A 72,089-nucleotide genomic window follows, 5' to 3' on the forward strand; every position below is an offset into this window, starting at 1 on the left:
GGGAAACCCTTTCCGGGCATGCGCTGTGAGCAGTTACCTCAAATATGGCGTCCAGTGAATACCCACTATACACTTGTTTCAACGTTTAGACTAAGTATATGTTTAAAAAAAATACTTCATATATTGGTAGTATTTCACTTAAAGCAATTGAATTACTGCTTTAACTTTTAAGCGCCGGGTCCTGGAGAGTGTCTATAAAGCAATCTACGAGCTACCGATGCTTCGATACACAAAACCCACACTATTGAACTTTTAAGACGAGCAATGTGTTCACACTGAGCTTGCAAACAGAAAGGCGTTGTGCCAATATTTGTTACTCTATAACTGTACAATATTTTTTGTGTATTGTTAATTCCTGTTGAATATTTTCGTTGCTTTTTCTTTGTGCCAAGGTGACAAATGTAAGAAGCAGGGAGTCTGTCTGGCTGCATTATTGCATCTTTTCCCCCTATCCCCTTACCTCCATTTTGTATTTAAAAAATTAAATAAAGTTTTAAGCATTTTTTATTTTCATTGATTGCTTATGAGTAAATGTAATTGTAGTTGTAATTCATTTATTTTAAGCCTTAGCTGTCGCAAAACTTGCTTTTCAAAGTACCTTGTGGGATTTTTGTCGTGTTGGGGTTATTGCACTTGGGTCTTTGAACGCGTCGAGCCTGTGCCGGGGAATGGAGGGTGCGCGCGCAGCTGAGAAGCAATAGTCGAAGTCACGGCACACGCAGAGGGGCACGGAAGATGTCCCACATACCCGAGTGCGAATTCTTCCATCGTCAGAATGGAGAGAAGGAACTAAAGTGATGCGATCGTGACGTGTACATTGGTTATCTTGCAGCGACTCGTTTCCAACATTTTAAGAATTGAAGGGTTGAGCTTCCATTCCGCACTTTTGCCCTGATAAAAAACTTTCAAGAACAAACCAACATGCCAACAACCAAACCTAATAAAACTTGGTAGTGCAGCTAAATAATCAAACTGCTGACTCGTATCATACAGTCTCCCAATCGTGCCGCTAAAAAAAGTAGGCGAAACAAGGACACGAAATGTGGTCACTGGAAAACCGTATACCGAATCTACAACGGTGAAGCAAATAATGAATCGAAAAAAAAAGAAAAAAACATGGAATTACAGCAACTTCTCATAGGAATCGGGTAGCTCCTAAAGGAAAAGAACGGTGTGTCATTATATTACTTTTTAAAAGTAACGCGTTATTCTAATAATTTTCTTTTTGTGCACTAGCAGTTCAGGTTGTAAGTAACTAATTTTGGAGCAAGGGGGTTGTAATTGTGATTAAATCGCATTTCTGAAGTAGTATACCCAAGTATGGTTTCCTTAAACAATTTAAAAGGCGATTTGCAGTACCGACCCAGTCTTTCGTAAACTTTGTTTATGGCTCTCCATTGTTACATGGGAGACCGTGAACTAGGAATAGAGAATTGTTATTAATCGAACGCAGTGTTTTTTTTTGTCCTGTTTTTTTAACACGAACGGACTTATACGTAGACCCTTCAAGCGAGAACACCTCAAAATCCTAGCTCTATTCCAATGCGCGACACAGCTATCAGAATTTACTCAGAGAAGGCATTAACGCCAGTATCACAAAATTTACCGCGAAGGTTGGTGCCGGGAATAAGTAGTGTGTCCGGCTTTAGTAACTTTTATGACGATTTTAATTTAAAATAAGGAGAGAGAAAAAAAGCGATTGTTTGTTTGCTCTCAGCTTTCGCCGTTGTCGGGGCTTTGTAAGAGTGTCTCGTTTAGTATCAGAAAAGAGGTCCATTCTGGACAGTACGAAAGTCGATGATTCGGGCCAGATTCTAGACTCGGAGACAGCTTCGTTCTTTCCCCCATGCGTATATCGGCACGACGGAGGCCAGCTTTTCTTCTGCCTTCGAAGCAGCTGCGGAAAAAATTCCCCCATAGACGTTACGTAGGACGGCGCTCCCTTGACTCTGACGCAATGCCGCATTTTTTTAAAATGAAAGATAAATGCGCATGTGCCAACATGGCACACGCTGTTCATATTCCCCGTCACTTGTGTGTTCGAGTGTAAGCTAGCAAGTGTCTGCGGGTTCCCGCGTGGAAGCTGACGCGGGGGCCCCGAAGGTATGCCGCAGTGTTCTCTTCTGGTCTCTACGGGTTTCTACGGTATTCTAACGGACAAGTAACCAAGAAGAGGAAAAGCGAGGTGGTTCGTCGTTTTACGAGGTTAGCCCTTCGAGCAATTGTCACAAAGAGTACATCAACGTCGAGGCTTAACGGTTATGCGCAGAATCTTTGGAGGCAGATTGCGCGAATCAGAATGCATGCTCACCTCCTAATCAAGTATCACTCCGCGGACTTTATTTTTGGGTAGAACTATCTTTCTCTGCGCCGAATCTCCTTCTGATGTATATGTCACAGGCCTCTACGATAAAACAAACGCACGGAGAATATCTTAGAGGGTCTGGGAGTGGTTTGGAAGCTATGGAAGAATCGAATCGGACGCTCCCAACGGCCATCAACTAGCGAGGTCTGTGCACTCGAATTGTGACGCCATTACCCCACGATCGAGAGCGTTCTCAGATTGGAACTCGAGTACTGCGTCATGCAGCGTTCGGCCGCGTGTTCAATCGGTGCTTCTGCAGGCATGCGCGGCAGCGCTCAGTCGCTGAGTTGGCGCGGTCGCATTCAGTGTGATGATATTTTGCGAAACAAGAGGAGGCGGCAAAAATACTCATTAGTCTTGGGGTTGTTACAACGGCGTGAATAGTGAAACATAAAAGCAATATATCCGTATAGTTGAACGTGAGCGCGTTGGTTTTGATGACTTGTCCGTCCTTGTCCGTCCTTTCTCTTTATTCTTTCTGTAACAAGCCATATATCCGGGTGACGCTTTTTCTTTCACTTTTGGCACTCCCGATACTGACTCAGATAATTGTGTGTGTGTGTGTCTGTGTGTGTGTGTTTTTAAGAACTTTTTACTAACGCATCATAACGTCTCGGATGTTCCTGGACGTATATACAGTTCTCGAGTGCATTAGAAACTCTAGTCAGTGGTTTCTCTATAACAGAGCCTTTTCAAAAGTGCGCTTTGTACCAGTAGCTTCTGCGCAAATTCTTTGAGTTTGCCATTGGCACCTATACTCTTAGCGTATATGTTGGTCACAAGGGCTGGGTCAGCGTTTGGCGTGAAGGCGGCTCAGCTCGGATCGAAAACGAGTACTGCGTCAACGTTCGTCGAGGACTCCGATCCGATCGAACGCCTCGTGACCAAGAAATACCGACCGCCAATGTTGCTCGATTGGGTTTTGAAAAGGCTATATTAGTTGGCTTAAAGAGAAGTTCGAGTGGTTTCACGTCCCAATGACTACGCAGTCTTTTTGCCACTAAGAGTTATATAGCTTAGCTATGCAGTCTTTTTGCCACTAAGACTTTTATAGCCCATCAGAGCATGGTACCTATCCGCCTTCCCACTGGCTGAACGCGTTAACAAAAAGCCAATCAATTGCATTTCTAGTGCACTGCGATCACGATGCAGTATACACTCGGTGAGTTCTGAAAGTGTATACATTGGTGGCTAATTTGGGCAAGAATGATCACCCTTCCGTTCAACGTCATACGTGTCGTCGTGCGTGCCTCACACTGCAGTATACATAAAATGACGATTACAATTATTATTACGACGAACGGCGTTACTCCTAAGTATAATGTACCTTCACAGTGCATGATTACCTCGTTAACGCATACGAAAACAAACGAATCTCAGCAACTCAACCTAGCAAACTTTTCTTTCTTCTTCTTCAAGCTAGGTACACGTTGAGTCGGCCTTTATTGCGGTGTTTATAGTAAATTTTGCACGTATTTGGGGGAGGGGGGGGGGATTGACAGCATAAACTGGATATTACTTTTTGTAAGACAACAAGAGATGCTATATACTGTTTGGTACATACTGACCGCGGGCAGTGCAAGCGTCGTTCAAGGCAACAAATGCTTCCGGCTGCGGTTTCGTTTATTATTATGGTGAAACCATAGCCTCCTCTATACTGACAAAGGCTGGCAGATCGCCACGAGACGCGGCTGCCAAAAGTGAACAGGTAGAGCGGCAGACAAAAGGCATGTGACGGGCGCCCCCGCTGCGGCGAGACGCCGAAACACACTTCTCCCGAGCGATGGAATGTCCGCTCGTGCTCCTCGCGTTCCTCGCTCTACCGCTTCTTTTCTCGTCGGATTTAAAAACCACGTTTCGGGTCCTCGCCACTGCAGAAGCTGTGCGCTGAGTACCAGCTTCCCCGAGAAATGCTCTCTGCTACCAGATCCTCGCGCTCCAAATGTGCGACCGGGCTCTTTACAGCTCCGTCTTCGAACTCCCAGGCTTTGTGAGTATAGAGGAGACTATCCCTACCAATGGTTAGTCCCATCAGCTCGTAGCGTTGAATTCGTGTGAAACGAAGTATAGGTATGCTTCATCGCGAACTTGCTGCACTCGATACAACAAAAAAAAAGTCGTCGTTCTGGGACATGTGAGCTTGAGGATCCCTGTAATAGAGCGCCAAGTCATTCCTAGAGACTCTGACAACATTTAATAAGTATGAGAGTCTACGAATGAAACAGTACGAATCTCCGAGGTAGCAGAAGGTCATCTGTTTACACATATAAATAAAAATACACAATGCTTACGTTTTTCATTGCTGAATTTCACTGAGAAACCCTCTTCCAAATAACTCTGAAAAACGGTATTTCGAAGCGACGGAGTAACTCCACCTCCGAGATTCATTCTACTACCCCCCAGAGGTGTTGTCGATGCATGACGTCGAAGGAATGACGTTCAATACATCGTCAAAGCTTGTTAGAGCAAAGGTTCTGCTCTATAACAAGCTCAGTTAGACGATAATACAATCACGGTCATTTGTACAACGAACTCATTCTACCATGTCCAATGAAACGCAGCTGGATGTCTGCTAGGTGTCATTCATACTAGCAGAATGAGTTCATTAAGAATACATTTACTGGGACGGTAATGAGACACGGTACGCTGCTGCTAAAGGGTTCTTTAGTAGGAAAGGCGTTACTTAGAAGAAAAAAAATAGTAGGTCGGTTATCGCTTTCGTCTGAATGATAGCTCTGTTGTTGTAGTTTTTTTCTTTTATGCGTTTTTTTAGGTCATTTATGCGAGAGAACAACAAGCGCTGGCTGCTCTGGCCGCAGATGTAACAAATCAGATTTTTCAATATTATCTTGTTTACATCTTACATATTTATTCATAACGCGACCAGCATTTGTAAGATGTTTGTTCAGTGGGCAATCAGGCTATATGAATTGCGTTCTGAAGTCTGAACACCGAAGTGCCCCGTATAGCTCTTGTACCCTCCGTCACCGGGGTCTTTCTGAAGATCCAAAAATGAATATAATATACAGACTGCCAAATACCGTTTCTGGAGCATACATTCTGCTCGAAGCCTGCATCGTTTAACTACTAAGGAATGCATCATGCCGCGCTCTCGCAGAATGCTCTTCGAGGAGGCGCTCCAACTAGTCGGGGACTTTGGCGTGTTCCAGTACCTGCTCATCGTCTACCTCTGCGTCTTCGTGGCCCCTCTGCGAGTGCTGCCGTTGTTCGCGCACATCTTCAGCCTGCTCGAGCCCCCTCACTGGTGTCGCAATCCGTTCCTAGAGGGCTTCAACTTCACCCGCGATGAGATTAGGAACATGAGCATTCCGAAGATGGCGGACGGCGCGTGGAGCAAGTGCACCATGTACAACTTGAACTGGACGGACGTGGCGTCGTCGCTGTCGCCCGGCGGGCCGGGACTGGGCCAGCCTCAAGACTCCTGGCCTACGGTCCCGTGCGAGTATGGCTGGGAGTACGATCACTCGGTCATCTATCCAACGGTAGTGTCTGAGGTAAGAGGTCAAGTAGCAGTAGTAGCTTATTGTTTATAAGGAATAGAATGCAGGTGCAGGAAGTCTCCCTCTCAGATACGGTCATCCTCGCAATCCCTTTGAAAGAAAGCGGTATAACTGTATATAAAAAAAATGTAAGGAAGAAAGATAATAAGGGATTATATAATAAATAAGGTCGTTGGGGGAGGGAGCAGTAACCCGGAGATACACAGAGCTCAACGCTGTCACGTCTTGAGTTCGCGTCGACGACAAAGTTGTTTTTATAACCCGAGACTGAGGCACTCAAAAAGGATACGAAAGTGGTAGAGAAAAAAAAAAGTGACCGACAACGTTTTAATCTTATCATCGTAAATGTCCACCAGAGCCTGCATATGAACTGTATTTTCGCTTTCATATTTTGCCTTAAACTGTCCGCGTCTGATGTCTCTGCTGAGCAGTTTGGTCATGATAGTGTTGACGACTGACTTACGTGCGTCGCTAAGGATAGAAATACTAATAATAATAACAATGATGATGATAATAATAATAACAATAATAATTTTCTTTATTGTGTCTAGTAACAGCCAAAGCCTAAGTTAAGAACTGGTGCACTTGTTAGTCGTAAAACAAGAATACAAATAAATAAAAAAATAAGAAAGGTAAGAAAAGCAAAAAACAAACTAAAACAAAATATTCAACAAAATATACATGAACCACATACATGGCGTAATCATTTATTAAATCAGGAGACTCGTCGCCCCTGTGAGGCAGACGAAGTTCTAGGCTGTATAAACACACACACAACCCAATTCAGCACAAATCTGGATTGAAAACGTGTATATCGGTTAAGTCCAGATGGTTTAAATATATTTGAATGGCGACCCGATAATGATATAAAGTTTGTGGGGTCAACGTGGAACGTGCGGTGATTTCGAACATTTCTTTCAGGTATATGCTAGTGAACAGATGAGACTAATGAGCTAATGTAGAAGAAAGAGTGTATGCATTTAAACAAAAATACAAGGTCGCGCGAACACCGCCTTGCTGTAAGGACAGGACTTCACGCCGGTAGCATGAGCACTTTAGCAAACCAGTTAGAAAGTCAAGAGAAAGTAAAAATATACAATGAAATTGGAATAAAATAGAAAGTAACGGAGAATACGTCTTGTGTAGCGATCGCAACAAACATCCCTGCTAATTTTAACCGCGGGCTGTTTATGCAATGGCCTGACGAAAATTCATATGTGTGCAACACAGTTCTGTATGGCGCCGAATATGTAGAATCCGGAAATATGTACTTTCTAAGATATATACACTGATATTTTGTAGCTGCATGTAACAATTTATATGTTCATCACTTGTGTGTGTGCGTGAGTGTGCGTGTGTGTATGTCTGTATGTGCGTCTGTATGGGGGTGGGGTTGCGCGTGTGCGTGCGTCCATGCGTGCGTGCGTGCACTTATAAGGCCCCAGAAAAGAAAAAAAAGATGTTTTTATAAACAGTTTGTTTGGGACACGCGCGTCAAAAAATTAATTTTACAAGAAAATATATATATATATATATATGGAGAGAGAGAGAAAGAGAGGAAGAGAGAGGGAGAGAAAGAGAGAGAGAGAGAAAGAGAGAAAGAGTGCGAGAGAGGGGGAGAGAGAGAGAGAGATAGAGCAATATTTACGGCGCAAGACACAATTTAGTTGGTAGTCACCTTTCCACGATTTTTCTCTCTCGGCATTTCGGGCGCGTAGAGGAGAGGTGGATCGGATTTGCCTTCACGTTCAGGTGGAAAGAGCGAATCACCATCTCGTTGAGCGAATGACCATTCAGCGACTTCATGGACTCTGCGCGCAGAATTTCAAATAAATCTCTCGCCTTCAATACTGCTCTAAAATTTTTTTTCCGCGCAAAATTTAAATTTAGACACGAGTGACCCAACCAGACTGTTTAAAAAAGAAGTTTTTTTTTTGTTTTTTTTTCAGGGGTCTTCTAACGGGGACACAAAAGCTATAGTTTAAAACTTCCAATAAACTCCCCATGTAACCGTGTTCACGCGCCACTGAACACTAATATATCAAACAAAGGTCGAAAAGATATGCGGACCGGTCGACCTCCAAGAACAGCAAAACAGACACCAGAGCGGACACAACAAAAAGTGACAAACAGAAACACGGCCCGAGGCCACGATATGGGTCTCTCTTCCGTTGTTTTGGGCTCTTAGATTTACGATGTTTGGGGCGTTTATCTGCGTCAACAGGTAGTGGTGTTAAAGGGGGCATAAATGTCGCGCTGACGCCCGCTTCCGTGATTCCCGGTGCAAAAAATAAAAATAAAAAAGGGGGATTCTTTTGAGCAGAGCTTCCTAGCCTGGATGCAAGCGCCAGTCAGCACCGGGTAGACTGGCGCACGAAAAGGGAAGGGATATGCGCGGCACGCGTGTACCCGTATGTGCGCGCGCGTGTTATGTCTAAACGCCCGTGCAACAAGTTGATTTGTACACCTCAGACTACGCTTGAGGTGAGAGTTGAAGAGAGACACATGAGGGCGGAATGGCGGTTACCCCTGCACGGGGTCATCGCGTTTTCCGCATTCAACCTGCATTCGCACGCAGCATTTTATCGAGCCGCTAATGTAAACTTAATTTTATAATTGGTTTCGTTCAGCATCCTCATCTCGGATATGTTTACATTTTACAATTTGTGGTCAGTGACAGCTCTGCAGGACGCGGCTCATTATGTTAACGCTTACTGCTTCCTGATTCGTCCTTCGGCCTTGCTATCGGCCAATGCCGTTATCTTATTGGCTGCGACGCGATAATGAGACGCATCGGGCTCGCCGTTTCTTAAGCTGTCGGTGCCAGTGAGCAGGGCTATGCGGAGAGCGAGTCGTCTGCTTCTTGCTCAGGAGTTGCGGTGACTTCAGAACGACGCCGATTTCTGATTGGTTTTGATTGAAAGGACGGTGGCTAGCCCTCAATGCTAGATGCCATTGAGGTCTACCCACTGTTTTTTATTTTTTATTTTTTTTAAACAGCCAATAAGAGCTTGGCGTTCTGACATCATCGCAACCCCTGTGCAAAAGGCAGACGAACTTGCTTTTCGCATGGGTGCGCGCACAGTCATGCTAAATGAGCCTTCCCAAAGCCGCACGTTTCGTGCCTGTAACCTTCACAATAGTGTGCGAAAACGTTAAGGCTGAGCCCTTACAACATTGCGTGGAAACATTAATGCCTAGAATTTATGACACTTCTTCGAAAGTATTCATGCTGAGCTTGAAGAGCTGATCTGCCGGAAACATCATTCATTAATTTCATTTCATCTATTGATTCACTAAAGGCCCTTTAGCAAGGTATTACACAAAAAGGGGGCTGGCAGGTATGAACAATGAAAAACAAAACAGCAAGCAACTAAAAGACTTGCACTCCTGCAAGTTAAAAATACACTAATGAGTAACCAGTAAACAAAAGAGGTTAAAATCAACTTTCTACCTTTCCACTCTAGTGAAGAAAGAAGACCAGCGAAGCTGTACTGCGCTGGGAATTAAGTAACGGCCGTCTGCAAGTCGGCAAGCTAGAGTGGAAAGGCTAAAAAGCTACCGCGATCTATGAACGACAACGGCAACCAGACAACCGGCAAGCCGATTGTCCGGTTGCCGCTGTCGCTCATAGATGTCGGTAACTGTCCAGTTTCATGTCATCATTTGTTTGTTGACGGACACGATACTGGAGGACAGATTGATGCCATGGGCCAGCGCACACCAGCTCGAGCACGTGGAGCGAAAGCTCGCGCTGCAGAACAAAGCGATCCTGGGTTCAATCCCCACCCCTGCTTGTTTCGACCTGGATGAGCATCGTACCGGCGTGCGGTCGTGTATCACTACTGCCTGGTGCACGTTAAAGATCCCAGGCTAACGGTTGTACTGCACTGGCTAATGCTCATCTACAGCGAGTGACTAGTCGCAACTTTGAAATGGCTGACCAACTACACGCTGTATAAATATTCACACAACCCCAATTATTGTACGATACTGGGAAAACTAGCCCTTAACAGCTCAGTTGTAAAAGATTTTTCCATTCTCCTCTTTCCACCCCCTCTCTCCTTTTACAGACATCATCAATAATCTAAACAATTTCTTGACCTGAACTCTGGAACGGATCAACGCCAGTGGCAGAGGATTCAGTATATGTAATAGTTGGGGACTGTTTTGACAGCGAGATGAAGGCAGCTTTATTTTCATGACGCCAAACATGTCTTGACATCAACATCTTTCAACTTGCGCATTTGAAGTGTTCTATCCAATGTGGATAGCGTACAATGAGCACCCACAAATATTAGTTCGCATCCCGCGGACATTCATGAATACCCGCTATAGCGATGAGGAGAAACAGAAGATTAGCACATCATAGTGTCATCTCTTGGAACGTAGCTTGGGAGTCAGTGAAAACAGAATAAAACGAGCCAGAAAAAGATGAAAAAGAAGTACGAAGAATCAAACTAGAGACCTTAAAACGCCATATCAGAAGAAGGAGTGTTAGTAGATCGTTCCTAGGACTCTGATAACGATACCCGATAAGTATACTATGAATGCGCTAAGGCGTCGGCAGAGTTTTCGGTATTGCTGTCGGAGTTATTGGAAGGGTCTACGAAAACTTCCTAACATCTCAGGGCGATTATGTTGGTCTATTCGAACTAAAATGTAAAAACGCTCGTGTGTATACTTTCCCACATTTAGGAGAGTGCTCTACGGAGAAGCTCGACGGATGATAATGCGGAAAATCTATTGTCCACCAAAAAAGCAATCTGCGCTGCTGCTGTGTGACACTGAGTCCACGTTTCAGATGCTAACGTCGCGCATAGCGCATACTCCATTTTTTTAATGCGTTAGAATTAGAACGCTCGTTTTGACGAAAACCCGGTGGTGTCTTGTTTCTCAGTGCCATAAAGAGAGGGAGAGGGTGACGCGTGCTACGCTGCCATTGGTTCAAAGCGCTGACGTCAGCGCGCGACGACCTCTCCCTCTCTCCCCGGTGCTGACAAACTGACAGACACCGCCTGGTTTTCGTCAAAACGAGTGCTTTCGTTTTCGTCACTCAAGCGACAGCTGCCGCAGAGACAGCTGAAAAGAGGCGCCGCCGCGGCGCTGTGGATTGCGGGCGTGCTCGGTTGCCGCTCAGTCGTCGGCGGTTGTTTTTCGCTCTTCGTTTCCGTAGTAGCGGTGCGTGGGCTATGATGTGTATGTGTAGTTAAAACGATGGATCCGGTTCCCTCACGAGTGATATGGATGCGGTCCCTTCCACCAGTGTTATGGACGTGGTTATTTCCACGAGTGATATAGATGACCGTATTCAAGGGCGTCGACGTACTCTGACAAGCAGAGTACAGAAAAGGGGTGACAAACAATTACGGGAAGATCCAATGCTGAATTCTTAGGGAATTCGTTAGCATGACCCCTGGGGAACGCCACGCACGTCCCCCTTCGGGAAACGCTAACACTGACCCCGTTACGAGGCCAAAAAGAGGCAGCAGAAATAGAGGAAGCAAAATAGAAAGCCAAATGAGAATGCCAAAAGAGAAAAGTGAAGGGGTCAGCGTTAGCCTTTCCCAAAAGGTCATGCTAAAGCATTTTTATTGAAACGTTTTGTTTTGCCTGCTATTAGGAACAATAGACGTATAGGCATTTGCAAAGTGTATTTCAAGCACGTGACGTCTTCCGGAAATTGCAGACGGCGTTTTCCCTCCAGTCGAAACCGTGGCCGTAGCTAATCAAGATGGATGACCTTCTGTAACGCATCGGTTTCGGTGGTTGGTCCTAGACCAGCTGTCGTCAGGTGCCGAGCCAACTGCATTTCGATGAAGGAGCTTTTCAACGCTTGATTGGAAGTCGGGTCACTTTCGTTGAATACACCGCTTTGATTATGCATAGTGAGTGAAATATATGCAAAAAAGAGGCCCGAAGCGACGACAAACGTAATTGATGCCCGTTCCTCGCCGTGTGTCGCGTGTTGACTTCCACGCAGATGGACTGGGTGTGCGGCAGCACCTGGAAGGCCTACGTGTCAAACTCGGTCTTCTTCGGCTGCATGTCCTTCGGAGTGATTACCTTCGGCGCCATCAGCGACAAGTGAGTCATGCACTTCATGCAAGCTTTTTCATGCCTTCATAAACATTCCAATGTAAGATACTCGAAACAAATCGTCAACCAGCAAGGACGTGCGTCAGAAGCAGTGTTGGTGGTAACGCGTTATGTTTTTTCGGAAACGTAGTAACGTACTCGTTACAGTTTCAATAGAGTAACGGACAACATGCTTAGGTTATTTATTTCTGGTGACAGGTAACATAGTTTCGTTACTCGTTACTTCTTAAAAAAAAAAAAAAAAAAAAACTTATTTTTTGTGTGTGCTTTTAGGTGCCAAGTTATATAATACTGGCACTCATCCCGCATAAATTATGTCTCTCTTTTACCCACGCAAACACTCCCTATTCTTTTAAATATTGCGTTTAGGCATACCTCTAGATTCGAAACAGTAAAACGTTTTATTTTGTAAATAAAATGTAACGCAAAAGTAACGCTCGTTACTTTTTACCAGTAACGGTAACGGTAACGCGTTCCTTTTATTACGAGTCCTTGTAGGTCGTTCCGATATCTCCAACAGCCCCGGTAACGATACAACGAACGCGCAAATGCGGCGGCGGAGTACCGGGTGTCGTTATCGCAGTCGTCTGAACCATATACTAAAAATCTATATTGTGTGTGTGCGTGCGTGTGGGAAATAAAAGGGGGGGGGGAGAGAGGTAAGGTAAGTCGGTAAAGCGTTCTTTTTATTTGCAAGTAACGAATGACGTTTTTTTTTTTTGGTAATGATTAAAACACTGATCATAAGCCAAGGGGGCAGCCGAAATAGTAATATTATTACATAAAATAATAATGCATTCTTATTCCGTGCCTCAAAGCAACCCAATTCTTGATATGAGGCACGTTCGTTATTATACAACTTGTACAGCACACAGGTACTATAACGATGTGGTTATGAGGAGTAAATTAAAGGTCTGAGTTTTGAGTTCGCGTCTAAAGTGCACACATAATTTGTAAAAAGTATCTAAAGACGTATTTGGTGAAATGGCATTAAAAGACATTTGTATGCGGGTGATTGGACACACTTTCTCCCGAAAAGCACTATAAAACAAACAGGAGTGCCTGCTGAAACGTCGAGGCACGTAAAAGATAACAGAAGACAGTAAGCATCTATCTATTAGGCTATGAATTATTCAATGCGACATTAAAATATCTCCCGCCACTCTGCCCCTTGATAACCTTTGTAAGCTGAAAGTTTAAAGTACGTAGGCATAGCCATAAAAACACCTTCGCCCAAAATATCGATCGCATACAAGTCGAATACACTTATTTTGTACTTTTTCAATCTGCAATGCATCAGTTGCTGTCAGAAAACTCCGCACAACACTTGCAAACTCAAGGCGGGACGAAATGTGACTGCAAAATAAGCGAATATTACAGAACGGGTTCAAAAGTTCCTGGGTCTAACAAGAAAAATCATGCCCAGCAATCTTACAATGTTTTAAGAGTCCCCACTTTCTTATAACTGAATTTTGGATTAAAAAAAAGAACAGCTAGTCGAAATTAACATATACCTATTTTTTATTAAATAACAGAAGGATACTTCTTATATTGCGAGAAGTGCAAATGTTTTGTCGTTTTTCTTGTATAATAGCAGCACCGCTTGCCTGCATTACCCTTCAATTATGGCCGTCATATGAAGGCAAACGCCACGTTAGAGACGCCAAACCACATATTTCAAGGCGGAATAAATGTCGCATTGTAAAAATCATAAAAATGACAACGTCCACAACATGCAATCGCATTTGGTTCGTAATTTAAACGAGTATACTGTCTAAAACGTTAAACGTCAATCTCTGACTCGTGTACATTTTCACTCTTTCCTTTACAGAGTTGGGCGCGTGCCGGTGATGGTGCTCGTGTACATCCTTGCAGGCGCAGGAGCAGTTGTTACCTATTTCTCCAACAACTTCGCGGTTTTCGTCGTGACCCGAGCCATCGAAGGAGCGGTGCTATTGTCCATCAGCATCATACCCTTCGTGCTTGGTAAGTTTAGGCTGCGGCCTTCACGCCTTGCAGAATACGATCGAAGAAACACGCATGCGTGCAGAAACGCACAGGCGAAACTCGGAACTGACGAGACGCTGATGCCTTACTGAAGGGAAGCTCGCGCTGGAGGTGTGACGACTAAGAAGTCTTCTCGTTTCCCTCTGTCGCGCTCGTTGCCTTTAGTCGTGCCCTGACTGTGCATGGTCACAAGACGTTGGAGTGTTTAGAAGGTACTAAGCTCGACCTGGAGACGGAGCTTCCGCTGCATTATTAACTTGTCGTCGGATTGTCCCGTCGATAAGTTTGGGTATCGACCCCTGGTGAAATGTTTTTAAAACTCCGAGTGAGGACACTTCGACTTCCTCTGCTGGTGCAACCACGTGCAATGCCAAGCTTCTGTGCACCATGAAAATTTAAACATAACCGCAGGGGTGGCACGTGCACTGAGGAAAAAACAGCACCACCCTCTCGCGAGCTTCTCACCGCGAATAGTTTTCATAAGCACTCTCTCCAGAGAAGCAACCACGCGCGCTCGCGCCCGCACCTCTCACAGCGCTGCATAGAACTAAGATGAACTTCAGTTGTTGCACAAATTTTTTTTTTAAAGTTATTATTGTATAAACACCGCGTTATACGCTGATCTCTCTCCCCGCGTGAGACTGACTCTCGCGCTTTACTGCTTTTCCGTGCAGCGGTGGAGTACGTGCCTGCCCAGAAGCGGATGCTGGTGCTGAGCGCCTTCCGGTTCGCGTACCCGCTGCTGGGAGTGTGCATGCCGTGGGTGGCTTACGCCGTGGGCCACTGGCGCCTCCTCAACGCTGTCGTTGTCGTCCCCTGCATTCTTGGGCCACTCATGTCCTGGTAAGTGGACGTGCTGTCCGCTATCAAATCACCAATTCCGCGTGTGAAATTTCACTGGATGTTTTGAAGAAGCGGCGTACAGCTGTCCCATACGGCGTGCAATCCCGTGGGAGCCGCATGCCAAATTCACGAAGGACAGACAACTTGTCCTTAGAGGCGGGTGCGATGATCAGAGATGCTGGAGCTACTGGAACTGCTTCATATCCTTGATGGCGAACTGCAGGAAGACAAGAATTAATGAGCGACCACGAGCCGGCTTCCGACTGGACACACCAATTTGGGTGCAGCAGGTCTTGTTTGATTCGGATTTTGTTCTAGAGTTGATACGTTCTCCAAAACAACGAACGGATGACATCCGTGTTGATCCCGATCGCCCCGTGGCAGACGCGCGCTTCATAAAAGGCAATCACGGATCTCGCCAGATTGCGAATGGCGTCCGGCGGAGGTTGACAAGACAGCGCTCATGATAGGCACCAACAAGATTAATCAAGGTTTTGTGCCAAGTTATTCGCTTTTTCCAGCGACCATGGGGGGCACTGTGACTCAACCAAAGTTCCCCTTTAGCCTGGCATTTTTATAAACGGAATCGCAGGCACTAAATTCCGGATCGCCTGCACCCCAATTCCTCCTGAATTTACAGCAAATTATGATCGTGATGCCAGTCATAATAACGTCGTAGGTAACTAAAAAAAAGAATTTTCTGTTTGAGTATGTTTTTGCACTTGTTGCATCTTTCTATTTCTTCTAGTTACATTTTGTCTCTTGGAAGTGGGTGCATGCAAGCCAACTGTGTTGGCAACGGCCTGGCTCGGACATCCTGGACACATAAACTAACTTCGATAAAGCTTTTATAATTTTCGGCGCAGGCAACGGCAGATAAACGCAGACACGTCCGTTTGGTTTAAACGCCCGTTTCTAGTATTAGTTTGATCGAACTCCGCCTGGTGGCCATTACGTAGCTGCAAAGGTCGGCATTTTAGGTCGCCCCCACTCACCCTCACCTTCACAGCCACACTCACCTAAGCCCCTCCCTCGCCCTCACCCTCACCCTCACAGCTGCACTAATTTTCAGCCCCTCACTCACCCTCATCCTCACAGTCACACTCACCTTCAGCCATTCACTCACCCTCACTGAACTTTACGCGCCTCACGCACTCATGGCCCTTACGCCCCTCACACACTCACCACCCTCACGCCCCTCACGCACTCATGGCCCTTACGCCCCTCACGCAATCACCGCCCTCAGGCACTCAGGGCCCTCACGCCCCTCGCGCACGAATCGCCCTCACGCCCCTCAGGCACCCACCGCCCTCACGCCCCTCACGCACTCATGGCCCTCACGCCCTCACCGCCCTCATTCCCCTCACGCGCTCAAAGCCCTCACAGCCCCCCACGCACTCGCCGCCCTCACGCACTCATTGCCCTCACGTCCCTCACGCACTCACAGCCCTCACGCACTCAAGGTCCTCACAGCCCTCACGGCCCTCACTCACCCTCGCACTCATGAATTTTCCTGGTTCAGAAATTCTCACTCGTCTTCACCTCACCAGTGAAGATGAGAGTGAGTGAGGGTGAGTGAAGGCCCTCATGAGTAAGGTCTGCCGAGGTATGCGTAGCTGGAACGTACAAAGTAATGATTATACTAGATACATAAATTACTGCCCGCGTGTGAAAATTCGCAATTCTGGCGGACTAAAAAAATACACGTGGCCATTGCAAACACGCGAGTGCTGAGCACGCTCCTAGCTGCATGTCTTCTCGAATCGTTTTGACTGTTGTTTGGAAAAACAATGATGATGTCCACAGGCAGCAACACTACTTGATAAATTGCTTCACAACACCTCGACGGTTAAACGTACGAAGTCACTATTCACTTGTATTTTTGCAGGTTTATTCCTGAATCAACGCGATGGCTAATCGCCAAGGGAAGTATCAAAAGAACCAAGAAGATTCTTCAGTGGATAGCAAAAGTGAATGGCAAGCAAGTGGACCCGGATGCCTTCGATTCTCTTCAGGTAAACGCGTCAATGGCTTATTACGATCTGCCCGTATTTTCAACCAGGAAAAGCAAAATGCAGCCAACATTTATTACTGCTCGCGGCATAGTTAATTTAAGGACTAAACGATGTTCGTACGTACTATTTATTCCATAGGTCCTTAGTGCATCGCAGACTAAATTACCAATCCATTTTACTGAAAAACGAACTCGGGTTCAGGGTGTCTCAAAAGTCTGTTACCATATACAGCGCAGCGCCAACCCAGCGCTTATTCAGTGCTTATCTAGTTGTCGAAATATAGTTACACCAGCACTATATTCAGCGCTAGTGCAACTCTCGAAACAGCGCTGATTCACTACCGGCCTTGTGTCGATAAAATGGCTGGTTTACCAGCGCTTTCAAATGAAGTGAGGTGGAAACTGCGGAGACCTCATATTATGTTTCATATCTGAAACGTTGCAAAGATGTATGTCACACCGGATGATAACACCGCTAGGGACTATGATAGTATATGCTGGTTTGATACGCGCAAGGAACACCATCGAGGCACTCCGTTCGGCCCTAAAACCGTATACATTGCTGCAGCAGCAACTAATTCGTGCATTGCTGAAATGGTTTGTTACTTTTTATTGAGGTGGGAAAAAAGAGAGCCAGGAATTATGTGGGTCTCCATGATGAGATTAGTCGCAACCTATGTTTTTGGGAAAGAATAAAAACAAAATTAAAAAAAAAGACTTTTTGCTTAGGGTAGCTAAAAAATCATCAGATAATGTCGGACGGTCATGTATAGCATATTCGGTCCAGATCACTGTATATTAGCGAACGGCAGACTGATTTATTAAGAAAAGGTTAAAAACTAGCTTAGGAACAGGTGTTTCGCCAAGAGCACTTGATGGGTTTTCATGAAGAGCATCTGAGGCCAGATTCACGAAACGATCTTACGCCATATGCGTACGACAAATCGTAAAAACAAACTCGTGTTCAAGAAACAAAATTATCGTACTTTTTGCGTAGGTTACGATGGAATTTTACGACAGTTCCTGAGCTGTCTCACTCACTTTTTTACGGTCAAATCAACATGGCCGACAGCGTCGCTAAGTTACATGGCCGCGACGACCTACGGACATTTATTTTTCTACGTGCTGTTCTCATTCGTTCCGACTTAAAGCAGCAACAAAAAAGAAGGTACTTAATGAAACTGACCATCACAGACGTGAACACTGGATCCACAGACATCCGGAAAAAGATGCAACGGCAACGATCCCAGCGACCAAGCGACCCCTTTGGGCTAGCTCGCCGAGCTCGGCAGAATATTTATTTATTTAATTAATTATTTATTTAAATACCCTCATTTCCAACCGCAGTGCAAAAGGGTGTGGGTTGTAGTAAAAAAATACCATGAATAATTTAAAGGCAAAGCACATTTTAGTTATGAGCAATAGAAATTAGTAACAGCAGTTTTAAACAAATCATCTGCCTGGATTATGGCGATGAGGTGGGGAGGCGGTTCTAATTCAAAGGCGTTTTCGGAATTAAAGATTGTTTAAATGTGTTCGTGCTACATAAGGGGGGGGGGGGGGTACACGTACTTTATGAGGATTGTTAGGACGGGATGAAACATAGGTGGTGCGAGGGGACGTTGACTGAGGTATGAGTTAGTGTGAAATATTTCATGGAAGCGTGAGGCAAGACTACGCAAAGATAAGTTAGATTTCATAGAGGTGACGCTTGCAGTACGTTGATAATTACTGAGAATAAAACGAGCGGAACGATCTTGAACAGCTTCTAGGGGGCTAACTATATTTAAAAGGCTCGGGTTCCAGATCGACGACGCTTATTCAAACTTTGACTGTACAAATGTTTTATAAAGAGTTACGTATTTACTCGCGTATAGGTCGACCTGTTTTTCAAAAATCGCCTCATCAAAACTGGGGGGTCGACCAATACGCAAATCCCGGTATTATATTTTTCAACTTTTTTTTTTTTTTCGGGGGTCCCGAAGTTAGGGGGTCGACCTATACGACGTATCGACCAATATGCGAGAGAGGAGGGAGCTTTTTTAGCTCCCTCCTCTATGAAAGAGGAGGGAGCTAAAAAAAATTCCGTTTAAAATAACCAAGCATGTGATTAGCATTACTAATAACGTATCCAATATGTATTTTCAAGAAAAGATCACATGTTATGTGTACGCCCAGGTACTTGTAAGACGACACAGAAAGTATAGGAACATTGTTAAGACAGTAGCAAGGAAAAACTGAATAACTACGAAACACTCTCATTGCTTTGCACTTAGTTGTATTAAGCTCCATGGATGCCAAGTTTCAGTCCAATGATGAATAACGTTAATGTTTGTCTGGAGCTTGATAACATCAAAATCATCATTAATTCTACGGTGAATGACACCGTTGCCATTCAGTTGGTATACGGCGCTTTGTCCTGTCGTTTACCTGTTACCTTTTCCTGGTCTCCGCGCTGCTTTATTATTATTATTATTTATGTTTGTCCGTTACTTTCAATGTGCGCGGAGTGACTGAGACGTTTCATTTAACGACAGTTGCTCTGCCTTAACGCCAGTGCTTTAGTGAAGATGTTGTCAGGCACCGCTGCGACCCGTAAAACTTGGAGCGATGTGAAACATTAGGTTCCAATGACTAATTATGCATTAATAAAAAGGGAAATTCCGCGATGCGTATGAATACCCCACGCTACACAGCATGACCACCATAACGCCCTGTCTCTCTTTTTTTTTTTTTTTGACGTACAATTACGTTTTTGTTTCTGCGGTTAGAAGGGTGTCCCAAGCTGGAAGGTCGATGTCACGAAAACTTGGTCAAGGAATGACGTCAAGCACATAACACTGCCAAGAACTGCGCAGTGCGCACACGCGTCATGTCTTATATTTTGGCTTCCTCGTTTGCTGGCTTTAACGCGACGCGCTCCTCTCCGATTGAAACGGCGACAGACGCCGCTCCCGCAGACGTGATTCCACGATCTTTGCTCATCACTCTGGGGCCCTAAGCTCGTCAAACACCAAGTTGGAGCCGAAAGTTCGCGGAGCGCGCCGATTGGACGTCGGCGAAAAAAGCGCGATGTCATCGTGTGCTCCGTCAACTTCGGCCCAACTTTGTGTTTGACGAGTTTAGAGGCCCTGAAGAGCGACCGAGCTCGCGTGGTCTGCGGCACGGGCAGTTCACGTGACTCTCTCGCGCGACTCGGCCAAGCGTTAACCCCCCTCTCATTTCTCGTGCCACCTAAAGTCACTAGATCATGGGAAAGTAGCGCCAAGCTCCCCGTATGCTCGCCTTTCTGGCTCATGAAATGTGCAGTTTCTCCTTGACCTCTCCGTTTTTGGTGAGCCAATCTGAATTCGCTGGTGATTGGTCGCTTTATAAAGCGATTTTGCTATCTATACACCGGCGAAACAAGCGTACATCTTTGTACCGTAACTACATGCGGTGTCGGTGCATGCAGACATTGAATAATACTTGTCTTGTCTTCCAGTGCGCAAGAAGAACAGTTTACTTGTTAAGAGATCCGTGGAGATGGCCGTGACTGATAAGTTGATTGCATACAGAGTGCCAAAGAAGTTTATATACGCCTCGCAAGTGGGCTCATTTTCGTCTTCTGCGCATGAGAAAGGAAGTAGCGGTGACGTCAGAACGCCGAGCCCTGATTGGCTGATCGCGACCCCCTATCTCAACGTCGTCTGCGCCTGTTCCAGGCAACCGCAAAAAGACGGGAACACTCCAAAGGTTGTTGTTGTTTTCATTTTGTGTGCCTTTAGTGAGTTCTGACTCAAGTGGTAGGTTCCACGGTAGGTGCCACTGGAATGACCTCGCAGCTGGGCGCCTGTTCCCATGGTCGCCTCGTCGTCAGCGCACACTCCCTTGCAAAGCCGGACTCCCCCGCGCACAAACGCAGACACGGATAATCCGTTCATGGGAGCACGTTATCGCTTCCAGCTGCAACTGTACGAGCGACGATGCTTGTTCACGTAATCCTTCGCGTCCTTCCGACCTTCCACCGCCAGGGAGACCTCCTCTTCCTTGAAAACGTTTTACTTGTCGGGCGTGTCAGGCGCGTCGGGATGCCATAGTCGCCGGGGAGAATTGCGAGTCACTTTTGGGAGATCCTTTTGTTGGACCCAACGTCAACGGTGAAAAGCAAGTTCTTTTCTTTTTTTTCAGTGACGTAGCTATAACAGTGCAACAAGACGCGCAGTCATTCGGATGATCTGATCGTCGTGGCGCGAAACATGATCCCTTGACGGTCAGCCGCACTCGCTCGGTGAAATCTCTGAACGTCGTGAGAATAAAGAGGGGCCAGTCATAACAATCTCAACTTGCCAAAAAAAAAAAAGAGAAAAAAAAGGAGGAGAGTTTGATATAAAAGACCCCCTAGGCCGAGGCAAGCCTCACATGTTTCGTCATGGACACAAATATGCCGACACTCGCTTACCCGACCCTGCACAGCCTGCTTCTGAAATTGAACGCTGCCTTCGCATCCAGCGCCACGGTGGAACATCTGTTTAGCTTGACTGAGGACGTCATTAGAATGAAAAGGGGAAAACTCTCCGATAACAACTTTGAAAAATAATTGCTTCTGCGAGCGAATAAACTATTTTGGAAGTCATAAAACGAATGCATTTATTTCAAGCTCGCAGGGTTTTTCACTGATCAAAACTGCTGTTCATTTTTCTGCCACAAAAATATAAAAACAAACTTCGAAAATAACTTCAAAGTAACTCGCTACGTTTTTACAGTAGTTAGTAGTTTACTCAATTACTATTACAAATGAGTAATTTCTACTCTACTCCAACTACTTTTGGCGTCGATACTCAGTAACTTAACTACCTTTTTTTGAGTAATTTGTACATACATGTCTGCTATGCACAGACCAATCTTTTTATTTCTTTTCGACTATTTTTGTAAAATTACCAGCACGCTCTCCTTCAACAAGACGACATTGTCACTTTTCATTGTTTGCTCAGAGCCGGTATTGAAAAACACCCCCTTTTACGGCTTATGTTGGTAACCAGGATGGGCACGTTTCATCATAATTTTGAAGAAGGCACTTTTATATGTAAGAAAAAAAGAACAGACAACTAAAAAACACCGATTGATTGTTCGTAGTAAATTTTCCGCCCTCCGTACGTATACGAGCGTGAAAATAAATATATATATATCTTTTTTTTTTTTTTACAACAGTTCCCGGACAAGAGCGATGGAATGAAGAAAACGAGTACCATGGACGTCTTTCGTTTTCCGACTCTCCGAAGGAACTTCCTCATCACACTCTTCTTGTGGTGAGCACAAATCTGTGATTGTCACATTCCATATAGTCAATGACAAGGTGAGAACGACAGAGAGGAGTTTCAGTTGTCCCGCCTCCAGCGCGAGCTTCTGAAGTTCGACAACCCTTCGGCCTCTTGTGCACCTCGAGCGCGCGCACGCAGCCAAAGCACGGCGGAAGGATTGGACATCCTGCAGTTCTCATTCTGTCAGGGACTACAGCTGCCCACACTGACCCGTTCTAGTTAAGGAACCGAAGGAATCGAAGAAATAATTACGACTTTAGTTGATTAACCAATCAAGATGACTGAGGTTGCCTAAAAAAATTGCCAACTCGTTAAAAAATAAAAAAAAAAGCCTGCAAATACTGCTTACTTGAGCAGACGAATTTCGTCAAACTCATGCTTATTAATGAAGAATGATGGACGGTTGGAGAGTTTGCTTATTGATTTAGATTAGATAGAAATGCACAAGTTTACCGTACGGTGAGGTATGTTTGACGTGCATCGAAAGATCTGCTGTCAAACCTAAGATCGAGCATCTTCGATGTTAACATGAAATAGGCAATTATACCTATTACCTAAGCCAATGCTAATTAATAATGATGACATCACCACGTACGACAAATTTACTTTTTTTCTCAATATGTCAGAGGAATACCAACATTTCTAAACCACGATTTTTTTTTCAAATTGGCAATAATTAAATGAAACGGTGTTTCTTAGTCGTGAACAACTTTTCGTAGACTTATTTTAAGTCCAAACAATTCTTGTACTGATTTATTTTTTATAGGACAACGCTTGATCACATATTAGAATGATGGTTTTGCAGATTATAATGATGTCATTTGGCTTAAAAAATACAGTACACCGTTCCGATCTTTAACAGTTGTGAATCGCAAACATTCTTTGACCAGAAATATCATAGCAGAAAAATATTAAGTCTCGCAACGTTAAAAATTTCTCGAGTGTAATCAGGAAGAACGTGTGTTATATTTTTACCAAACGCAATTCACGAGTAATAACGCGCAATGATTCACATCTACTGCTTCCGTGCCGAACTGTCTCCAGTAAATCCCAGACAAGTCCTGGCCTCCGGCAGTGACAGGCCTAGTTCCGAGAGCGATGTCATTCCTAAGAATAATGAACCATTTCCAAGGCGTAGTTTTCGAAGGCAACTGCCCTGACTTTTGTTGAAGTAGCGGCACCTTCGCATTCCCTGTGTTCTGTTCGCCCCACCCAAGGTTGCTCTCGTGCCTGACGTACTCGGCGGGCCAGCTGTACGCGGCCACGGCGACGGACGACCCGTTCGTCATGACGTCAACCACCAACGCCATGGACATCTTGGCCACGGGGCTGGCGCTGCCTCTGGCTGACCGCTGGGGACGGCGGCCCAGCATGATGGCCGCCTACACCCTGGCGGCGCTCTGCTACCTCGGCGTGGCTGCCTGCTACGGTGAGCACTGCGCATCGGCCTCGACCAAAACTCCAAGAGTTGTATGTAGGCTTCTGGGAGGCACAGGCGCGAGCACACCGCGCCTCAATGCCCTTCTCCTTGGAGTAGGGACACTACAGTACCCGAAGCCGACTGCGTACGAAACTGCAAAGAAATAGCGTGTTGTAAAATGCCGGCGAATCCCCGTTTACAGTTACCAGTTCGAGCCGGGAAACGCGTTTTCGCTTCTTCACATAGAAGCTCTCAACCTTCGATCTGGAGAAGCGTTGTAAGTACAAAACTTTAATAAGATTTTACATTTTTTTTTTGCGAATGTTTTAGGAAAACAAATCATTCTTTAAGCATGTATAGCGTGTTCATGAAGGTGTAAGCCTTGGCAGGCTTGCAATTTTACGTCCGGCCGGCCGAAACGTCGAATATTAGTAATAAGTCGTCAGTTGTTGTTGTTTTCACTTTTCACCAAGGTTTTTTTTTCTTCTCAGTTATATATATATATATATATATATATATATATGTATATATATATATATATATATTAAATATGGCTTCGCATTTAGCTTTAGCCACTTTTAAAAATTTTACTTCCAAACTTATCTACTCGAACCCCCCCACCCTCTTTCCCCCTCCCCCCGGGCCGGCGTCTGGTAGTGGGGAGGGGGGAGGGGGCACTGTTAAAGGCTGCCCAGGGCGGCAAAATGCTAAACCCGCCTCTGTGTGTTTCACAGTGCGAAATGTGTAAGAGAACAATGCATCTATTGTACATAGACACACACCCCCCTTCCCCCAACCCCCTTAAGGTTGAAGAGAAAGGCAGCATTTTCAAATTGCGCTTTTTTTCCAGGCAAGTCAGTCGCCATCTTTGCTGTGATGATGGTGGGCCGCTTCGCTCTGACCACGGCCTACAACGTCGGATACCTGTATGCTGCCGAGATTTACCCAACCGAGATACGTTCTCAAGCCCTCTCCATACGCCAAGCTTTCGGATCTCTGGGGAAATTTCTTAGTTCTCAAGTAGTTCAATTGGTGAGTCAATCCTCCTGTCGCCAGACCAACCCACTGCTCGTTATTTATTCATACAACTGCTAAGCTTATCGTGTCCATAATGTAAGAAAAAAAAAAAGCTTTCACTAAAGCATACGAGGCAACAAAATATAAATAAACCGTACAGACGGCATTGATTGTTTCAATTCGTTCCAGTTTGCTCAGATTCTAAAGTAATCTAGGGCAGACACTTAATCAATCGGAACTATGAAAGTATTATACACGTTAATACAAATCCTAATAATTAGTAAGGTTCCCTTCCCTCAAAAGGCACTTTCACTTTTAGCCTGCCCAATTTGAGATGAAAACACCCACATATATATATATATATATATATATATATATATATATATATATGGGTGTTTTCATCTCAAATCAAGCAGGCTAAAAGGGTCTAATATTTAATTTTCACAAAAACAATATATGTTTTGGGGGTGTTTCTCAAATGAAGGAGGGCGCAAATCGCATGTTCTCCAGATTTTTGGTTCTCGAGTTACGAGCCGTAGAAGCCGCAGTGGCAGAAACTAGTGTTTTTGCCTGCCGTCGCAGGTCGCGTGTTTGACACCCTCTGCTGGAGCTATTGTTTTCTCTACACCCTTTCAGCTTTTCTCCCTCATTTAATAGGTATTATAAAGATACCTTGATGAATTCAAATATTTTTAGGGATTTGGTTGTTTTCTAGAAAACATCTCAAACTCGTCACTCCGGTCGCTTTTCGGTCAAATTTGACAGGTCATTACTTTGTATGTATTTAAGGTAAGTTTTCTTTCTTTGGCTCTACAGAGAGCCCAAAGCAAGCCCATTATAGATATAATAATATCATTATGATCTGTCAACTAGCCGCTTCGCTACCTTCCCGTAAACGTTGTAAGAAATAAGAAATGTTGAAAGTTCGAGGTCGATTTTCTAAAAAATGCCATTTTTGTCAATTTTTATTTTTTAATGTTTTTTTATACATATTAGTCAACTACAATAAAAAACAGTCTACAAATGTAACATTTTGGTTGTATTTATTTATTTATTTATTTACAGAATACCTACATCGCCTCGTGGGCATTATCGTAGGGGGGGGGGGGGGGGGATCACGAAATAACAAATAACAGTGATTTTCACAAACAAGAAAAAAATACATCATTGTCTGAGATACTGACCAGCTCCTGTTGCAGCAGGTTCCAGTCTTTGATTGTTTGAACAAAAAAAGAACTACCAAAATTGTTTGTTTTATAACAGTACTCAAAAACCTTTTCAGAGTTATCGAACCGCGCTGACATGTAACTTGGTTTATACAAATACTCATTTCTATCAATGCCAGTTTCATTATAATAAATCCGATGAAAAAAGTTCAACCTTAACTTATACCTTCTAGTGTTTAATGATTCCCATCCCAGCATGGCTTTTATTTCAGAGATACTTGCATAAGGGTTATAGTTATTGCTGACAAATCGTGCGGCTTGATTCTGTGCCTTTTCTAATTTTTCGATAAGATAATCTTGGTATGGGTCCCAAATGATGCATGCATAGTCGAGTATCGACCTAACATGCAAAATATAAAGAGTTTCTTTCACCTCTGTTGAAGCGCCCTTAAAATTCCTCCGGATAAAATATAACATTTTGCTTGCCTTTGCTATTGTATAGTCAATATGATTGTGCCATTTAAGTGATTGGGTGAAATTAACTCCTAAGTATTTACAGTCGCTTACTCTGCGGATTATTGCATTTTGACACATTTTTGATTGACACATTTTTTGTGAAGCTGAGATAATTACATTTTCCAATATTTAAACTCATTTTCCACTTATCACACCAGTGTTCTATTTTATCTAGGTCGCTTTGCAATATTTCTATGTCCATTGTTGAATATATTTGTCTATAAACAACGCAATCGTCCGCAAACAACTTAATCGGCGATTGAATGTCAGTTACAATATTATTAATATAAATTAAGAACAATAATGGTCCCAAGACACTGCCTTGGGGTACTCCTGAACTCACAGTTATAGGTAATGACTTGCTACCATTTAAAACCACGCACTGCTCTCGGCCACTTAAGTAATTTTTTATCCACTTTTGAATATTGTTAGTTATATTTAAAGATGCTAATTTCTTCAGTAGTAGGTGGTGTGGTACAGTATCAAAGGCTTTACGAAAATCAAGGAAAATTGCATCTACATTAGTATTGCTGTCAAGTGATTTTGAAATGTAATGTTGAAATTCTGCCAGTTGTGTGTTACATGAACACCCTCTGCGAAAGCCATGCTGGGAAGGGGCAAGAAATTTACAGGATTCCAGGTAATCAAAAACTTCACTATATATAATATGTTCCAACAATTTGCAACTAATTGACGTCAAAGATATAGGCCTATAATTTTCTACAAGTTTTTTATCCCTTGACTTGAAAACAGGAATAACATTTGCTACCTTCCAATCGTGTGGAACTGCCCCAGTTTCAAGGGAAATTTTAAACATGAGACATAAATACTGGGCTATAATATCTCGACACTTACAAAGAACAATCGATGGTAATCCATCAGGTCCGGTTGCCTTCGAGGTATTCATTTCACGCAAGAGGCAAGTAATACCGTTAACATCAATTTCAATATCTGCCATTGTGTTACCAGAAATAACAGATACTGGTGATTCATCGCTGGTTGTTTCTTGAGAAAATACTGATTTGAAGTAAGAATTAAAACATTCTGCCTTCTCAGCATCACTCTTGATTATTGTATTGTTAACATTTAAGTATGGGATAGAAATATCATCTTTTCTACTTGTTTTAACGTAATTCCAGAACACTTTGGGATTTCGCTTAAGATCATCGTTTAGCCGGGAGAAAAATAACTTCTTTGCTTTTCTTATAGGTAACTTTAATGTGTAATTAATTTCCTTTAGCCTTTGCAGGTTTATTGGACAGCCATCTCTGGAAACCCTTCTATATGCACACCGCGCTCTTCTTACGAGTTTACGAATTTCAATATTAAACCATGGTTTTTGTTTTCGTTTTTGTCGAATAATCCTCGATGGTACAAAAGTGTCGATTAAGTTTGTTATTTTATTACGAAAGATGCTCCACAGATCTTCTAGACAGTGCGATTCTGCTAAGCATAAAAAGGTTGAAAAATAGCTGTCCAATTCAGTGCCGATGGCGTCAAAGTTTCCTCTCTCATACATGAATACCTTGCGTGGAAGTTGTGCCCTCTCGGGTGCTCCAGATACATTTAGCGTTGCAACAACCACACTATGGTCACTTATTCCAGGATACACCCCGACCTGAGCTACAATATTAGGGTCATTACATAAGACCAAGTCTAGAATGGCGTTCAACCTCGTCGGCTGCTGCACATATTGATTGAAGCCGAAAGTGCCCAATACCTCTGTAAACACAGTGTTAACGCGTGATTTAACAATACATTCTGTTGTTCCAGTAGACCAGTTAAAATCTGGCAGATTAAAATCACCACCTAGAAAAACACTGTCAGGAATCATTGATAACATGTCACAGAGCAAACAAATTGAAGTTTCACTGTTATCAGGGGGGCGGTAGAAGGTCCCGAACACGAGAGCAGTTCCCCTTGGGAAAAGGACCCGACACCAGACAGACTCGGTAGCATTTTCGAAAACCAGTTCATGACTAGTCCATCTATTAGAAATTAGTAGAAAAACTCCCCCACCGTGCCGATGTCTGTCTTTGCGATAAACTGTAAAACCCGCCGGAAATACCTCAGCGTCACTAACAGTATCATATAACCAAGACTCCGTCCCCATAACAACTTCAGGTTTAAGGGTCTCAAACAAAAGTGCAAACTCGTCTACTTTATTTTTGATGCTACGGCAATTTACCAATAGTACTGAAGGCGCCTGTTTTGTAGCTGTAGCCTCATGATTGCTTGGGCCATCTTTAGGCTTTCCGACCCGTCATTCGTGTTCTCTTGGTTGGCCAGGCGCCCGATATAAAACAGGTTGTCTCGTTTCGCTGTCCCAGATAAACGTCTGTCCATTGATAACCAGTTTATCGTGGTTTAAATGAACCTTGTTCTCTCTGTTCTTCCTTTTCTCCTTCGCATAATTCCAAAGTTGACGCCTCTTTTCTTGGACTGCAAGACTAAAATCCTCGGAGACACTGAATGAAGTATTCTTGAATTTAAAAGCACTTCGCAACACAGACTCTTTGACCTTCCAACCCGGGAAGTTGACTACAATTGGTCTCTTTTTCCCATCTTTGTGTTTCCCAAATCGGTGGGCTCTTTCAATTAAAACATCGAGCGATAACACGTCTTTGCAGATTTTTGTGATCAGCCTTTCCGATTCTTCCCACGTTTCACTGCGAGAGTTGTCGGGAACTCCAAAAAATACCAAATTTGTCCTCCTGCTTCTGTTTTCAAGATCATCTAATTTTGCTTCTAATTTCCTGCCACTTCCTTCAATCTGCAAAACACGTTTTTCAATATCATTAGTTTTCAAGCTTATGGTATCAAACTTCCTCTCAAGATCAGCTTGTTTTGCCTCAATACCAGCTAACTTTCCCAAAACAGTCATTTGACCAGATTGCAATTCCAACAAAATGGTCTCAATTTTCCCAAGCTGTTCAATCTGTGCCTTAGTCATGGGACCGGGGTTTAGCTCCACGTCACCCGACAAAAGCAACAAGGTCTCAAAAAACAAAAACGATAGTTCACAGCACAAAGACATCAATGTAGCAATCACCCAAGAGCCAGCAAAATGCATGTATCTACAAAGCACACGTTTGTCGATTGGGCACGACACTCTGAGAAGCATTACATTGCTCGTTCGGCAACATTTTGAATGATTTAAATAACTAACCTGGTACATGGAGCAGCGTGAGTATGGGCCGAAAAGAGTGTCGTGCCCCAGCGGCTGAAGGCGAAGTAGCTCCCTTTTATGGCAACGGTGCAGCGGATCCGGAAACGTCCCTCGATGCCTGGCCATCTGTCGGTCTTCAAGATGACACAGAAACTTTTCTGGAAAATCCGGTGGCTCGAGGGGACGATGAGTTGACGAAAAGAAGGTCGTCGCTGGCCATGACTCGTAGATTGGGGCTGCCGCCGTCCCGACGGAATTCGCCGTGACAGCGAGAATCCAAATCAGCACCTGGTACATGGAGCAGCGTGAGTATGGGCCGAAAAGAGTGTCGTGCCCCAGCGGCTGAAGGCGAAGTAGCTCCCTTTTATGGCAACGGTGCAGCGGATCCGGAAACGTCCCTCGATGCCTGGCCATCTGTCGGTCTTCAAGATGACACAGAAACGTTTCTGGAAAATCCGGTGGCTCGAGGGGACGATGAGTTGACGAAAAGAAGGTCGTCGCTGGCCATGACTCGTAGATTGGGGCTGCCGCCGTCCCGACGGAATTCGCCGTGACAGCGAGAATCCAAATCAGCACCTGGTACATGGAGCAGCGTGAGTATGGGCCGAAAAGAGTGTCGTGCCCCAGCGGCTGAAGGCGAAGTAGCTCCCTTTTATGGCAACGGTGCAGCGGATCCGGAAACGTCCCTCGATGCCTGGCCATCTGTCGGTCTTCAAGATGACACAGAAACGTTTCTGGAAAATCCGGTGGCTCGAGGGGACGATGAGTTGACGAAAAGAAGGTCGTCGCTGGCCATGACTCGTAGATTGGGGCTGCCGCCGTCCCGACGGAATTCGCCGTGACAGCGAGAATCCAAATCAGCACCTGGTACATGGAGCAGCGTGAGTATGGGCCGAAAAGAGTGTCGTGCCCCAGCGGCTGAAGGCGAAGTAGCTCCCTTTTATGGCAACGGTGCAGCGGATCCGGAAACGTCCCTCGATGCCTGGCCATCTGTCGGTCTTCAAGATGACACAGAAACGTTTCTGGAAAATCCGGTGGCTCGAGGGGACGATGAGTTGACGAAAAGAAGGTCGTCGCTGGCCATGACTCGTAGATTGGGGCTGCCGCCGTCCCGACGGAATTCGCCGTGACAGCGAGAATCCAAATCAGCACCTGGTACATGGAGCAGCGTGAGTATGGGCCGAAAAGAGTGTCGTGCCTCTGTTTGAGCCGCAATCGCGTGAATGTGTGAACATTTGTTATTTTTCACAACGTTTACGTGAAGGTAGCAGAGCGGCTACTCAGCAAATCATAATGATATTACTATATCTATACTAGGCATATGCTTAGGGCTTTCTATAGAACCCAAGAAATAAAATGTACCTTAAGTATAGACAAACTAATGACCTGTCAAAGTTTACCAAAAATCGACCTGAGTGACGAGTTTGTCATTTTGTTTAGAAAACAATCAAACTATTAGAGATATTCGAATACGTGAAGGTATCTTTATAGTATTTATTAAACGATGGGAAAAAGTTAAAAAGGTGTAGGAAAAAGACTGGCGCCAGCAGAGGGTGTCAAACACGCGACCTGCGACGGCAGGCAAAAACACTAGTTTCCGCCACTGCGGGTTCTAGGCTTCGTAACTCGAGAACAAAAAACCTGGAGAACATGCGGTTTGGGCCCTCCTTCATTTGAGAAATGCCCCAAAACACATATTTTTTTTTTTGTGAAAATTAAAAATTAGACCCTTTTAGTCTGCCCGATTTGAAATGAAACCTCCCATATCGGGCAGGCTGAAAGGGTTCAGTTTTTAATTTTCACGAAAACAATATGTTTTAGGGGCATTTCTCAAATGAATGAGAGCGCAAACCGCATGTTCTTCAGGTTTTTTGTTCTCGAGTTACGAAGCCTAGAACCCGCAGTGGCGGAAACTAGTGTTTTTGCCTGCCGTCGCAGGTCGCGTGTTTGACACCCTCTGCTGACGCCAGTCTTTTTCCTATACCTTTTTAACTTTTCCCCATCGTTTAATAAATACTATAAAGATAACTTCACGTATTCGGATATCTCTAATAGTTTGATTGTTTTCTAAACAAAATGACAAACTCGTCACTCAGGTCGATTTTTGGTAAACTTTGACAGGTCATTCGTTTGTCTATACTTAAGGTACAGTTTATTTCTTGGGTTCTATAGAAAGCCCTAAGCATGCCTATTATAGATATAGTAATATCATTATGATTTGCTGAGTAGCCGCTCTGCTACCTTCACGTAAACGTTGTGAAAAATAATAAATGTTCACACATTTCACGTGATTGCGGCTCAAATAGAGGACATACAACCAAAATATTACAGTTTTAGGCTGTCTTTTCTTGTAGTCGACTAAAATGTATAAAAGAATTTTAAAAAATAAAAATTTACAAAAATGGGGTTTTCAGAAAAGCGACCTCAAACTTTCAACATTTGTTATTTCTTACAACGTTTACGTGAAGGTAGCGGAGCGGCTAGTCGACAGATCATAATGATATTATTATATCTATAATGGGCTTGCATTGGGCTTTTTGCAGAACCAAAGAAAGAAAATTTACCTTAAGTACAGACAAAGTAATGACCTGTCAAAGTTGACCAAAAAGCGACCGCAGTGTCGAGTTTTACATGTATTTTAGAAAACAATCAAATTCCTAAAAATATTTGAATACGTCAAGGTATCTTTATAATACCTATTAAATGAGGGGGAAAAGTTAAAAATGTGTAGAAAAATACTGGCGCCAGCAGAGGGTGTCAAACACGCGACCTGCGACGGCAGGCAAAAACACTGTTTCTGCCACTGCGGCTTCTACGGCTCGTAACTCGAGAACAAAATATCTGGGGAACATGCAGTTTGCGCCCTCCTTCATTTGAGAAATGCCCCCAAAACATATATTTTTTTCGTGAAAATTAAAAATTAGACCCTTTTAGCCTGCCCGATTTGAAAAGAAAACACACACACACACACATATATATATATAAGCACCGCCATTCCTAATTGAAATGTAAGCAGGGGGATTACAATAAGGCAGTAGCGTAGCAAGGGTTCCCTTTTTTTATGGTGGGAATTGGGGTGTGTGTAAGGGGGAGGTGCTGGGATAATTGATATATTTGGACTTAGGCAGTGGGTTGAGGGGGGGAGGTGCGTTATGCATATGTGAATAATGCCAGATACATTTTGTTTTGGGGAGGGGCAGTTAGAACATCACAACCCCCCCCCCCCCCTTTCTGCCCCTGGCTACGCCCTTGAAATGAAAAGTATTGTATTATCCGGGCAGTAGTCCGCACTCGGTGTATAACCCGCAAAAACCAAAATTGGCCGATATTTTTTTATATAGTCCGCACGTTGTGCTTAGTCGACCCGAAAATCTTTTGGTACACGACACGCCCTGACAAATGTCTGCTTTCTTAGCTCACAAAGACGCTTGTAATATACATAAATCATTATCAACATACTCTTTCATTCACACAATCCGTCACGCCTCTTCGTAATAAATGGCTTCGAAAATCAATATTTCTGTATGCTTTTAAACTTTTAAACATGTATAATCCGCGGAGTATAGCCCGGAAAAAAAGTATATAACAGGCTGACGAAAAACATTTATGCGAAGTGTAGGATTCTAAAATATACCACAACATACGATCCGTAACAGATCAGTTAATTAATTAACGAATCATTTCAGTTGAGTGGCACCAGTAGGTCTATAGAACAATAGTCATTAACTTATTTGTTTTAAAGCGAGAGCTTTGTAGGCCCGACCACGCTCAAGTTCACGTCCTCATAGTCATGTCCTCAAGGTGGCGTAATCAAGGTCACGTCATGCCCGTGGCTGTAGTGCAAGGTCGCGTAATCAAGGTCACGTAAGCGCCGATTCCGTAGACTCCGTTCGTGTAAGCTCGTAAGCATCGGTAGCTGAGGCTGACGTGACCTGACCAGAGGTCGGCATTTTAGGTCACCCTCACTCACCTTCACCCTCACAGCCACACTCACCTAAGCCCCTCACTCATCCTCACCCTCACAGTCACACTCACCTTCAGCCCTTCACTGACCCTCACTGAACCTCACGGCCCTCACGCACTCACCGCCCTCACGGCCCTCACGCCCCTCACGGCCCTCATGGCCCTCACGCCCCTCACTCACTCATTGCCCTCACGCCACTCACAGCCCTCACGCCACTCACTGCCCTCACGGCCCTCACCGCCCTCACCGCCCTCACGGTCCTCACCGCCCTCATGGCCCTCACGGCCCTCACGCACTCATAGCCCTCACGCCACTCACCGCCCTCACCGCCCTCACGGCCCTCACCGCCCTCACGGCCCTCATCGCCCTCACCGCCCTCACCGCGCTCACGCCACTAACCGCCCTCACGCCACTCACCGCCCTCACGCCCCTCACGCACTGATGGCCCTCACGCCACTCAGGCCAGCTTCAGATGGGGCAATTTCGCCCAGAAACTTTACGTCGCAACACCAGCAACACGGGCCGCCCGCGATCACACGCAGCAACCAATTGCTGCAATTTGCCATCGTCATCATAAAATTTTATTTTTCTTGCACTATGTAGACACAATTACGCGTTATAAACGTGTTTTTATGCACTTAAAACTCATTAAGAATACTAATGCACCTTTCTGAAACAGTTTATTTCCAAAAAACGATCGATTTCAAACCAGAACCAAGTCTTTCGGTGTCATCATCACCGGCAGGAGGCATCACGTGAAAATTTTGCGTCCCTGATTGGATGCAGCCACTTCAAACGTATTCGAATTGCTCCGAGTTGCTTGCTTATCTCGAGCCGGACCCGATCTCAGCTATTCGTGTCGATCTAGGGAAAGCTAGAGAACGACCCGCCATTAACACCAAAATTGCTGAGAAAGATGCTCGATCTGAAGAAGGCTTCACGCACTCACCGCCCTCACGCACTCATGGCCCTCACAGACCTCATGCACTTACCGCCCTCACAGCCCTCACGGCCCTCACTCACTCTCACACTCATGAACTTCCCTGGTTCAGAAACTCACTCATTCTCACCTCACCTGTGAAGATGAGGGTGAGTGAGGGTGAGTGAGGGCCCTCATGAGTGAGGTTTGCCGAGGTATGGACCTGACGGCCTTAACATCGTCCTCGACGTCGTCCTAGAGGTCGTCTTTTAGGTCGTCCTAGACGTCGTCCTCTGGGACGTCATTCTCGACGTCGTCGCCAACGCCGTTAGTGACGCCATCCTGACGTCGTCTTAGACGGCGTCCTTGAGGTCGTCCTTGGCGTCGTCCTTTACGTCGTATTTGTGGTCGTCCTAGAAGTTGTCTTAGACGTCATTTTTGAGTTCATCCTAGAGGTAGTCCTCGACACCGTCATTTACGTCGTTCTAGAGGTCGTCGTTGACGCCGTCCTCGACGTCGTCGTCAACGCCGTCCTTCACGACGCAGGACGTCCTCGACGTGAAGGACGGTGTCCTCGAGGGCGTCCTAAATGTCCTTAGACGGCGTCCTCAAGGTCGTTCTAACTGTCTTAAAGGTCTACCTTGACGTTGTCCTTGTGGTCGTCCTATAAGTCGTCCTAGGCGTCATTCTGGACGTCGTCTTAGAGATTGTTCTCGGTACCGTCCTTGATGTCGTCTTCGACGTGTGCACGGCATATTACAACCATTTTCATTCATTTATTTTATTTACTCCCATAATATAAAATGGGCGATGGAGGTAGGAGAAAAAGCCACAGAAATGCAGCTCGACAAAGCCCCTGCCCCTACAGGCAGGTCGGTCAGCAGGATATAATTACACTATTTGAAACAGAAAAAGCGACATATATACACCTTTTCCACAACGGCTCAGCCATTCTGAATGTCGTCACGTCTGGTATGCGGCAAAACATCGTTTTGATACCTCCTCGCCACTGAAAGCTGTCTCCGAAAAATGTATGATTGTCACGCATTCTTGCTTTGCCTCACCTATATGGTCTGGCATATTCCAGGTTGAAGTGTTCCACTTCTTTTTCGTCCCGCATACCAGATACGGAACCCACATGATAGAGAACGACAGGAAACAGAAAATGTCTATACACCACATCGAGAGATAAGTTATTATTAGGAGGATAATATTTCGCGCCATGTCTTCTGATTTAAATTTTTGATGCACACACTTTGTTCCTTGAGAAAAGAACAAGATGTCTCTATTTCATCACCATACCAGGAAAGGAGAAGGTATGGCATTTCATTACCATACCATCTACTTTTCTAATTATTTTCACTAACGAAGTTCCTGTAAAGTTACTTCATTTCATCGCGTTTGGTCGAATGAACGCACTGTAATTTTCATTTTGCAATTTTGTTGGCGGTGCTGATAGAAAATAATATTCCTTCCAGGCCTTTTACGGCAAGTTCCTGCCCCTGTTCATCCTGGGTGGCATGTCCTGCGTGTCGTCGCTGCTGACGTTCCCGCTGCCCGAGACGAACAACCAGAGACTTCCCGAAACGCTCGAAGAAGGCGAGGACATGCGCAAGCTGCCCAAGCCGTGGTTCCCCTGCCTCGTCAAGGAGACGGCCAGGGAGAGGCGAGGCACGGGGACTCGTGGCCGCAGCATGTCCACCCTCTCGGCTGCCACCATCGACAGCGTCAGTCCTCATTAGCGACCGCCTCAGATGTTGCGTTCTCCCACGGCGGAAGACTCCTTGGTCCCGATGATATATACGGCTTCAGCCGCCCACTGTTTCTGAGGAGCAGTTCCGTGCTAACGGACCTTGTCCCAATAGGAAGCAGCGCACAAACCACGGGACGAACAAAACACAAGCGCTCGTGTGTTGTGAAGACCATGCAGTACATACTAAAGTTATAACTATGGCACAACTGGAAAGGATAATGCCATTAAGAGACAACTGACAAGTAGTTTGTTCACTCTGTGATACTTATCCGTTGTGTATAGGCGCAGCCATCCTTTCCTGATGTATGTAATTTTTTCACTGGTCGTTTGAGCCGAGTGCTGTTTGGTGTTGAATTGTATGCATCAATTCATCAATCTTGCATCAATCACACCCTTCCACTTTTTTTAAATAATGTTTTATTTGTACTATCTACCAGAAATCTAGATTTGACGTAAGCTAAGGTATGAAGATGACCGCCTTTTACGGCTTCTTTTGGGATCTCCGCGATAGATCAGCTCGTCGATGGATATAGATTCAAGGATCAAGCCATTCTAACAAGAATTCCGCTATGTCCAACTTACCAAATCAGCTTAGTTACCTTCCATCTTTAAAACGCTCAGGTGGATGATCACGATAAGCCATACACATACTTCTACTTCTATTAATTGCACCATCCAATTATTTTAGGCTGCTGTTCCACGGAGGCCATGTTGAACATGCGGGTTTCGATTCTTATTCATAGAAAAATTATGTTCAGTAATATTAAAAAAAAGAAAATGCTTATAGCGGAATAATGTAACGAAAGCAAGGGTGCACACGAGCTGGTTCAATACTGGCATAGTAACCCTGGAGCCGGGGAAAAGAAGGGACGTAGATCTCCGCGATTGGTGGAATGTTAGTCTGCATTGAAATAGTCGTATATGACTCCGCGGTAGAGGAAAAATTCGGACAGTGAGCGTTTAAAGTCGAAAGCCTGTCTTGTCTGTTTGTCTTAAATGTTCCTCTTTCCTTATCGTAAATTAATAACCAACACGCTCAACATTCTACACTACGTGACTACTAACTTGAATCTTTAACGCAAATCATGCAGCAGCAAGTGCACGAAGGTCCAATGTCCGTCCACGTTGAAACTGGCACTTGGATAAATTAATTCCGAAATCTTTCAGTCTGTACGCGTCCCACGTTCCGCCGAGCATCTATGGCGACCGATACCGCCTTGATAAAGAAAAAGGCGCAATCAATTTCTTTGTGTCTTTGTTTTGCACGTCATCTTTCTTTTATTGTCACAATGTTCCGAGCTGTACGAACAACAAATCGTGAAAATATAAAAGGGAGGTAGGGAAACCACTTTACAATATTTGAAGCACGATCGTTCGTTTAGGTTCTACCTTTTAATTGTAACTTCCCATTTCTGACCAACTATTGTTAACATGACGGCGTAGTAGTTACAACTCAGTATTTAATTTTCCTGCCTTTGGTTACAAACTTTAAAAACCCTGAAAACGAGCTAAGGTTTGAACAAGTGGTAATTCCAAGAGGGATACGCGTATTTAATTTCGTTTTTGTTTAGTAATTACAAATAAATTTTCATGTTCACGGTGGTATTCGTGAAACTGCTGCAGGTAAGGTCGTAACCCTGTGCCATACTTTGTAGTCGATGCTAGAAGATCTCACTAGAACATATTTATTAAAGTTAAAGTTTCGATATTAGGTAGAAGTATAGCGAAGGCTTGATAAACTCCAGCTGCAAAATGTGAATAGCACATATTTTGTGCACTAGAAGAGCAAGTTTATTGTGATTGTTTCACTATTCTAACGTTTTGTTTGCTTGACGATTATTAAAGTGGTAGCATGTAAACATAGTTTGATAAATCATACTGTTCACTGCAGCATTTAAGGGTTATACTTTACTTGGCCCCGTCGGCGTTGAGGGCAGCATTCGCCTTAGGTTCAATTGAACTGGTATTCTTCGACCATACGACCTGAAAGAGAAATTCCTCATTTCTTTGGTTAATGTAAAATGCAATAACAAAAGTTTCGTTTTAGCATGATCACGCTATGACGTTCTTACCTTAATATTTAATAAAAGTTGTAAAGCTCAATTGACAAGATGTCAATTATTCTTGAAAAAAAAACGGGAAAAAAGTTAAATTAAGATATCTTCAATTTAAATGATCCCCCTTCACTGAATGTTAAGTTTTAAAGAGACGGTGCAACGTGTTTTTTTTTCTTTACTTTTAATGAATAACGCTTAAAAGTTATCATTAACGGACATAGCCACCCAAAACACGCATTTATTTTTCTCTACGCAAAATGGCAGTTGCAGCAAATTTTAGAGATGAACGAGCAGCATTCATCTTAATTAATTCTGAACTCGCAGCCCCGCAGGGGTTGGCGAAGCACCGGTCACGTTCTTAGTTCCAGACATCGTTAGAGTCCGGCTGGTATCGTCACCAGAGCGATTGGACACGAGCCACTACCCGATGTCTCGTCGAGGCATTGATTGTCACAAGCCCAAATTGAGTGCTCATGCAGTGTTCACGTCCACTCTATTATCAAAATTTGATAGTCGTCACCTCGTGCCACGTGCCTACGTCAGCAGTGCGATCCCGCAACTTCGTCATTAAGTTTCGCGAAGGAGAGACTGGAAGAAAAGGTCAGATTTTTATTATTGAAGTTACAGCGCGAAAAGGAATTAAGCTTCTTGGTCAGTGGCGTCGCGTACGAGTATACCTGGGTCCCACTGTAGTCTGCTGCAAGATGAGATGAAGGGAGGCCCCTTTCACAAAGATCCATAATCTTCGCGATTGGTGGTTTTCTCCTCTTCATTCGCATCCCATCCTGCGTTCGCTCTACGAAGATGGAGAGGGTGAAGGACTCCTTGGGAGGAGCGATCATCCTGCTACTCTTAGCTTGCAATAGACTATGGTACAAGTAAGCTTTTGTAAAGTGAGGAGCATTCCAACCCAATACCGTCCTATGACCCTTTTAACTAGTGAGTCCTCTATTTATCGTATAAACAACGACAATAACAAAAAGTGGATGGATGAATCTGGATTCTGGAAATTTAAGTTAGTCTTATAGGCACTAAAACTACTCAAAGAACTGCTGCCGCGCGGTAGGTATGTAAAGTATGCCCAAAACGTGATGAGCATCCGCGGTATATCTGCACTCTTCTTTCTTTTTTTAAAGGCTTTGAATACATCTAATTTCCTTATAAAAAAAAAATAAAAAAAAATAAGTCAATTTAGTCAGAGCAGTGCGTTTACGTATGTAGCAGCAGGATACATTACTATAATATAAATAAATAAAGCAAACTACGAGTGAAAAATGTATTCATTAAAGAAATAATAATAATAATAATAATAAATATTCTGCGCGAAAGAACATAAAATGAGCTATTACGTTTGTTTGTTTGTTTTTTTTTTTTTTCGTCTGGCTCATGGCTCACCTTGCCACATAAAGAAAGATGGCAATTTTCTTTTGTGTGTTCGTAGAATCAATATTGTGCGCTCACGAGCATATTCAAATAAAAAAAGAGAAAACACAGATTTTTAAATTTATTCTTCCTTACTGTTGTAGATTAGCATAAAAACATTCAATTTTTGCTTACATTTCTTCTTTCATTCCAGAGCTTTCGGCATGGCAGAAAATGCAAAGTAAACAACCCCTTACCAAACCTGAACAATACACGTACACTCCACATATGAGAGGTATAATTACGAATATAAGCATAGAGCGTACAATATTCGGTCGTTTGTTCATGTTGTTTTGATTACCTTTTTTGTGTTCATACGCAGCATAATTTAAGTTAACATCGGCCTTCGTACATTATAAAAATTACGTGTATAAGAATTAAAAAATAAAAACAAACAGCATTGAAGGCCACATTATGAGGCAATATTATAATGAGTGGATTTATTGATCTAAAACATCTGACAAAGAGCAGAAAAGTAAGGCTTGTTCTGCATACCATATCAGCATAGTTCGACAAAGAAACGTGACAATGCGTGTTTTGTTTTTGTGGAAGCTATACAGTCTTTTTTCGCAATTATTAAAGATGGCGCGAACGAAAAAAAATAGTTATGTTGAATACCCAATGAATCTTACGCACTAGATATAATGTCGCGGTTTTAGATTGTCGGCAATATAGACTAATTGCTAAACAATCTTTTTTTTAAAGATATTTCTGAAAATAGTTTGGTCTCCTTGTATTTTCATTCATTCTCATTAACAACATATTGCCAATTTACCTGCAGATATTAACTATATAGCAATGGCGGATATATTATATCACTCAAGACTTGAGCGCCTGCTACCGCTCAGCTCTGCAAAAATCCATCTTTGCTTAAAACCGCAATACCTTCAAGGCTTGCAAAAACTTGAAAGAGCTGCAATGTCAACTATGTCATGTGATACGACACTGTGGCCTCCAACCACCATCAACATTCAATCCCCTGAGTAAGTGCCACTAAACGCGATTCTTTTGATAGTTGTTCGATCAATCGCAATATTATGTCGCTTTGTCGCAGAGACCAGGAGCGAAAACTGCCACAATAATTATTGATCAACTCAAACAAGACTCAGCCCAACGTCACGAAGCCGCTGAAACGCTGCAGACGTCAAAACTTTTATAGTGGGCTCCGTGGTTTCACAAAGCATGAATGAGACTGTAAAAATCTACTTCGTCGCATAGCCTGTCCTTTAGATGTGATCGTGCGGGTATGACTTTGGAAAATAAAAATAAGAAGACTTGCCTGTGTTTTCTTGTAGAAGTAATAATACTATACTCCGTCTCACCCTACGATGGACTATAGACCTTTGCAAAAAGGGCGCTCTGGTCGCCGCCATTTTGCGAATCGAACGACCCCTATCAACCAGAAATTTCTGGCACCCGCCTGAGCTGTGGAAACCCGGTCAGCGTGACTCCCCACCTGCATTTTGCATTCGGAGTTCGCCGGCTTTTCTTGGAAGTTTTTACTTTATTCGCCTGTTTAGGATGCTTACCCTTTGTATGTTATCTTACACTGTGAGAACCAGGGAATACCAGGGCTCGTAGCCTGCTCGGTCTTCGCAGGAAACGAAGGAAAATAGCGAACGTCAAGCAGCCCGCGACGCAGGCAGTTCGACGTTCTTGGAGGATTATTTCCGTTGAGATAATCACCAAAAACCTTCCAGGCTGTGTTCCGGGTCTTCGCGAAAAATAGCTGATAGGGTCGGGTCCGGGGTGTGGGGACGGAATAGACACGTTCGTTCATTTGCTTTGAAGCTGTGAAAAGAAGGAGCTCTCTTCTACATGTTCCCCAAAACACGCCGGATTCCGTCCGATCGTCGTGAAGTGACTGTCGTCGACACTGTATATTGGATATGCTGTGTTATTTGAGACCTTTCTCAAATCCTGTTCGGATAACGCGGCACCGTGGGGTACGTACAATATATGTTGTTCGATTGATGAGACTCGTTGCAGTTCGGATATCCTGTGTGGTCAAATATTCTGACCTTAATAGATTGACACGGCTGAGTGTACGGTACCGCAAAACGATGAACATAAAATGAAAGAAACATTCCAGTTGCATTTGTTCTGTCGCACACGGACTCACCAAAACAGCTTTCATTTCTTTGTGTTTCTTCCCAAAAATAGAGCACTGCTTTCTTAAAGACTCCTATAAATTATGTTCGCCACAGAACACAAAATAAAAAAGAAAACGCGGCAATTCAGCCGCCACCAGTGTCCGGAATTGCGCCTACGCAGGCTGCCACAGCCCACTGACGAAAAACTCCACAGCTCAGCGCAGACGGGCAACACTGACGTACACTCTCAAAACCAGGGACGCGCGCTGTAAATCGCTTCGTTCGAGACTGCCGCTGGAAAGGTCTATAGGGCCCGAAGGCTGGCGGGCGGAGCACCACCTCAGAAAAGCTTGCATCCGCATAGCAAAAGAGTGTGCAGAAGAAATTCTGATACGCCGAGTACGAAGAGCACCAATCTTACGCGCATGGTTCTCTGTTGTTATAACACGTTATTTTATATTGGTGAAGTAAATGTAAATGATATTTAGTTTCATAAATATTCGTGCTATATTTCGCACACATCTCAACTGTTTTGAGAAGTTGGAGGGCGCGCAGGCAACACTGACGTAAAGTCGTTTCGCCTTAGTCATAACAATCCAATCCAATCTTTGTGTACGTTTTGTACGTACCAAAGTTAATAGACCACTCAGTTGAGAAACTCACCGTTGAAACCTGGGCCGCTGGCGTCCACCGAGACCGAGCTAAATACGACAACAGCGCCACTCTTTATCATTTGTCTGTACTGTGGTCACCTTGAGCTTTTAGAAAGTATGTTTTTGCGTAAAAACCAACGGAAAGAACTCTTTTTGTAGTAAACTTATTGGAGTTTAGTACAAAATGAAGGGCGCGTGATGTTTTCTAAAAGCTTTAGTTTGCAAGGTTTTGCGGCACGATTAGTATTGTTTTTATACAACCATGCCTCAGGGGTGATTTCAGGCAGCGCGTCCCGACCTATAGGCGCATCCTAACTTCGGTAGTAACTCGCGGCGCGTCCACTTGGGAGTCGGGGGTGGCATCCCCCACCATATCTGCTCGGCACCAAAATGGCCGATTAAAGCCAAAATAGAGGTCAGGTTCTGTTCCTCGAGTGGCCACTGCGGGAGAAACGGCGGCGTTGCGATCGCCATTTGTTCTGTTTTCGAATACAGATCGGTGCCACTTTTTAAGAGGAGTCTCTATGGCAGTTTACCAACTGAGTGGTTCTACTAACGTTGGTACGTACTACGTACGTTCCCGTGTCGAACACGCGACCACTCGATCAGACGCATCTTCGCCGTATCACGAGATCGTTCGGAGAGTGGCAGACTTAACGGGTGTAGGGTACGCCATAATCTTTATATGAAAAAAAAAACTTGTTGAAAAGAGTGCCTTAACTGGCGTGCCGTCAGTGCCTTCACCTATACGCACGAGACGGAAAAGGCCTCCGGCCACGCCAAGTGTGCTGGACTCGTTCCATCACCAGGCACTCCGGCTGAACCTGCATGGTTTCTTCCGGCGGAACGAGTGTCCGACGCTACTCAAAGCAGGTCCACATCTTTATGCCTCCGCTTATTTTATGCAATTTAACGAACTGCAAACTAAAAAAGATGAGGGAGTGGTGAAAAATACAGATATGATTACCCCGTGACATCTGAAATGGAATTCAACCGCCTCCCAAATGAGGCCACCGCTTGCATATATGTATAACGCTCGTGAATAAGGCCCAAATATTGCAGAATAAATTACGTTGGCGCATATTTGCTGTCTGTATAATAAAGGCTGCTGGCACCAAACGCGGCCAAGCAGGGGCGCCAGACTTAATATTGTCATAAAACAAAATGTAATCAGAATATGCTGATGTGTTCATTTCAGTGTGAAGTGCATACGCTGCATTTATAATGTGGAGTAGAGTATCCGAATATCCGGCAAATGCCTCCACAACTCTGTGGGCACGCTGACAAAATCCTTAATGACATTTGCACATAATTGCAGCACAATTTCGTCACTGACATGCCAAATCTCCGCCTTGCACGCAAAATTGTTTATGGTTTGTTGCCATGACAGGACATTTTTATTGCAACAACTAACTTAAGGGAACAATGTAATTGTTGGATGTTTTGTTATTAAATTAATTGCAGCATGTACACTGAAATAAAAATAACTTTAAAAAATAATTATTGCATTTCATTACAGATTGCTCAACAATAGAAGAAATTGGGCCCACTAAGTGGTTATAAAACAAAATTGACGTGTTTTTTTGTTGTTGTTTTTTTATTTGAAGAATTTTGTTTGGTCATGTTCGTCGTTCAGCCAGGTTCTGCGGCGAAGCAACATAACTGATGCAGGAGAAGTATTACCATTATCTATGCCGCACAGTGGCCGTATCGGTTGACCCTAGTTTTTTATAAAAATGAACTAATAAATAGAAAGATGCACGAAGGCATAGTGAAACAACAGGTCGATATTCTAATTTGCTTACACTTTGTAATGAGATGCTGAATTGCGATGAATAAGTCAATTCACAACTTTAGTGCTCGCTGTTTGATTTTCGAGGACACCAACGTTTTCTGAAAATCGCCGGTTGGAAAGTCTATTGTAATGACGCAGTAAAAGTGCAACAATATTCTCTTTACCTGTTTTCTTTAAAAAAAACTTAAAAATTAAGTACTTGAGAGATGTTTTGATGATCCATCCTAGACTGAGTAGGAAATTGTTTTTTTAGCCCCGCTAAGGGTATTCATTCACAGCATTTCACAATGTAGGCCTTAGGAACTAAACTACTTGCTACGGACCTTTGAATACGACATATTCAGGATAAGAGATAAGTGACAGATCCGTCTAGGTCATGAGATCTGTCTTCCGTAAAATCTAGAAAATGAAATTAAAGGGGGCAAGAGAATTGTGACCTCAGGCAAGCTTGTCGGAAGTGGAATGCGAAGCACCCGTTTTTTCAGGTCTTCGGCAGGGCTCAGTTCTCGGTCCTCTACTTTTCTTGTTCTATATTAACGACCTGCCATCACGTGTTTCTTCATGCATTCGTATGTTTGTGGATGATTGTGTTTTATATGGACGAATTTCAAGCACAACCCATTACATGAGTGTATAAGACGACCTCACTAAAATATCTGAGTGGTACTCGTCTTATACCCTTGTTACACGGGCGCACTTAACTGCGGTTGCGCTAAGACACAGTTAGCGCACAATACTTGCGGACAACATTCTGCGGCTATGCAGTCGAAGCTATGGGCGAACGTGCGCTTGAGCATCTTGAGCACCCATCGAAGCAGTGCACGCGCGCTCTTCACTTCTTCTGAAATAGCTCTCCGAGAGTATAGCACAGTAACTTTGGTGCCACGTAACTGCAGTTAAAGCAGAGTCAACCACGGTTAAGGGTGCCCGTGTTACAGGGGTATAAGTTTATGAAGCTAAACCCTTTTAAAGCGCCGACATATTTCCCTCAGTAAACAAGATCCCTTTTAGAGCGCAGCTCTTAGGCGCCCGCTTCCGGCTTGAGCGGCGTAGGCGTCGGCGTCGCCGTCGGCGTAACCGCGCGGTGAATTATGGGACGCGTGACGTCGCTGATGACGTCATCGGTGACGTCATTGCCATCGTTATCGTCACTGATGACGTCATCGGCATCGTCATTGTCCCTGATGACGTCATCGGCATCGGCACTGATGATGTCATCAGTGGCATGCTAATGACGTCATCGGCATCCGCATCGTCATCGTCACTGATGACATCATTGTCATCGTCACGTGACATCATAGGGGTCACGTCACCCCGTGAGGTCACGTTTGCGGAGGCGTGAGACGACGGCGACGCCGCTCGGAGGGAGGAGTAGCGGACACGATGAGGAGGTGAGGAGGAGGGAGGAAGGATATACCTTCCCCTCAGTACCCTTACCCTCCTCCTCCTCAAGAGCTGCGCTCTAATCCGGCGTTACAGGGAGTTGTAAACGGCTTTAATTTTTTTATACACTCCTACTTCGAGTGCTCTTTACTGTATTGAATCTATTTACTTTTATAAAGACCTCTGTGCTCGCGTCGATTTACATCTATCACGGAAAGGTAACATTTATTCACGATTGTCTACCTACAATCGCTCTCCGGGTTGCTGAAAGCATATCTTCCTTGTGCTGCTTCTAACCTTGAGAAAACTGAATATACCTAATTAATTCGGCCTAGACTAAACTACGCATCAAGCATATAGGACCCTCATCATGCATATCTCATTACCGAAATAGAAGCTTTTGGAAATCGAGTTACGCGTTTCTTTTTTCTGGCTATTTCCATCCTTCAAGAATCACCTTATTAAATCTAGAAGCCACGGCCTTCCAGAGAAAGCCTTAAAACGAAAACTTTATTGCTTACACCTTTTTCACCACATTTTCTACAGGCCTTCTTTTTGCCACGGTCTCCTCACCCAGACATCTTTCTTTATGTCGCGTCTGAATAACCCATGTAATTGATCGTTACACCTGCCGTACCTCTTCATTTCTGTATTCTTTTTTCCCCCAAGACTGTCGTCTGGTGAAATGTCCTTCCTAATCTCATTCTCGCTTAATCTAACGGGCTATTATTTCGAATAATTTAGAAATTATATAATTGTTCAATCGATTTTTGCTTTGATGATTTTGGGTGTTTTGAGCGATTTAACTGGTCATTAATTGAGTTGTGTTCTTACTTCGACTGATATGGTTGAACGTTGATTGTTGTATGTTAGTGCTTTAACAAATCTACTGTTGTGTTTAATTTTTTTTTTACAAAATGTTTTTTTAATGTAATATCCGTTATGAGACGAGCTTTAGGGTATTTCAGTAAATAAATAAAACTGAACTGTTAGCGAGGCTTCAGCGGCTGTTAGATTTTTGCTGTCACTCCCTACTCGATCGGCTATTGTTGAGTTAATAGAGAGTTTCAGTATTGCCTATAGGCGCAAACGCAAGCGCTGTGCGTTTGCATTAGCGTTGCGTGCTCCAGGCTGCGCATGTGCGTCGTCGCCATGCGCCAAACCAAGGCTGCACCTTTTGCTCCGCGCATGCGCAGTATGGAACACGCACGCTAACGCAAAAGCACAATGCTTGCGTTCGCTCGTATACGTATACTTTCTAAGGCTGCTTTCAGTGTTCAGCGAAAAAAGGCGAAATTAGGAGCGTCTGAAGCCACTGGGTAGGCAAGTAGATAAATCAGATTTAGGGTGCCTGATAATACGTTCGCGGGATGAAGAGGAAAAGCGGGCTCTACCTTATCATGCAACGCACAAACACTGCAATTTCAACTCTAGGATTCCTTGCTTTCGCCTTTTATATCTAACCGCCACAAGCTTGATTTCAAAAGAGCACCGAAATCGGCGTTGACTCAGCAGTCCTTTACCGACCAAGTAGGGAGTGACGACAAAAATCGAACAGCCGCTGAAATGCTGCTCGTCCTCGCAGTAACCTAGATGATAGCTCAGATGCATTCCGTTGGACATCACTGGAGGTCTTCGGAGCCATGCGCTCGCCTGGGCTTTTTTATATCATCCGCGACTGTAAAACGAATCGAATTTTTGCGTTTATGCGTAAACTATCGGAGTTAAAATGGGACAGCTTACATTACAAAGTGTTCGTAGGTCGTTTCCGCCGTCCCTAAACGCATTCTGCAAGCCACTAGAAGATCAAAATCTCTGCGAACAAGGCTAGCGGCGCGTAGCGTTGTCGAATGCAGAGCGCCCGCCTTGGAGTCCCTACCTTCGTCAGCGCCGAAGGTAGGGACTCCAAGGCGAGCTTTCTGCATTAGACAACAAGGTATAGGGAGCTTGCTTTGGAGGATCCTTCCTGCTGTTCTTACCTTTTCAGTGATTATAGCAAGTTTAAAATATAATGGTGTTGAGCTTCACAAATTCTTAGAAAGCCCCGAACAATAAATAAAGAAATTCACAGTTTTTATATTTCTGTTATTTCTATTCATTGAGTCTAGAGTGTTCCACTGAGTGCAGAAACAGAGATAGAAGACCCTGCTTGAGGGAAGGAGAGTGTGGACACTTTGTATCGCCAAGTCAAACTATGGTATCAAAGATGATAGCAGTCGAAGGTGCCTCGAAACAGTACGGACAAGCCCTGATGGCAATGGCTGGCGAGCTGTTCTGTATTATCGGCTAGGAGCGACGAAACGTAGCGAAGGGGTGCAGCGGCGATTGCAAACTTGTTGTTTAGCTGCAGGTGCGGGATAAAACAACAAACGACTGATAACAAGTTATTTCGGAGCACACAATCGCTACAGTTAGATTTCCTCGTGATTTCTTTGCCCGGATCCGTTCGGATCACTCTTCCCCAGCAGGAATGTAAACGAACAGGTGATTCTGTGAAGTCCCAGTGGTAAAGTGGCAACTTCTTGTGCTTTGCAGTCTTATTTACCGGAGCTTACCAACTGATCAAAGTTGTGCGCGCCAGTGTTCCACAGTGAGCACCCCCATCCATTCCAACACCATTCTGGGGAATTAAAGCTCCTGATAAGGATTGGAAACACTAGGCCCATCCGCACTCCTAGAATGGCTGAACCGTTCCATTCCATCCATCTCATTTCTAAGCATGCTAAATGGCGCTTGATGACTACCTTTCATTACCGGTAAAAGCATAAAAAAAAACTGATATTATCAAACGCAGAGACATCTGCAAAAATACGGAAAACGCGTACCCAAAGCACTGATTCTACAAATCTGAGCAGCGGTAACACAAAGCCCTTGGTGGAACTGCAGACATCGATTGCGCAGTCAAGCATAAAAGGCTCGCAAGAACCAGTAAAAAAAATGTATACAACCAGAAATCTTATTTTGCACTTGGACATATATGTTTTATTTCTAGGAGCTACATGGCCAGCGTATTTGTATAATGCCGCCTTAAAAATGTCGAGCTCGTGCGTGGAAACCCTGGCGGCTCCCCAGCCCAGTTGTCCGACTACGGGGCACAGGTGGAGAACTTTCCCATGTGGCGGAGGGGTCAAACCGGCCACGGGCACATCGCGCGCGCCGCCTCGATAAGGCGGATCAAAGGCGGCGCACAGGCGTCGCTGCCCAGACTCAAGCCCCGCCGGTGCTCGTGGGTTTTCTGTTAGTATTCTTCATCGTCCCGTCCTTGTTCTATTAAATGTAGTGTCTTGTTGTTAAAACCGCCGACTCAGGTTTATTCCTTCGGGTCGGGTATGCAGCAGGGCAAACCGACCACAAGCTGGAAGATATATTGTTATCTTGCTGGTTTGACTCGAATATATGGTATATTCGGCAGTCGCTTTTCAGCCTCTTGGAGCACTCTGAAAAGCCGGTGTGCATTCGGCTGGTCGATGCCAGACGCTCCAAGTATATTCGTCTTGTTCTTTCGGAGCGCTCTCGAAGCTCCGAATCTCGCCGTCCTCCGAATCGGAGCGGTTCGAGGCGCTCTGACATGGAAGCGGGAGCGCGCGATAGATCTGGCTGCCGACCGGTCACGTGACTCCAGCCATTCCGCCATTTTGCTTTTGTGTCGGAAGCGGACGGCGAGAACGCAGCTACTCCGCAAAAAAAGGTCTGCGAAAAACAGCCGTTAGTCTCGACGCCGTCACCGTTGTGTTGTGCTCCCCGACTTGAGGTGAAATGTCGTTGAAACGAAGACGTTTAATGTTAGTGGTGGCACCGTCAGTGCTGCTGGCGAAGCTAGCAGACAGCGACAACACCAGGAGCTCAGACGACGACGACGAGGGCCGTGTTTACGAAGCGAAGTTTGCCGATTTGTTTGACGAACCTTGTACAATGCCCAAGGTCAAGGCCTATGTTTCTATAGTGCGAACCTACTCGGACAAAGCGATAAAAACAAAAGTACGAGAGTTTTGAAGCTGTAATGTTGTGTTTTTTTTATAGTTTCGCAGGAACTTCCACTTGGCACGGCTGGCTTGCGATGTCCTTATCAGCGTCCGCGTTGACGGCTGCCATTTTTCAAGGATTGACGGATAAATGGATGACTGAATACTGCTGAACCCCTTGAATCCGAGAAGCAAAATGTCCGCTAGAGGGCGGCTCGCGACGTCCTCTAGTGGCGCAGGCCACACTCTATCCGCTCGGCTTGCCGCTCCGAAAAGTTGAGGAGCGTTCGGCTGGGCGCGCCGATTATCTCGCTCCGATGCGGAGGCGCTCCGGGAACTGGTAGCTCCGACTCGGATGATTGGAGCGCTCGAAAGTGACCAGCCGAATATACCAATAGTATATTTACACAACAGCTGTTGGAAGCGACGCCGCGTATACCTGCCCCAAATCTCTATGCATGCACTGTTGCAAGAACTCAAAACCGCGTACAGAGTGCAATCGCTATGGTGCCAGCATGCAGGACTGTGTGAATAAGTCAGTGAAACTGCCTTAAAAAGTATAATTTTATGTTGGCTGTACAGATCTTGCGATTTCTTACTATATTCAATTCAATTATTTATTTGTTATCCAGACAAGCACTAGAAGGTTCTGCTAGGCTAACGGCTATATGTGCTCATTGTGGTTCATTCATTACCCGGACATTATGTGGGTTTATGTATATATATAATGGTGGGAGATTGTGGAAAATCAAGAAGGATGAAGTGGAAACGACAGCGATATATAGAAGACGACGACGAAGCAGGTTTTCTTTTTTTTTGTATAGCTTGAATTATGAGAACGACCGATTAAACGGTACGACATTTACTGCTCGGCCTATTCAATTCTTAACCGAGTAAGATGCCTCGACATTTTGGAGCCAAAACCCGGGAGTCTGCTTCACGACATCACCTCCGAGCCCAGACACTCCTGGGAGTGCAAAAAGCGCAACATAGCACCCCTGGGGTGCTATGCTGCGCTTTTTGCACTCCCAGGAGACTAGGGAGAGGGAAGTGACGTCAACGACACAGCAAACGAAGATTGGATGTTGATTTTGTTTTTTTCTATCAACATCCAATCTGCGTTTGCTGTGTCGTTTGTTGTATCCCTGCGGGCGTCCGGCTTCATCACCAAGTATCGGCGATCGGCGAGATGGACCGGTCACACCTGGCGCCCTCGTTTTCCCGAGGCATGAAAGAAAGGAACTGCCTCGGCTGCCCCGACAGAACTGGCAGCGCCGGGAAGTCTACTCATCTGGCGTAGTTTTGAACGTCCCGGACAAAGGACGCTCCTACAGCCTCGAGCTACCTGGGGGTAGCAAGACAACGAGAAAGAAAACGGTCTGGTGCAAGAGCGCGCGCAAGAGCGTGGTGTTTTTTTTTATCTTTTGCTGGAACTCGCAACCTCGATGAACGCTGCTGACGATCAGCCGCCTAACCTGTACATAGGATGTAATTAAATCTGTACATACTGTACAGTTCGTTACCGCTGATCGGCTCCCAGTCTCCTGCCCCACTCCCGCTCCCGTGCCTGGCATGAGTCGACACACCACCAACCAGGGTCAAACGCTCGGTCCCAACACGTTGACGTCAGTTCCCTCTTCCAAGTCTCCTGGGAGTGCAAAAAGCGCAACATAGCACCCCAGGTACTGGTGACTCGTTGCTAACCTTAACAGTGGAACTCGGAGACTTTAACGACGGAGGCAAACCATCGGGATTGTAACGCGAAGATCTTTCAAGAGGGATTCCTGCCAACCAAGCGAAAGCCGATTGACCCTAACGAATCGCAATGGACAGACGCGTACCACTCGCCGAGCCGAAAACACCAGGATGATAAACGACGCCACCACACTGTTGAACAGCCCTGATCATCGGAATCAAAGAACGCCTGACTACGAGCAACGCAGAGCTTGATAGAATTAACAAGGAGTTAGAGCCGCTGCTATCAGCAGAAGAGTTCGAGGACGAGTACGCCGCTGCTGCCTAATACCAAGGCCATGCCATCATGTTTATTGCGCAGCTCTGCTTCAAGATTGCGGAATTGGAGACCAGTAGACGCCCCATGGTTCCGGCAACAGCAACGACTACGCCCAATGCTCATGACACAGTCTTCAGGATGAGTGGATCCAGACTACCAAAACTGGACATCACTATACTTTCAGTGGGGACGTCACCCAGTGGCGGACGTTTTGGGAACAGTATGAAGGAACAATTCACTCAAATCGCACGTTGTCCACGACGGATAAATTTAATTATTTACGCCGCTACCTGATTGGAGACGCAACAGCTGCAATAGCAGGACTACCCGCAACAGAAGCGTGCTATGTTGACGCCATTCAACTACTAAAGCAACGTTTCGGTGATCAAAGGGGGATAGAGCAAGTACACCTGGCGGCCCTTCGAAATCTTCCCCGTGTTCGGTCTTCTACAGACACCACGGATATGAGGAACTTGTACGACAGTACGCAGCTGAACATTCGAGCTCTCAAGTCACTAAACGTGACGACCGGAAGCTTCGCGGCCATGCTTTGTGACATTCTCATCACATCGATGCCTCACGACATTGTGGTGCAATACTACAGACAAGTTTCAAAGAAGGCTCCAAACAACGCAGCAGCAGAGGAGGGCAACGCAACTTCATCGCCTGCATCTGCAACTACGTCAGAACTTGAAGAGATGCTACAATTTCTTCGAGTTGAATTGGAAAGCAGGGAAAGGAGCAACTACAGCGGAGCCCGTGCGAACTAGCGAAAGCAAGAATCTCGTGCATCTGCATCGGCGCTTCACAGCTCACATAGTTCTCAGCAAACAACAGGCGAGTGCTATTTCTGCTATTAAAAAAGGCACGCCACACATTCTCGCGACTCTGAGAAGACTCTTGTGGAGAAGAAGTTACTGGGAAAGGACATGAGATGTTTCCGCTACACCATCAAAGGACATCGCGCAAGAGATTGCAAAAGGCAGTTACGGTGCCCAAATTGTAACGGACGACACGCGATAACGATGTGTGATCTGTCATTCGCCCGGACGAGGAAAGAAAAAACAAAGAAAGACTCAATCGTTTGCGTGTCTTCCTTTGATCCTAAGCACAAAACTTCTACTGGGCTAGGTGAGAGCAATAACATCCACCTACAAACATTTCGTGCGTGGGCCGTCAGTGAAATAGGCAGTAGCTATATCAGAGGCATCATTGATGGAGGCAGTCAACAGTCATTCATCACAGAAGATATCGCACGCTGCCAAATCTCAGAACAACGAAGCTAGCACTAAATACGTTTGCTAGCACCTCAAGCAAAACCTTGCACCATAGCATTGTTATTGAGGTTCAAATAAAAAGCCAGTATAACAAAACTGAGTGCACAATCGAGGCAATAACCATACCGGTAATTTGCCAGTATATAGCTACCTTAATTGCCGACGGCAGTTTCGCCCGTTTTCTGAGTGATCGGAAGAGAAATGTCGCTGATGACATAGTATTTTCTGGCGTACAAGGAACACCTGGAATAAGTCTTCTCATCGGATCAAATCAACTATAGAAGCTTGTAACAGGTGAAATCCTTAGATCCAAGGAAAGCAGTGGATTGGTAGCCCTAAACACTGCATAGGATGGACTCTCCAAGGACCCTCGACACACAATGAGAATACTATTAAAAACGACCCTTATTGTGAGCGTCCCAGCGCACAAACGATGCCGACGAGGAAACAGCGACCCAAACTCTCAAGGCTTTTTGGGAACTTGACAGCATGGGAATCACAGACGTGGAGACATCTAACACCCAACAGAGTGTAGCAGCGCGCTTTGACAAGAGCATTGTCAAGGTTGGTGAAACGTACCAAGTAGCATTGCCTTGAAAGAAGACTGTGTGGAGGTGTTGAAAGATAATCGTCAGATAGCTCTGACTCGCCTACATCACGTGATCAAACGAAGTTTGATCCAGGATAATCTACTTCGGCGTTATGACGAGGCAATCCACCAGTATATAAAGTTGGTACATGCGGAACTAGTACCGCTCGGCCAGCACTATCAAGCTGGGACATGAAAATATTACATGCCACATCGGGAAATCCTCAAACAAGAGTCTGTTACTACGAAGTTGAGGGTGGAGTTTGACGCTTCATCTCACAAAAAATGGGTGCGAAGCGCTTAATCACTTCCTCGAGAAAGGTCCTAACCTGAATTCAGAAATACTTCAAACCCTTATTCGCTTTAGAGCGCATGCGATTGTACTAACTGCAGACATCGAGAAAGCGTTTCTAAAAATCGAAGCTAAAAAGGAAGATCGCAACGCATTCAGGTTCCTGTGGTTTGAAGACGAGCTCCTTGCCCAGATTAAATTTAAGAACATTCAGTAATGGCGGATGACGAGAGTTCCTTTTGGAGCGACGTTGAGTCCGTTTATGTTGTCTGAAACTATACAGCACCTTCTGAAGAACGTCACTAGAGATCAAGAAAGCATTGCAAAAATATTACAGAGCTCATTCTACGTGGACGATCTTCTTGTGGGTGCAGATACGCTGGAAGAAGCAACCGATTTGTACAAAACCTCCAAGATCATCATGAACGATGCAGGCATGAAGCTAAGAAAATGGAATTTTAACGACGCTGAACGGCAGCAAATTATGGATGAAACAGAGACAGATGGTGATAGCAGAAGACACTGACAGAAGATTCTCAAGGATCTCGAAAGTATTGGAGATTACCTGGGACAAGGCCAACGATTGCTTCAAATTCTCAGTGGATAGTCTTATCTCATTGCTACAAAACAAACGAGACACTAAACGGCATGTGTTACAAGCAGCGTCACGAGTCTTCGATCCAATTGGATTGATTACACCATTCATAATACGAGCAAAGATACTATTCCAGAGATTGTCGAGGCTTAAACTAAAATGGGATGAAGAGCTTCCGGAGCGCCAGAGAGGAGACTGGGAAGAATGGTGTACTGAGCTGTTTCAGCTCTACGGTATTTTAGTTCCAAGACACCTCAAGAATGGGCTGACAGAAGTCATAGAAACACAGCTGTACATCTTCGTCGACGCAAGTACACAAGCCTATGGAGCATGTGCTTACATGCGAATCGAAACTTAAAGCGGAGAAGTTTAGACGGCTCTAGTGACAGCTAAATCAAGGGTTGCGCCGATAAAAACATTAACTTACCGCGTCTGGAACTGGTGGGAGCTGTTGTTGGAACGAGACTCCTAGACTACCTGCGCAAGACGTACCCTGACATTCCTTTTTGATATACCATGTGGACGGATTCCGCTGTGGTACTTAGTTGGATTCAGGGCTCAGTAGAAAGATGGAAGCCTTTCTTAAAACATCGCGTACTAGAAATCCAATCACAAAGTCTTTCCGAAAACTGGAGGCACTGCCCTGGGAACAGTAACCCTGCGGACCTGCTCACGAGAGGAGAATCAGCAGCAACGCTGCGGGATAGCTCAATGTGGTGGAAAGGACCCAGCTGGCTTGTTCAAGATCCAGTTGAATGGCCAAAAGACCTACCTACTTCAGATACTCACTTGGAACTCAAAAGTAACGAGCACTGCATCTCCAAAGTATACCTTCAAACAACAAGTCCTGAAACGATGGCAATCCTTGATGTGACGAAGTTCAGTAGCCTGTCTAGATTGCTTCAAGTTACAACCTGGGTTATCAGGTTTGTCAGCAATTGCAGGAGCGAAAACCGGGAAAGAAAAGAAGGACACTTGAAAGCTGCTGATTATGCCGCGGCGGAACAATATTGGATAAGGAAAGTTCCAAACGAAGCCTTCGAAAGGGAAGTCAGTTTACTGACCAGAGACCATCAAGTAGAAAAAAGCTCACCCCTGGCTGATGTTCACCCCTTTCTGGACAAACATCGTGTACTTAGAGTAACTGGAAGGCTACATGAGCTGCACGCTCCAAGTGCAGTGAAACATCCTATCATTCTGCCGAATGACAAGCATTTTACAGAACTTATTGTCCTGAATGCTCATAACCAGTTGCTTCATGAAAGTGTGACTAGTACGATGACTGTTTTGAGACAACGATTCTGGATACCTCGAGCACGACAATTAACCAAGAATATAATTCGTACATGTCGTAAGTGTCGTAAGTTCAGTACGAAACCAACTCAGGTGCGATTCGCTCCACTTCCAGCCGATGGAAATAACCAAACAAAACCTTTCCAGGTAACAGGATTGGATTTTGCAGGACCACTCTATGCGAAAAACCGGAACGGAAAGATGAACGATGTTAAGACTTACATAGTCTTGTTCACCTGTGCCACAACGAGAGCGGTTCATCTGGGATTATCAACTAATCTTTCAAATGACGCCTTTCTTTTGGCATTTCGGCGTTTCATTTCGCGCAGAGGAGTACCCAGCACGATAATCTCCGACAATGCTAAAACGTTTAAGAAGGCATCAAGTGACTTGAGGAACATTCTGAAAAGCCTGAACCACCCAGACTTCACTTCCTACCTTGCTCAACACATAATACGGTGGAAGTTTATTGTTGAAAGAGCTTCTTGGTAGGGAGGGTGGTGGGAACGGCTGGTGCGCTCAGTAAAAACAACACTCGTGAAAGTCTTAGGAAGATGCAGCTTGGGCTTTGAAGAGCTGTCAACAGTCCTCGCTGAAGTGGAGGCAATTATTAATTCGAGACCTTTAGCATACGTCAGTCCAGAAGTTGACGAACCGGCACCACTTTGCCTGGCTCACTTTCTGGTTGGACAAAACTTGACTGTTTTACCAGAAATGAACTGCACGGACGAGATTCTGACGCCCCTCACACAACGTCAAGCGATTCAAAAGCTTCAATACCGACAACAGCTGCTGGACTATTTTTGGACCAGGTGGAGAAAAAAATACATCTTGAAACTACGGTCTGCTCCTTACTACCCGAATATCAAGTCCACAAACCTGGATGTAGGTGACGTGGTACTTCTTGAAGAAAAGAACTGTCCACGGTATTTTTGGAAACTGGTAAAAGTTACAGACACCGTCAAAGGGAAAGATGGTCACGTTTGAGCGTGCATCGTCTAGAACAAACACGGAAATGTTTTTCAAATTCCAGTTCAAAAGCTATATTTTCTTGAGATTCATCACGCGTCTCCGTCTCGGGAGGATGTGGGAAATCAATAAGGATGAAGTGGAAACGACAGTGGCAAATAAAAAACGACGACAAAACAGGTTTTTTTTTTATAGTTTGAATTATGAGAACGACCGATTAAACGGTACTGCTCGGCCTATTTAATTCTTAGCCGAGTAAGATCCTCGACAGAGATATCTTTCCCGACAGTGACCCGACACCACGCGTATATATATGCTTTTGAGTCCACTGGTAGGTGACATTTTAGTAAATGCATAGATAATATGCAAGGTGTTTTCAGAAGATCTTAATATCACCTTAAGCGACTCATCATTTTGATACGTCGCTGCATTTAGGGTAGTAAAGCATATTCAGTAGGGCGTTTAGACACAAACAAGTTTCGTGCCTAAACGCTTGGAATTAATACTTGGAAAATCACAATGGTTCACATTGATCGTGAAGAGTATTCACTGTCCTTGAATCTGTAATTAAACTTGGAATTCATAACTTTTCGGGGTTAATTTTTCTGGAGTTTCACATCCATTGAGGCGGGAGAGCGCCTTTCGAGCGCGCGCCACTAGAGTGCCGACGTTAGAGCGCGCGACACGAGGGTGCTGCGACAGTAGCGCGCTTGACACTAGAGCTTACGTCACGAGAGCGCATGACCAGTTGAGCGCGCGACACGAGAGAGCACGACCAAATGAGCGTGCGACACGAGAGTGCACCCCACTTGAGTGAACACCGCAAAATGTGTGATGTACCCAGTCTTGTACACGTTACTAAAAAAAGTAATTGATTATAATTACTATTACTCTTGGCTAAAAAGTATTCGATTAGATTACTTGATTACTGGACGGCAAAAGTAATTGGACATTACTTAAAGAAGTAATCGTTATTTTTCTGATTACTTTATTGTGTGAAGACACATCTTAAGCGCTCATAACAATGAACTATACTTCCAACCTATATTTCACATTTGCACAAGTATTGAAGAAGAAAAACTGGCTCCCTCTTCGTGGTCGTTGCACCTTCACAATGCGGACACAAGCATAGAATTCGTTTGACGACGTTTAATGATTTGGGCGTTCGCCAGTGTGTGTGTGTGGGAGCGGAGGGGGTTCTAGATCTTGTTAAGCTTGAGCAAGGGTTCTCGCTCAAAGTTTGCGTCGCTCATTTTATTATTCACATGTGGATGAGCTCGCATGTTATACAAAAGAGCAGCAGCTCCAGGATTTGAAACGGATCATGTGTAGTATCCATTAGCGGAAAAGATCGCCCCGACCACTTCTCAACTCGAAACATTGCTTGTCACAAAGACCAGGTAGGGGAGAGGGGGAAATATTTCAACTGCCTTTGTTATATTTTGCATCCACTTTAGGCATTCTTCGGTTCTGGTGCTCCTACGGGCTGCGAGTAGGTACCCTAAGCAGGATTTTTTAGATTTTCTTTTTATTTCTGTGTGTGTGTGCGTGAGGGGGCTAGTTTGAACGAAGGACTCACAAAGTAACATTCTGCTTCCTCAAACTTCGCCCTGAATGGCCTTTGTCACGCACTGTGGCTTCCCTGGGGCTTCCCACTCCCAGTCCCAGCTAAAAAAAAAAAAAACTGACATTCCACGGAAACTGTACATGGAAAGAGATCGACCTCGTTTCCTACAACTCCGCAAAAATCTTTCTTTTTTCCATTCGAAAAAAAAAAGCAAATTTTATTTTTGTCATTTTATAAAAAACAGGCGTGTGCCGGGGGGGGTCCCGTGGACAAATTGCAACGGTTACAAGCACTTTTATTACTTCAAAAAGTAATCAGATTACTCTTGTGATTACTGCCTAATAAAATTAATCAACTGATTACAAAATTACTCCAAAAAGTAATCGATTACAAGTTATTTCATTACTTGTAATGCGTACGGTACAACTCTGGATGTACCCGCGGCTCCACAGACAGAACAAAATTGTGCAACTCATCAGATTGAAGCATTGGTGATTTTTGACTGATTGAATATGCCTTAAATAAAAAAATATAGCGCTGGACTGGTTGTGCGCTCTCGTGAGCTGTGAAAGGCGCTCTAAGAGTCGCTGCGCTCTTGTGTCGTGCGCTCTAGTGCTGTACAGCCCATTGAAGCAACCAACGATGTAATTGTCGTGACAAATAAAAATATATAAGATAAAATAAATTTACAAAGAAATCTTAAAATATGACTAAATTGAATATAACACTTATTTACTTCTTTTTTTTTTTTTTTTTTGATTCTGACCTTGAAGCGCATGTTTACCGTAATTTAATTATCCGTCGTATTCTTCACTTTTGTAGTTCAGGATCGCAAAAATCATCGAAACAGGTTCGTCGGGCGACGGGCGCTCAGAAGTAAAATGTAAATAAGTGAACCGACTTTGCAATCAGAAGAAAGCAGAATGTGGGACAAGAAGCAGCTGGTACGAGAACGACCCCGAAGTACACAATTATTCGCCGCCTAAATTTCCCCCTCGGTCCGTGCGAAACGGGACAGGAAACCTTTAGACTAGTCCAGCCTAGTGCAGCGGACTGACACCAATACAATACAATTTATTATCAGTATTTTACATCTTAATTGGCACATTAGTCAAGAAGGCTTATATGGTAATGTAGGATGTAAGATGAGACTTGCAGGGTCAATGTTGGAAGGAAATATGTGAGCTCTGTCCTTGTGTGCGTGGAAGCGCTCCGATAATGCCGTTAAATAACTTCATGTTGCCCTTATACATTGAGAAGTTGTAAACACTTTGAACATTAAAAAAAATATTACAATGCCCCCTCCTTAAGATAGCCAATTTGGCACGCAAAACGCGGTCACGACGCAGAACAAATGTTTAACATCCAGAAGACTGACTGTTGAATACTCCCCAGCTTGAAATGGGGCGATCTCAAAGATAGCTGCCAATTCGATAAGGAAGTGCGTCACAAACAGAGGAGAGCCCCCCTCCACTCAACATATTTGTGGAGGGCCATCAGCTCTGCTATGGCGCTGCAAAATACTGACCTTTTTTTTCCGAACACATAAAGCCTTGTAGATAACGAAACGCCGACTGCTAGATTATTCGTTCGCAATGACTGCCTACTCACAAGTAAAGTTTCCCGAAAATCGAGGTGTAGAGAGTATCACTAATGGCTAAAGAATCACGTTACCCAGAAGGGCTAACGTCTAGTTAAATTTAATAAAATGAACAGTGTATACTGGTAGGCATGATAGAGGGTAGAGTTAAACGTTTCGGGTTTGTACAATTGTGAAGGAAATTATGAGAGTTTCTATCAGGGACTTACCAACATTGCTTTGTAAATCTATCGTTAGAAATGTAATACAATGTATTACAATCCACAATCCCGGCAGTGTATTCCTAAGTGACCAGAGTTCGCGTTGACGATGTTGTTGTGTTCACGAGGGCAGTCATTAAGGCACCGCCCAGTTTGTCCCTTGTATTGTCTTCCGCAGCGCAAGGCACGAAGTTCGTTTTATGCCTTTTGGAGCAGCAGATTGCTTGATTTGAGGATGTGGTCTCGTTTTTGCACCGGCTGAAAAGTTTGTTTGGAGCTGAAAACACGATATCAACATTCACTCTGTTCGTTGTTTTCTTAAGGCCATGATAAAAATTCTTGATATACGGGACAATGACTGGTCTTTTTGCCCTGTCGCTGTGTGTTTGCTTGATGCAGCTCCCTCGCTTCACTTCTTTGGGGATAGTTTCAACTTTCAACCACTGAAACCAATTAGAAAACAGGGTACCCTGCGGACTTCAGTTTTGCAATTTGCCCGTCGAAATTTTTTTGTATTGAATGTGAGCATGATTTTGTGATTGAGCTCTTAAGACATGACCGCACTACGCGTCTCTTGACGAGTTTTGAGTGTGCGGAGCCGAGGGGTAAGAGTAGTTTTCCGCTGGGTTCATATAGAACTAGCAGACCTGGCGGAATAGCCACCAGTCGGGTATCCCAGAATCCCAAGGATCCTTCAACCGGCAGCTCGTGGGTGATTTCTAAGGGACTCGTACAATCTTTAAATATGGAGAGGACGTCGTCCACCATGCGTGGAAGATTGTTTTCATCGGTGGCTAGGAAAATTAAAAAATCGTCGGCGTATCTAAACATTCGCATTACTTTTGTTGCATCTAACGTGTGTTGTAAAATCCTATTGAGGTGTGCGAGATATAGGTCACTGAGTTCTGGTGCCATACACGATCCTATGCACACTCCTCTCTTTTGTATGTAGGTGTGTCCATCCCAGGCAGGAAAAGGTGAACTTGAGATAGATGGTCAGCAAGTCCAAAAACTTACCTCTGGGCATGCCTGACGCATTCTGAAAGGCAAAAGCACCAAAGGTGTCGATACTGTCTTCAACGCTTGTTAAGAGGCGCTCTTGGGGTAATGCATAATAAAGGCACTTAATGTTGACTTGCATAGGAAATTGAAGACTTCGAAGAAGCTTCGCATTAGGTATAGGTCGTCTACGGTTAAAAGGTTTTTCTTTGTGTTGTAGGAATAAGGCAATACTGATTTTTGCCAAGTTCCCCTTTCTGAAACGATGACTCTTGGGTAAGGTAAAACAAGGAGCAAGGCAATTTTGTCAATCGCTTGAACTGAAAAGCAAAACAAATAAACTTTGCTGTTACATTGATCGCAGCAAAAACGTTATCCCTAGAAGTATTTTTAGTGCAAAAACCCACAAACCCGACTGCCCCATAAGAGACATCTTTTCAGAAAAGGGAACTTAACAAAAATTAGTTGCGTCAATCGTACGATACAAGCTACACTAAAGAATATGCGCGATGCTTACTAATTAGTTTGCTAATTAGATAAAAATGGCTAATACACATTTTAATTAGTGAAAATCAACACACGCTCAGCGCCATCGAAAACCACAAAATAAGTAATTTTCAGAAAGACTTTAAGCACGTGGGAGCGTATTAGTGCGCTAAAGTTACCAATCGCGGAGCAGGTACACGGCTAGGGCTCTGATAAGAGACGCGTTATCGTTGTCATTATCCTTTTTATGCATATTCATTCTTTCCACTGTAGTGCTGCTTAGTTGCCATTAATACATGAACTATGGGCTAGTCAAGCTGCTAAGCGCAGCTTTTTGCCACAGCCCCTCCATCTGTATTTTTACAAGGTGGAAAATAAACACATTTGAATTTGAAATCGCGCGGGCGCTTTACCGCAACAACTAGCCTTGTACCTGCTCCACGATTGGTAACTTTAGCGCACTACTACGCTTCCCACATGCTCAAAGTCTTTCTGAAAATGTCTCATTTAGTGGTTTTCGATGACGCTCAGCAAGTTTCTAATTGGAACCATGTGTCTATTTCCCTAATTAAAAGTTAATAAATGATTTTAGTTAAAGATCAAACTAACTTTTCTGACGTCCGCCATCACGAGTAAAGCGGTCCCGAGAAAATTATCCTTTTACCTCGAATAGACTAACTATAGAAATTTTCAGCACTCTTGCGTGAAACACCCGGTATATGGATTCTAACGCAACGCCACTAATTAAAAAGCTTCTTTTTTTTTTTTTTTTTTTTTTTGTCACTGTGCAATTTTAGGAATAAATATGGAGTTTTGTTTTAGTCTTACCTTCTCGAAACTCGATGACTTAGTAAAAGGGACCCCAGTGTTGGCGTAGCCGCGAAGGTTAGCCCATGGTGCGATAATCAAACGCGGCTCATAAATTGGACACGAGCACTGCGAGAGCTCTCGACTTGGGGTCATGGCATCCAATGACTCTACGAGCATTCGGGTAGTCGCTCGTGTACAATGGTATGGACCTCAGCGCGCTCCCTGTGCTTTGTCAGCGCCATCGCGGAAGCAAGTTAAACAAATAAACGCATGCTCTTTTTTTATTATTTGCGACTATTATTGAAAGGAAAGGAAATATCACGTGTATCCGAGTTTATATGAATGACAAGACATTATTAACAGCGGTACAAAACTTGTTGCACCGCCCCTTGGGACAAACCAATACGCCTCGCAAGTGGGCTCATTTTCGTCTTCTGCGCATGAGAAAGGAAGTAGCGGTGACGTCAGAACGCCGAGCCCTGATTGGCTGATCGCGACCCCCTATCCGAGCGTCGTCTGCTCCTTTGCAACGTCGTCTGCTCGCAACATCGTCTGCGTCTGTCTTACCTTTCCTGCGACTTTCGGAAGTGCAGGTCTTTACGAGCGAGCTTGACTTCGCCTTTCAGAGAGTGCAGACGAAATAACTCGAACGGTACCTTGTTTTTGTCTAACAACTAGCAGACGCGCATCAAGGAGGGAAGTCAAAGGACTCACTGGCGAGGTGTCCCGAGGCGCCGAGGTTTGTTTGCTAAGAACCGAGAGTAAGTGTTTGTGCCCGCAAGTTCCCTCCCAAATACTTTTTCCCTCCTTTCGTGTGCGGCGAGACCCCTCATTCTTTAACGGCGTCGGCGGGTTGGTGCAGTTAACGTCGTCTGCTTTACGTCTGCTAGGCAAAGCGATGGCTGCTTTACCTTTCCTGCGTCTGTCGGAGATTCACCGCTTTTTCACCGGCGAGAGTCACCGTTGCCTCGGGAAACAAGGAGATAACAAGAGGAAGAAATTAACCTCTTAATCTAAAATTGAGGTCAACGATCAAAGTATAATACGGTAATGGTTCACAAGGGTCGCGCGGGCATATTCCATTCAGCACGCCAGCCGGTCGTGGGCAGACGGTCGCCGAGTCGCGGAGTGCCTGCTAGGCCTAACTGCCGTACTCGCTTGGTCGTGTTCGGTGTAATCGTGGCCGTTGGAGCTTTTCCCGGGTGTTTGTGGATCCTGCGTTCTTGTTCGTCGTGGTCTGTTTCAAGTACGTATTATTTTTTTCTTGCTGCTTGAAGTCGGGACGCGTGAGAAGCGCACGTAGGAAAATAAACTTCCGTGGGTCGTCGCGACCGCGACGCTGTCGGCCATGCTGATTTGATCGTAAGAAGTGTGTAAGACAGCTTCGGAGCTGATGTAGGATTTCGTCGTAACCTGCGCAAGACTTACGTAAATTTCGTTTCGTGAATACGAATTTGTTCTTAAGTTTTGTCTTACGCACATTTTTGGCGTAAGATCGTTTCGTAAATCTGTCCTCTGCACTCCCGAAAGTCGCAGGAATAGTAAGACAGACGCAGACGACGTTGCGAGCAGACGACGCTCAGATAGGGGGTCGCGATCAGCCAATCAGGGCTCGGCGTTCTGACGTCACCGCTACCCCCTGCGCAAGAAGCAGACGAACTTGCCCTCCGCATTACGTTCAAAAACAAAAAAAAAAAACAAAAAAAAAACAGGCACTCAGTTTTTAATTTTTCTATCAATTATAAGCACAGGTAATGGAGGAATTGGAAGGCATCCGAGGTACCCCCTTTTCCGGAACAACTGAAGAATACACCTCGGCAGTATCTTAGAAAACAGGTCCAAAGAAATTTCTCTATTCCACCACACCACTGCAAAATTAATTTCGAGTGCCAGGTTCATTATTGGTGATTTCTGGTTTAGATTTTCAGTTAACATATTGTTGCATATTAGTGTATGCAATGGTGACCAATACGCGTTTAACAGAGTTTGCAGTTCGAAAGTTGGTGCTTTTTTTTTGTTTCTTTTTGTTTGTTTTGGTGAAATTTGTAAGGTATTCCTGCGTTTATTTTTATCGAAAGTTAAAAATTTAGCAATAAATCGAAATTTTTTTTTGTTAAATTCTCAAATAAAAAATGCTGTTAACTAAAGTTTGTGTAGGAAAAATAATTTAAATTTTAAATAAAATATTTACGCGGCTCAGAAAGCAAAGCACTATTTAGAAAAATCTGCAGCATATGGCACATACATATAAGGTTGCGGGGGCAAACCCTATTTGTTTCCGCTTTAAAAGTCGTTTTATAGTAAGCGGCAGAGCACCAGAGAACGAGAGTGCGTCTCTGTAAAGGCGACAGGTTCCGACAGACATGCTGCAGGCCCAAGAACTTGACTCGAAGATGTGATTGGTGCACGCTGTCCGGCGGTGACACCCCCTCGCCGAGTGCGATTGGGAGCCTTCCGACCGGGGTGTCGGGCTCGTCTCGCTTTACGGCGATGAACGTCGGACCGGGACTTAGTTTACGCTAGGGTGCCCTAGTTTACGCATTCCTGAGAAGTGTTTTTCCGCCTTCTCTGATTGTTGCTCGCGGGCATCATTCAGTGTGGAGTTGGATGGATTTGGAAGTGGATGGAGGGGCAATTCCCAGCTACACCCTTCTAAACACGCTCTGGCAACAAGTGCGCCGATATCCTCCACTTTGTTACTTTGTAGCCTCGTTTAACGGGAAGTCTTAATTTTATTACATTAAATTATTTTTGTTCCTTTCGAACGTTTGAGTAGTTTGGTGGCCTGCCAGCGAAGCCGCAGGTGCGAGCAGAATTGCTGGACGTCCTGAGGCTCATTAATGAGCGACGCCCAGTGAACACGCACCCATCGTCGAAGAATATCGAGAATAATATTTACTGCACTAGGGTGCCTTCTTCTGCGCTTTGGGCATTGGGGCACCCTATACTGAACCAACTATTGTAAAAACCGAGGTAGCCAGCACCCAGTACGAGACTACGTATAAACTCTAAAATACCGCAACAGAGGTTGGCACAATCCCATACTCAAATTTGCATCCGTCGTGACAGAGATGTACAGCAACACTGATACGTTGTCCTGAACGGACGTGAACAGTAAATCTCATTTGTTCTTCGTGCAAGGTTAGGAGGGAGACTGAAGTGACCTTTCCTCGGGACTGCTGACTCGAATAACCTTGAATATTAATGTTTTCTTACTCAGTCCAGATTAGGCAAAAATTTATTTAGCGAATGTTTGTTCTATTTTTTGCATACTTCTTTGGTTGGTTTTATCCGAAACCCTGGTCAGAGGCTAATGACCAGGCTATCTCATACTGGAAGCTTGACAGGTTGACGCTCCGATATTGACTCGAAGCACGACGATGATAATGCGCGCGTAATTGAAGTGCCGTAGTGCACTCCCGAACTGCGTCGTGTCTTTTAACGTGAGACGTTCTTTGGCTCGTCATGAAAGGGGGGGGGGGGGGGGGGGGGGTTGCCAGATTTTTTGAAGCTCAAAAAATCGACCGTAAAGTTCGACGCTGATTGGCTGGTGAAAAGGCCACGTGATCAACGCTGACTGCCTGATTCGGGTGAGTATGGGAGGTTCTGGCAAACCGTCAGGGCTTTAGAACCCGACTAGCGCCAGTACCTCCATTCCAGGAACTGCTATCAGGTTTATATGCCACGCGTTATCTGATGAACAGCGCCCTGAGCGTAGGCATCGGGCTGCGTATTAGTAAATGGTGGACGACACGCGGCATGGCAACGACGCTCGCGCCGCACTGGCTGCTCCTCGAACAGGACGCTGCGTCGTCACACATAGCAACGGGTCGCTGCTGTGCCCGCCGGTAGTGGGCGGTTACGCGTGTAGACGATTTGCACACGCGTCAGATTACAGCCGCCATTGTTAACCTTATCTTGTCTTACCGAGATGTCGAGCCACTGAAGCATCGAGCCGTTGACGAGCCTCCACGAGGGCCAATGCTTAGGTACAAGGACAGAGTAATAATATTTATTTCGGCTCAGGACAGCCGCGTCGGCGCAAAAAGGCCAATGACCCATACCGTAAAGGTCCGCGACGCCGCACAATACAAGGGTGAACAGTCATGAATACGTACAGATGGCAATGACGTAACGGTGTAAAAATCGGATGAATACAAACAGACGGAAAAGGGGGAGAGGGGGATAGGGCAGAGGTCTATGGAAACTCACTTGAGGCCTGCCAGCAGAGAGCTCTAATGTACTCGGGGTCATCGGGAATGTCCCCAGACAGCTCAGGGGGCAGCGAGCACCAATTCCTGGCTGCGCGCATCAAGCAGGACTCGATGTAGCGTAGCGTACGTGCCACGAGAGGCTGCATCTTTCCGGTACGGGAGTTGAAGCGAGGAGCGTAAAATAAACGTAATAAAAAATTAAAAAAAAACACGTTCGGTTATGGCGGCACTCGTGCGCAGCTGCTGCAAAGCGTCTACATCGCAACAAGCGCGCTTTAACGCCCCCTTCCGCCTCCCCGTTCACGCCGTTTCCCGGCGACAGGCTCATTCACGCCAACTGTTCACGCGCAACGTCGACGCGAAGCGTCGTGAACCGAGCAGGGCTGGGTGTTGAAACGCGCTCCAGTGATACACGCGCAACGCCGGCCGGCCGGCGCAGCAAACGCCCGTTGCACTGTGTGACGACGCAGCGACCTCTTCGAGGCACGGCCAATCTGGCGCGAGTGGCGTTGCCGTGCCGCGTATCGCCCACCGTTTAGAAGTATACCGCCGGGCTCGGTAACGTCCCGGAGCGACACCGCAACGTTTCACGTGTAGCATAATTGTCCAGCAGTTTGCTCCACAAATGCTTCCCTGCTTTTGCCTTTATTTATTTTTTTGCCTCGAAAGGTAAACGAGAAAGAACGATATGACGCGCGTATTTCCGGCATCTCTCGTCAACCTTCCTTTCGCTTGCTGCCGTACCGGCGGGGCGACCGGATACGGAGGCACATTTACAATTGCACGATTTCGTCGCGATTTATGAAAAAAAATATTGTTTTTACTTTTATTTCCGCTTTAAGGGCAGCGTAACACGCAAAATGCGCAAATTTCAGTTACTTAAACTTGGCATTCAAACTTCTCCTGAGAGTCGAAAATGCAAGCGCGCATCAAGTGAAATGTCGGGCGCTGACGCGGACAGGAGGAGGAGGGCGACACCACGCCATCATATTGCTCCTCGCTCCTTGCAAAGAAAACCGGAAAGGGCGAGAGCAGAAGGGAGATGTGGGAATTTTCCGCTCCCCCGGCGTTCGCGCTGTCGTCGTCACTGGTTTCTGATGCTTTGCGTCGATATCTGATCTTTCCAGCTATGCCCAGCTTAATCGGTTTTATTAATGCTTTTATTATTATTAGTAGTATTATTATCATTATTATTATAACTAGCAGTAGTCTGTTTTATTATCTCTGGCTTGTGTCTCGTAAGATATCTACTGTATTTGTTTTTTTCTGTTCAAACCACGGAGAATAGAAGGGTAGGAGAGGGCATGACGTCAGCCGCATAGCCTCCACAAGCCATGCTACCTCGACGCCTCGCCTCTTTCTCATTTTCCTCCTTACTCTCACCACATCATGTGACCGCAGCTAGCCTTCGTCTAGCCTTCGATCTGATAAAACCGACCGGACGGAGCGCGCACAAGCCTGCAAGGAATCTTCCTACAATCAACCATCCATTTCGCACTTGACATGTCACACCCACCGATCGCCAGACAGATCTGCGGTCACGCTGGGCACAATATCGTTTAAACTTTTTATGTCTAGGCTTCACCAATATTGCAACGTGCCCCCTCCTTGTACTTCTAACCTCCTTGGTTCAAACTTATGAAAGAACGTGTCACGTGCCAGTGTTTTAGCATGTCTATTTTTCAACCATCGCTCAAATAGAACAAGAGCTGGGATTAATATTATTTATCAATAAATAGAAAATTTTCAAATTTGTTTAGAGGAAGCATAAATCTTAATTAAAAGAAATATCTGGCAATATCATTGAGTTTTTAATTGAGTATATCACGGACGATGAGCGGTGATATGCTTCAAAACAGCCGCATTCAAGAATAAAAAGTGCCATATCCAATATACGCTCTGGCATTTGTAAACATTATATTCATTCTAGCCTGTATTTTTTTTCCCCCCCTTTCGTGTGTTTAGTGCACAAATTGTTAAGCCAGCGGACTTGTGCAGCTGGCTCTGGGCCTCAATAAAAGGTAGGAAAAAGTAATTTATATATTTCTAAATGAGAATCATAGGAGGCGCCTCTTGCTTGAGGCCAACGAAACAGCTGAGCTGGCCAGAACGATACGCTTCTTGAGAGCAGCTGTTTGCGAGGTCGTTGAGCGCCGCACGAGCGGCGATCCAGAATCATTCGATCGCCACGTCGTTAAGAAAACTAAATAGGGCCGAAAATAAGCCTTAGGTAAACAGACTTTCCTTTCAATGAAAAAAGTGGGACGCCAACGCTACGTTCGAAAAATTTCCGCCACTGCAACGACGACAAAAAGAAAAGAAGAAACGGGGCAGTGCAGTGTCGGCAGTGTAGAAGGCAACTGATACGAAGTACGAGAGACGAGGGGCACAACCGTATTCTCATCATTCCCATCGCCGACAACATCAGAGAGGGAAGGGGGAAAGGGCACAGCCGCCGTCAGCGAAGTCCCCAGAAAAAGAATTGCGCTCTCTGTTGTGGGGCGCGTGACACGTGTCCTGCCACAATCGCGCCGGCGTCCGATTATCAACGCCGTTCCCGGGAGCGTCTGGCCGTCAGCCAGACAGCGGAGTTTTCCAGTCGATCGGCGTCGACGACCAGACACTTTCCTCTACACACTTCGATGGCGGGTGTCAAGACCACCGAGAACGGTCCTTTGACCAACGGTGACGTGCCCCATGTGCCCCTCAAGCCCCAGGTCCGCTCTCAAGGTAAGCCGGTGAAGAATGAGCTGGTCTCGTAGCCGTCATCGTTTCGTCGAGGTATGTCGTGCGGAAACAGCTTCTATGATGCACAGCTCGTGCAGCGGTTCGTACACTAGAGCAGCGCTGGGCGTGCTTTCGCGTCCGCCTCGACGTTTTACGCTTCACACGCTTCACGACGTGTTTAGATTCAAAACACGCGTCCGCGATGACGGTGGTTTGCGTAGCTTCCGGGTTTTAGTGACGTGGCAAAAGCAGGCACTGCATCGACTGACAGTGCTCACAAAGTATCGGTGTTTTCGTTTAATGAAAATTGCGACTGTTCGTGAAGTTTGTAAAACGTGGACTGACATTATTTTTTTGGTTTGTTAGTTTACGTTAAATTATATAGTAGAACGCAGTAAAAACAACAACAACAACAACATTTGTTTTTGTGGAATTTGTTTCTCAGCCAAAACCTGTTCGCCGTTTTGCTCCCTGGGCAATTCCCGCTATTAGCAAAGCCGCGACTCTGCCCCTTTCTCTTCCCTCTCTCGAGTTGTCCTCGTTATTAGTAGCCGGAAACTCTTATTAACTTCTTTTTGTTTTTACGTGTTATTTTCTCGATGCTGTTCGTTATTTTTTAAAGTGTTGTTTCTAAGTGATAAACGTGTATATATATACACATATTATATTTCGGTTGTGACAATACGCGTACCAGCTAGGTAGAGGATTTTGAACGTTGACACGTTTGGGTGTCGTTTTCTGCAAACAAAATTGCAATTACGAAGGATCACTTTCTGTTGTGGTCCCGCGACGACAATTCATTTAGCTTTCTCCAATAACTGGGATTGTTCCGCGTTTTTTGTGGCCGAATTTAGAGCTGTCTCCCGTTAACTTTGCACGCGCGATCGACACGGTTATGAAACTGGAAGCAAGAAGATTGACCTCGAATGTCGGAAATCGATACTGTCTGATGGTGTACTCTCTTCTATGGGCCCTTATCCGCTGATTATGTAGTCACGCTTACCCGGAAGCTGAAGACCGGACAGACGTACAAATCTCGTTCCACTAGTGCCTTTTGTGATAGACACTCGAATGACGGGCTGTGGAGATTAGAACTGGGCTGTGAATTTGTAAACACTAATACTTTGCATGCTCCTTTCCGTCACTCATTAGCCACTCGAAAAATCGCAAGTCACAGAATTGCGGACGCACGCGCGGCGACTGGTATTCCCCGGAACAGAGCCGCAGTGCATGCACAAAACGCGCAGCTCAGTAGACAAAGAAACCGGCGCGCAGGGGGCGATATTCATGCCCCAATAAATAATCTACGTTCGTGTTCTTTTGTATCGACGGCATTCGTGATGCGGTGGAGTCCCGAGCTCTGTTCCGGGGGCTGAGCAACGTGTCGTGGGTGTGCTGTGCCTGCTCTAGATCGTCCATAGGCATGGGGCAGTGAGCGTTTACAACTACTTTGAAAGCAGACTTCTGAAAATAAAGAAAGGTAAAGGTATGGGGTATTATAACTGACCGAATCAATAGAACCAGGTAGCCCTTCGGTTACTCAGGCTCAAGGCATTGTTGGATGAAACATAAACGCCAAAAGTACTTTAAGTAATGATAATAAAATATTTGTTTTTATATTACGTACAATACAGAACATATAGTGAATCGTCCTTCATAATCAGATACCAGAGACTAAACAGTTTAGATGCAAAGAGCAGGAAGATACTTGTTCAGTAATTTGGCACGCCTCCAACCCTACCTATATTTAATCAGAAAACAGTGTGATACATGGTTGAAAAAACCCCGAGACTGCGGGTAAACGACACAACGCTAAAAAGTCTCTAACACAGCTAAAAAGTCTCTAACCATGTGCAGTGTACACCAGCTCGTTTGCGCCCTTACTTTTTGTTCAGTGTGATACAATTTGACTCTGTTCACAAACCAAAATGAACAAAATTCAAATCGACCTTATATTAAAGAAGGAATGGCTTGTGCTGGTCAGCCGTTAAATGTTCCTACAATATTGTTAAGAAAGAAAACTTGTCGCACATTGATTTTGAGGATTGCGCTTGGAAGTCACCCGGCCTCAGAAAGCATACCGGAAACATGTACCGCTGGTGGCATTAGTCACTTACGAAATAACAAATATATATAAAAGATCTTTATTCGCGAGTAATTAAGTTGTCAAAATGTTAAAGCGGATGTTAAAAAGAACCACCAACAGCGCGAATTTATATGTGATTTCGGCGTACGGTACAGACGACGCCAACAATTGTGTCGCTAATGTTAGTTGACGGATTGGTGAGAGTATAGATAAAAAGACCCTCTGCCAAGTTTATTTTCATTTTACGGCTGTTGCTTTAAATAAATACAATAAAACATACACACACAAAAATGGACACTGTCGATTAACTTTGAAACCGAGAAGAATCCCGCTGAAGTTCCTTCTGTGTGTACCGATTTTATCCGCATGATGATAAATCAAACATTTTTACCTGATATTTTTTTTTCTCGCATATGCGCCCCTTTTTTTTTTTTGGAGGGGGGGGGGGGGGGGGGGGACGGTGGCGCCATCTATTGGATAACCCACTCACAGTACAATAAGTGGCCGTTTTCGCAGTTCAGTCCAGAACCGGGAGTGCTTGGGGACTATTTGCACATTGGCGACAGCAGGTTTCAACTCGCGCAAGGCAAAAAATAGCGAATACTGCATGTAATTTATCGCCGGCTTTGCCTCCAGCTACTTTTTTATGTACTTAAGAAAGCCAACCGCTCCAAATGTAGCACATAATTGACGTCCTAAAAAACGTTGCACGGCAAATGAGTTGCTACACGTGAAACATTCCCGGTTTAGCGCATGTAACCTCCAGGCATTTCTTGTCGAGCTGTGACTCCAGCTGTCTCGACTCTTCTCCGCCCCACTGACTTTCCCTGTCGGGTCGGTCTGTGTACACAGAGTATGGGGAATGACGGGCTGCGGACGGCCGCATGTCAAGTTTCCCGCTGAATTTAGCGGGTCAGCTCATTTTATGTGTAG

The 72,089-nt window shown here is 44.8% G+C and overlaps 2 protein-coding genes across 2 annotated transcripts; one reads left to right on the forward strand and one right to left on the reverse strand.

The window, feature by feature from the left end:
• Positions 1-5,484: 5,484 nt before the first annotated feature.
• Positions 5,485-39,784, forward strand: LOC8037857 (solute carrier family 22 member 6). The gene is made up of 10 exons (XM_029982169.2): positions 5,485-5,880; positions 11,870-11,973; positions 13,817-13,971; positions 14,667-14,835; positions 16,724-16,850; positions 22,040-22,137; positions 23,367-23,578; positions 24,420-24,601; positions 35,799-36,047; positions 39,707-39,784. Exons 1-10 carry the CDS (start codon positions 5,485-5,487, stop codon positions 39,782-39,784), a joined length of 1,770 nt encoding a protein of 589 aa, XP_029838029.2.
• On the reverse strand, positions 28,532-30,022 carry LOC115317870. Its single transcript, XM_029977629.4, has one exon. It carries the CDS (start codon positions 30,020-30,022, stop codon positions 28,532-28,534), a length of 1,491 nt encoding a protein of 496 aa, XP_029833489.2.
• Positions 39,785-72,089: the final 32,305 nt, after the last annotated feature.

This window comes from Ixodes scapularis, unplaced genomic scaffold (genome assembly GCF_016920785.2).
Source record: "Ixodes scapularis isolate PalLabHiFi unplaced genomic scaffold, ASM1692078v2 PGA_scaffold0__279_contigs__length_252992795, whole genome shotgun sequence".
In the NCBI taxonomy this organism is placed as follows: Eukaryota; Metazoa; Arthropoda; class Arachnida; order Ixodida; family Ixodidae; genus Ixodes; species Ixodes scapularis.

Bases quoted from the DNA above. Each gene is read 5' to 3' on its own strand.
- LOC8037857 (XM_029982169.2), top strand. From the start codon at position 5,485: ATGCTCTTCGAGGAGGCGCTCCAACTAGTCGGGGACTTTGGCGTGTTC. The intron at 5,881-11,869 runs GTAAGAGGTCAA...ACTTCCACGCAG, and splicing joins ATCCAACGGTAGTGTCTGAG to ATGGACTGGGTGTGCGGCAG. The intron at 24,602-35,798 runs GTGAGTCAATCC...TATTCCTTCCAG, and splicing joins GTTCTCAAGTAGTTCAATTG to GCCTTTTACGGCAAGTTCCT.
- LOC115317870 (XM_029977629.4), bottom strand. From the start codon at position 30,022: ATGTACCAGGTGCTGATTTGGATTCTCGCTGTCACGGCGAATTCCGTC.